General features: G+C 46.8%; 1 protein-coding gene and 1 non-coding gene across 2 annotated transcripts; one reads left to right on the top strand and one right to left on the bottom strand.

Annotated features, from left to right (window-relative positions):
- Positions 1–38,192: 38,192 nt before the first annotated feature.
- trnat-ugu (transfer RNA threonine (anticodon UGU)) lies at positions 38,193–38,265 on the bottom strand. The gene has a single exon. It is a non-coding gene; the product is annotated as a tRNA-Thr (tRNA).
- Positions 38,266–44,592: 6,327 nt separating this feature from the next.
- Positions 44,593–44,874, top strand: smim36 (small integral membrane protein 36). Its single transcript, XM_070858259.1, has one exon. The coding sequence runs from the start codon at positions 44,593–44,595 to the stop codon at positions 44,872–44,874; it is 282 nt and encodes a 93-aa protein (XP_070714360.1).
- Positions 44,875–72,089: the final 27,215 nt, after the last annotated feature.

Here is a 72,089-nt window from a genome sequence, read left to right as displayed (position 1 = left end):
GCCACGTACGGGGCATGCCCTGAGGAATTCAAACCATTTCACAGGCGCAAGGATGAATTCTCGATTCAGGATGATTGCCTACTGTGGGGAAACCCCCCCCGAGTAGTCATGCCCCAGATGGGCAGAGAGATGTTCATCAGAGAACTTCACAATGAGCACCCGGGCATTGTCATGATGAAGGCAATTGCCAGGTCACACATTTGGTGGCCAGCGATAGATGCAGACCTGGAACTTTGTGTTCGCAGGTGCAACACATGTGCTCAGCTGGGCAATGCGCCCAGGGATGCCCCCGTTAGCCCCTGGTCCTGGCCCGCCAAGCCATGGTCATGCATCCATGTGGGCTATGCAGGTCCTTTCATGGGAAAAATGTTTTTGGTTGTAGTAGACGCCTACTCCAAATGGATCGAGTGTGACATTCTCAATTCAAGCACATCCTCTGCAATGTTCGCCACCCATGATCTACCAGACGTCTTGGTCAGCGACAATGGCCCGTGCTTTACAAGCATTGAATTCCAGGACTTCATGGCACGAAATGGTATCAACCATGTCAGAACGGCACCGTTCAAGACGGCCTCAAACGGCCAGGCGGAACGAGCAATGCAGATAATCAAACGTGATGCTCAGAATCCAAGGGGGTTCCCTACAAAGCCGCTTATCACGCCTCCTGTTGGCCAATAGATCCCGACCACACTCGCTCACGGGGGTCCCACCCGCAGAGCTGCTAATGAAAAGGACGCTCAAAACCAGGTTATCCCTTATACACCCCACCATGAAAGAAATTGTTGAGAGCAGGCGCCAATCACAATGTGACTACCATGACGGGAATGCGAGGGCGCGATGTATTGATGTCAATGACCCTGTCTTTGTCCTCAACTATGCTGCGGGGCCTAAATGGCTCGCAGGCACTGTGATTTCCAAAGAGGGGAATAGGATTCTGGTAGTTAAACTTACCAATGGACAAATCTGCTGCAAACACGTGGATCAAACAAAAAGGAGGTTCAGCAAAGCCATAGAAGAAGCGATGTAGAAAGAACACGATGTAGAGTTCACTCCTCCACAGGTGACTGAACACCGGAACCAAGCGGAGGAGAGCCCAGTCACTGTGGGCAGTCCGGACAGGCCTGAGGCACCGCAAACAGCAGACACTCAGGCCGGCACCCAACAACCGGAGCCCCAACTCAGGCGCTCTATAAGGGAACATAAACCACCAGAGAGACTTAACTTGTGATCCCAATAAGACTTTGCGGGGGGGAGGTGATGTCATGCATTCAACTGTCATTGTAACCCATGTCTAAACTGCCCTAAGTTGTACACCGTGAGAACACTGACCACTAGGTGGTGAACTTGTGGGAGACACTCCTAACCTGGACTTTCAGGTATACAAGGGGAAGCTCCACCCACCTTCATCACTTCAGTGCTGGAATAAAGGTTACTGGTCACAGAGTGACCTTCTCTCAAGTATGGGCCTCGTATGCATTTATACTGTATAGTAAGGACATATCATCCATGATCACCTCGAGGACAGGCGGCATCAACAAAGCATGTACCATGATCGTGCAAATTTGTCATGCGATATTGAGGTCAATGACCCTGTATTTTTATTCAACTATGGACATGGTCCCAAATGGCTTGCTGGCACTGTCATAGCCAAAGAAGGGAGTAGGGTGTTTCAGGTCAAACTCGCAAATGGACTAACTTGCAGAAAGCATTTGGACAAAAGCAAACTGCGATTCACAGACTGCCATGAGCAACCCGAAGAGGACACCACCAACTTCGACCCTCCGACACACACACAAGTGGCAACCGACATCACGGTTGACCACGAAGCGGAACTCACCATCCCCAGCAGCCCAGCAAGGCCAGCTGCACAGCAGCCCAGCGAAGAACCAACCAACTCACCTGCACCTGCATTTGTACTGAGACAATCAACTAGGAAGCGAAAGGCCCCAGATCGTCTCACCCTGCAAATAAGTGTACCATTGACTTTGGGAGGAAGTGATGTTATGTCTGAAACCCTATGTAACCAGTATTATACCACCACCAGAGGGCGTACCTGTTGGAGTCCCAAGGGATCCCAACATCCCTTGGGAGCACTGTATATAATCAGGCCTCCCATGCTGTACCGGCACTCTGGAGTTAGAATAAAGGAACTAAGGTCACACTTACTCACGTCTACAGTACTCAGTTACATTACTTTATTATGGACACAACACCAAGGACAGTGGAGAGTAAGCTGTTTGGGAACATCGATTATAGCAGCAGAGGAACAGGATGGTATTGACTGGTAGTTTTGAGTCTGGTAGTTCTTGGGAGAGGATAAGGAGGCACCACCCTGGGAAACAAAGTTAATCAACACGCCATGAGGAACTGTGGCAAAGTTGACACCACACAACAACACATTCCATGAGACTGACAGGTGATGGAAGACGGAAAGGTTGGGGGAACCACTCAGAGCCAGTCTGATAAGGGTCAACGAATCAATGTAACTTCGCTGATAAGCAGTAGGCCAAGCGGTGGTTTTGTAGGAGGGTCACACACCTCAGAAAATGTTTAATTGTCAATGTCGAAACCTCTGTTCTTAGAAGGGTTCATCGGAACTCTTCCTCTGTATGTTTGAATCAAGACTGGTTGAACCGAGGTTTCATCTGAGTGATTCCGTGGTCGCTATACGGGCGGGCGGGTGTCGATTAAGGGTGTATATATTAAGGAGTCCACCTTGAAGAAAAGAAGTCTTCTTTTTACCCCAATAATAGCATAACACACTGTGTGTTACTGGGTATAACACTCCTGTATATATTATATAATAACACACCGTGTGTTACTGGGTATAACACTACTGTATATATTATATAATAACACACTGTGTGTTACTGGGTATAACACTCCTGTATATATTATATAATAACACACTGTGTGTTACTGGGTATAACACTCCTGTATATATTATGCAATAACACACTGCGTGTTACTGGGTATAACACTTCTGTATATATTATACAATAACACACTGTGTGTTACTGGGTATAACACTCCTGTATATATTATATAATAACACACTGTGTGTTACTGGGTATGACACTCCTGTATATATTATATAATAACACACTGTGTGTTACTGGGTATAACACTCCTGTATATATTACATAATAACACACTGTGTGTTACTGGGTATAACACTCCTGTATATTATATAATGACACACTGTGTGTTACTGGGTATAACACTACTGTATATATTATATAATAACACACTGTGTGTTACTGGGTATGACACTCCTGTATATATTATATAATAATACACTGTGTGTTACTGGGTATAACACTCCTGTATATATTATACATTAACACACTGTGTGTTACTGGGTATGACACTCCTGTATATATTATATAATAACACACTGTGTGTTACTGGGTATAACACTCCTGTATATATTATATAATAACACACTGTGTGTGACTGAGTATAACACTCCTGTATGTATTATATAAAAACACACCGTGTGTTACTGGGTATATCACTCCTGTATATATTATATAACACACTGTGTGTTACTGGGTATAACACTCCTGTATATATTATATAATAACACACTGTGTGTTACTGGGTATATCACTCCTGTATATATTATATAATAACACACTGTGTGTTACTGGATATAACACTCTGTATATATTATATAATAACACACCGTGCGTGACTGGGTATAACACTCCTATATATATTATACATTAACACACTGTGTGTTACTGGGTATAACACTCCTGTATATATTATATAATAACACACTGTGTGTTACTGGGTATAACACTCCTGGATATATTATATAATAACACACCGTGCATTACTGGGTATATCGCTCCTGTATATATTATATAATAATACACTGTGTGTTACTGGGTATAACACTCCTGTATCTATTATATAATAACACACTGTGTGTTACTGGGTACAACACTCTGTATATATTATATAATAACACACTGTGTGTTACTGGGTATATCACTCCGTTATATATTATATAATAACACACTGTGTTACTGGGTATATCATTCCGGTATATATTATATAATAACACACCGTGCGTTACTGGGTATAACACTCCTGTATATATTATATAATAACACACTGTGTGTTACTGGGTATAACACTCCTGTATATATTATATAATAACACACTGTGTGTTACTGGGTATAACACTCCTGTATATATTATATAATAACACACTGTGTGTTACTGGGTATAACACTCCTGTATATATTATATAACACACCATATGTTACTGTATCTAACATACATATGTATATTATATAATAACACGCCGTGCATTACTGTATATAACACACCTGTGTATACGATCATACAAATAATGACAGACAGGTAAAGACCATCTAATCCATTGAGCCTGTCCCACACAATTGAGATACCTTGTGTATCACAACATATACACTCCACCCCACCCCTCCCAAACCCATGTGACCTCCTGGGAGAGGCAAAAACACACATAAAAAAACAGGCTATTTGGGAAGAAAAATCTGGGAAATACCTCTCCAGCCCATCTAGGCAATCAAAACTAGGCCAGGAGAGCACTCGGGCCTTGAATTTCCTGCAGTACCAACCTCCTGCAAAAGGTGATATCCGCCGCAGCCAGAAACATAAGAACATAAGAAATAGGAGCAGGAATAGTCCACCTGGCCCCTTGAGCCTGCTCCACCATTTAATAAGATCATGGCTGATCTGATCATGGACTCAGCTCCACTCCCCTGCCCGTTCCCCATTACCTTTTATTTCCTTATCGCTCAAAAATCTGTCTATCTCCGCCTTAAATATATTCAATGACCCAGCTTCCACAGCTCTCTGAGGCAGATAATTCCACAGATTTACAACCCTCTTAGAGAAGAAATTCCTCCTCATCTCAGTTTTAAATGGGCGGCCCCTTATTCTGAGACTATGCCCCCTAGTTTTAGTTTCCTCTATGAGTGTAAATATCCTCTCTGCATCCACTTGTCAAGCCCCCTCATTATCTTATGTTTCGATAAGATCACCTCTCACTCTTCTGAACTCCAATGTGTATAGGCCCAACCTACTCAACCGACCTTCATAAGTCAACCCCCCCATCTCCGGAATCAACCTAGTGAACCTTCTCTGAATAGCCTCCAATCCAAGTATATCCTTCCTTAAATATGGAGACCAAAACTACGCAGTACTCCAGCTGTGGCCTCACCAATACCCTGTATAGTTGTAGCAGGACTTCTCTGCTTTTATACTCTATCCCCCTTGCAATAAAGGCCAACATTCCATTTACCTTCCTAATTACTTGCTGTACCTGCATACTAACTTTTTGTGTTTCATGCACAAGGACCCTCAGGGTCCATCTGCCAAATGTTTGCCCACTCACTTAGCCTGTCTATATCCCTTTGCAGATTTTTTGTGTCCTCCTCACAATTTGCTTTCCCACCCATCTTTGTATCATCAGCAAACTTGGCTCCATTACATTCCGTCCCTTCATCCAAGTCATTAATATAGATTGTAAATAGTTGAGGACCCATCACCGATCCCTGCAGCACCCCACTAGTCACTGTTTGCTAACCGGAAAATGACCCATTTATCCCGACTCTCTGTTTTCTGTTAGTTAGCCAATTCTCTATCCATGCTTATATATCACCCCCAACCCCGTGAACTTTTATCTTGTGCAGTAATCTTTTACGTGGCACCTTATCGAATGCCTTCTGGAAATCCAAATACACCACATCCACTGGTTTCCCCTTATCCACCCTGCTCGTTACATCCTCAAAGAATACCAGCAAATTTGTCAAACATGATTTCCCTTCCATAAAACCATGCTGACTCAGCTTAATTGAATTACGCTTTTCCAAATGTCCCGCTACCGGTTTTTTAATAATGGATTCCAGCATTTTCCCAACGACAGATGTTAGGCTAACTGGTCTATAGTTTCCTGCTTTTTGTCTGCCTCCTTTTTTAAATAGGCGCGTTACATTTGCGGTTTTCATATCTGCTGGGACCACCCAGAGTGCAGGGAATTTTGGTAGATTACAACCAATGCATCCACTATATCTGTAGCCACTTCTTTTAAGACCCTAGGATGTAAGCCATCAGGTCCGGGGACTTGTCCGCCTTTAGTCCCATTATTTTACTGAGTACTGCTTCATTGGTGATAGTGATTATATTAAGTTCCTCCCTCCCTATAGCCCCTTCAATATCCACTATTGAGATGTTTTTAGTGGTCTTCTACCGTGAAGACTGATACAAAATATTTGTTCAACGTCTCTGCCATTTCCCTGTTCTCCATTATTAATTCCCCAGTCTCATACTCTTGGGGACCAACATTTACTTTAGCCACTCTTTTCCTTTTTATGTACCTGTAGAAACTCTTACTATCTGTTTTTATATTTCATGCTAGTTTACTTTCATAATCTATCTTCCTTCTCTTTATCATTTTTTTAGTAGTTCTTTGCTGGCTTTTAAAAGTTTCCCAATCCTCTGGCCTCCCACTAATCTTGGCCACATTGTATGCCCTTGTTTTCAATTTGATACCCTCCCTTATTTCCGTAGTTAGCCACGGATGGTTATCACTTCTCTTACAGTCTTTCCTTCTCATTGGGATATATTTTTGTTGCGAGTTATAAAATATCTCCGTAAATGTGTGCCACTGCTCATCAACTGTCCCATTCTTTAGTTTATTTTCCCAGTCCACTTTAGCCAACTCTGCCTTCATACCTTTGTAGTCTCCTTTATTTACGCTTAGGACACTGATTTGAGAACCAACTTTCTTACCCTCAAACTGAATTTGAAATTCAATCATGTTATGGTCACTCCTAGAGGATTCTTTACTACGAGATCATTTATTATTACACATTACTAGATCTAAGATAGCCTGCTCCCCGGTTGGTTCCGCAATGTACTGTTCAAGGAAACTATTCCGGATACACTCCATGAACTCTTCCTCAAGGTTACCCTGGCCAATTTGCTTTGTCCAATCAACATGAAGGTTAAAATCGCCCATGATTATTGCCATTCCTTTATTACAAGCCACCATTATTTCCTGTATATATTATATAATAACACACCATATGTTACTATATATAATACATCTGTGTATAGTATATAATAACACACCATGTGTTACTGGGTATAATGCTCCTGTATATATTACATAATAACACACCGTGTATTACTGGCTATCATCATCATCATCATAGGCAGTCCCTCGGAATCGAGGAAGACTTGCTTCCACTCCCAAAGTGAGTTCTTTGATGGCTGAACAGTTCGATACGAGAGCCACAGACCCTGTTACAGGTGGGACAGACATTCGTCGAGAGAAGGGGTCGGTGGGCTGGTTTGCTGCACGCTCCTTCCGCTGCCTGCGCTTGACCTCTTCACGCTCTTTGCGTTGAGACTTGAAGAGCTCAACGCCCTCTCGGATGCACTTTCTCCACCTCGGGCAGACTTTGGCCAGGGTCTCCCAGGTGTCGGTGGTGATGTTGCACTTTACCAGCAAGGCTTTGAGGGTGTCCTTATAACGTTTCCACTGTCCTTCTTTGGCTCGTTTACCATGAAGGAGCTCCGCTTAAAGCATTTGCTTAGGGAGTCTCGTATCTGGCATGCGAACTATGTGGCCTGCCCAGCAGTGCTGATCGAGTGTGGTCAGTGCTTCAATACTGGGGATGTTGGCCTGGTCGAGGACACTGATGTTGGTGCGTCTGTCCTCCCAGGGGATTTGCAGGATCTTGCGGAGACATCGTTGGTGATATATCTCCAGCGACTTGAGGTAACTTCTATACATCGTCCATGCCTCTGATCCATACAGGAGGGCAGATATTACTACAGTCCTGTAGACCATGAGCTTGGTGGTAGGTTTAAGGTCCTGGTCTTCAAACACTCTTTTCCTCAGAAGGCCGAAGGTTGCACTGGCGCACTGGAGGCAATGTTGAATCTCTGCATTAATGTCTGCCTTTGTTGATAAGAGGCTCCCGAGATATGGGAAATGGTCCACGTTGTCGAGGGCTGCGCCGTGAATCTTGATGATTGGAGGGCAGTGCTGTGCGGCGGTGACAGGTTAGTGGAGGACCTTTGTCTTACGGATGTTAAGCGTAAGGCCTATGCTTTCATATGCCTCAGTGAATACATTGACTATATCCTGGAGTTCAGCCTCTGAATGTGCACAGACGCAGGCATCGTCCGCATACCGCAGCTCAACGACAGAGGTTGGGGTGATCTTGGACCTGGCCTGGAGGCAGTGTAGGTTAAACAGCTTCCCACTGGTTCTGTAGTTTAGTTCCATTCCAGCGGGGAGCTGGTTGATTGTGATTGTTGATACTGGCTATAACACTCCTGTAAATATGATACAACACACTGTAGCCTAGAAATTTGAACGCACCCAAAAATCGCCAGACTGGTAGCGTGGAATCCAGTGTGCCTGAATGGATAGGTGTGATGCACATGTGATATTGGGCTTCAGATCTCAGTATCATCAAGCCAACGAGCTAGAGGCAGCTAATAGGTGTCCCCAGATAGATTGGGCTGTGCGACTCCAGCAGTGACCCTCAGGTAAATCATTAAAGGTTGAGGTTGCAAAGGGTTGGGCGGTGATCAGCAACGGCCCACGTGGCTTTAATGTGGGATCAGGAGTTCTCCTGCCCCTGTCGGCTCCACATTCAGGTAGGTATATTTTAAACACTTACATTGTTAGTTGTGGCCTGAAGCAGATCCTTTCAGGACCGACTGTTAGGCTGCATGTAGACCAGGGGTTCCTGATTCACTACGAGCCCATTTCGCACTACTGGTGAAGATCAATTTCACCAGAAGATTCTCAAGACAAAGCACATATCTTTGAGGGAGAAAGAGACACAGAGAGCACACAGCAAAATAATGAAGTCACAAATATCAGGTGAGCAGAGGACTCACTGTGAGGAACATGATTTGTCTCCTCATCATCATAGGCAGTCCCTCGGAATCGAGGAAGACTTGCTTCCACTCTAAAAATGAGTTCTTAGGTGACTGAACAGTCCAATATGAGAACCACAGTCCCTGCCACAGGCAGGACAGACAGTGGTTGAGGGAAAGGGTGGGTGGGAGAGGTTTGCCGCACACTCTTTCCACTGCCTGCACTTGGTTTCTGCATGCTCTCGGCGATGAGACTCGAGGTGCTCAGTGCCCTCCCGGATGCACTTCCTTCACTCAGGGCAGTCTTTGGCCAGGGACTCCCAGGTATCAGTGGGGATGTTGCACTTAATCAAGGAGGCTTTGAGGGTGTCCTTGAAACATTTCCTCTGCCCATCTTTGGCTCGTTTGCCGTGAAGGAGTTCCGAGTAGAGCGCTTGCTTTGGGAGTCTCATGTCAGGCATGCGGACAATGTGGCCCGCCCAGCGGAGCTGACCGAGTGTGGTTAGTGCTTCAATGCTGGGGATGTTGACCTAGTCGAGGACGCTGACGTTGGTGCATCTGTCCTCCCAGGGGATTTGCAGGATCTTGCAGAGACATCGTTGGTGGTATTTGTCTACTGGTACACATCCTGTGCGTGCATGTATTTTCTGTCCATGTGCTTCACTTTCTGTTGTCACAATTTGTGGCCATGCTTTTTATGTCAATATTGAGCATCAGAAATGACCGTGCAATCAGTTAGAATGAGAATTCCCCATGTCAGTAGATTGCGGTGATGCTGTAATTGTAGGCTGTAGCTACCAGCAGGTCCAGCGGAGCAAGTCTCTGAAGACTCTTGCAATTCTGTCTCCCCACCATAGGCAATGCCATGGTGCAATTTACTGGCATTAATTAATAACATGCAGTATGTTATTAGGTTTAATGTGTCTATGACCAAGCAATTGATCAACATATAAATCATTGCCATTCAGTTTCATTTATCTTCATGAGGCTGCTGTTTAATAGCTCACCACCAGTGCCACGTGCTAGTCAGAGTAGGAATCGCAGGATAGCGCAGATGAATACATGGCTTGAGCAGTGGTGCAGCAGGGAGGGATTCAAATTCTTGGGGCATTGGAACCGGTTCTGGGGGAGGTGGGACCAGTACAAACCGGACGGTCTGCACCTGGGCAGGTCCGGAACCAATGTCCTAGGGGGAGTGTTTGCTAGTGCTGTTGGGGAGGAGTTAAACTAATATTGCAGGGGGATGGGAACCTATACAGGGAGACCGAGGGAGACAAAAATGAGGCAAAAGCAAAAGACAGAAAGGAGATGAGGAAAAGTGGAGGGCAGAGAAACCCAAGGCAAAGAACAAAAAGGGCCACTGTACAGCAAAATTCTAAAAGGACAAAGGGTGTTAAAAAAGCAAGCCTGAAGGCTTTGTGTCTTAATGCAAGGAGTATCCGCAATAAGGTGGATGAATTAACTGTGCAAATAGATGTTAACAAATATGATGTGATTGGGATTACGGAGACGTGGCTCCAGGATGATCAGGGCTGGGAACTCAACATCCAGGGGTATTCAACATTCAGGAAGGATAGAATAAAAGGAAAAGGAGGTGGGGTAGCATTGCTGGTTAAAGAGGAGATTAATGCAATAGTTAGAAAAGACATTAGCTTGGATGATGTGGAATCTATATGGGTAGAGCTGCAGAACACTAAAGGGCAAAAATCGTTAGTGGGAGTTGTGTACAGACCTCCAAACAGTAGTAGTGATGTTGGGGAGGGCATCAAACAGGAAATTAGGAGTGCATGCAATAAAGGTGCAGCAGTTATAATGGGTGACTTTAATATGCACATAGATTGGGCTAGCCAAACTGGAAGCAATACGGTGGAGGAGGATTTCCTGGAATGCATAAGGGATGGTTTTCTAGACCAATATGTCGAGGAACCAACTAGGGGGGAGGCCATCTTAGACTGGGTGTTGTGTAATGAGAGAGGATTAATTAGCAATCTCGTTGTGCGAGGCCCCTTGGGGAAGAGTGACCATAATATGGTGGAATTCTGCATTAGGATGGAGAATGAAACAGTTAATTCAGAGACCATGGTCCAGAACTTAAAGAAGGGTAACTTTGAAGGTATGAGGCATGAATTGGCTAAGATAGATTGGCGAATGATACTTAAGGGGTTGACTGTGGATGGGCAATGGCAGACATTTAGAGACCGCATGGATGAATTACAACAATTGTACATTCCTGTCTGGCGTAAAAATAAAAAAGGGAAGGTGGCTCAACCGTGGCTATCTAGGGAAATCAGGGATAGTATTAAAGCCAAGGAAATGGCATACAAATTGGCCAGAAATAGCAGCGAACCTGGGGACTGGGAGAAATTTAGAACTCAGCAGAGGAGGACAAAGGGTTTGATTAGGGCAGGGAAAATGGAGTACGAGAAGAAGCTTGCAGGGAACATTAAGGCGGATTGCAAAAGTTTCTATAGGTATGTAAAGAGAAAAAGGTTAGTAAAGACAAACGTAGGTCCCCTGCAGTCAGAATCAGGGGAAGTCATAACGGGGAACAAAGAAATGGCAGACCAATTGAACAAGTACTTTGGTTCAGTATTCACTAAGGAGGACACAAACAACCTTCCGGATATAAAAGTGGTCAGAGGGTCTATTAAGGAGGAGGAACTGAGGGAAATCTTTATTAGTCGGGAAATTGTGTTGGGGAAATTGATGGGATTGAAGGCCGATAAATCCCCAGGGCCTGATGGACTGCATCCCAGAGTACTTAAGGAGGTGGCCTTGGAAATAGCGGATGCATTGACAGTCATTTTCCAACATTCCATTGACTCTGGATCAGTTCCTATCGAGTGGAGGGTAGCCAATGTAACCCCACTTTTTAAAAAAGGAGGGAGAGAGAAAGCAGGGAATTATAGACCGGTCAGCCTGACCTCAGTAGTGGGTAAAATGATGGAATCAATTATTAAGGATGTCATAGCAGCGCATTTGGAAAATGGTGACATGATAGGTCCAAGTCAGCATGGATTTGTGAAAGGGAGATCATGCTTGACAAATCTTCTGGAATTTTTTGAGGATGTTTCCAATAAAGTGGACAAAGGAGTACCAGTTGATGTGGTATATTTGGACTTTCAGAAGGCTTTCGACAAGGTCCCACACAGGAGATTAATGTGCAAAGTTAAAGCACATGGGATTGGGGGTAGTGTGCTGACGTGGATTGAGAACTGGTTGTCAGACAGGAAGCAAAGAGTAGGAGTAAATGGGTACTTTTCGGAATGGCAGGCAGTGACTAGTGGGGTACCGCAGGGTTCTGTGCTGGGGCCCCAGCTGTTTACATTGTACATTAATGATTTAGACGAGGGGATTAAATGTAGTATCTCCAAATTTGCGGATGACACTAAGTTGGGTGGCAGTGTGAGCTGCGAGGAGGATGCTATGAGGCTACAGAGTGACTTGGATAGGTTAGGTGAGTGGGCAAATGCGTGGCAGATGAAGTATAATGTGGATAAATGTGAGGTTATCCATTTTGGTGGTAAAAACAGAGAGACAGACTATTATCTGAATGGTGACAGATTAGGAAAAGGGAAGGTGCAACGAGACCTGGGTGTCATGGTACATCAGTCATTGAAGGTTGGCATGCAGGTACAGCAGGCGGTTAAGAAAGCAAATGGCATGTTGGCCTTCATAGCGAGGGGATTTGAGTACAGGGGCAGGGAGGTGTTGCTACAGTTGTACAGGGCCTTGGTGAGGCCACACCTGGAGTATTGTGTACAGTTTTGGTCTCCTAACTTGAGGAAGGACATACTTGCTATTGAGGGAGTGCAGCGAAGATTCACCAGACTGATTCCCGGGATGGTGGGACTGACCTATCAAGAAAGACTGGATCAACTGGGCTTGTATTCACTGGAGTTCAGAAGAGTGAGAGGGGACCTCATAGAAACGTTTAAAATTCTGACGGGTTTGGACAGGTTGGATGCAGGAAGAATGTTCCCAATGTTGGGGAAGTCCAGAACCAGGGGTCACAGTCTAAGGATAAGGGGTAAGCCATTTAGGACCGAGATAAGGAGAAACTTCTTCACCCAGAGAGTGGTGAACCTGTGGAATTCTCTACCACAGGAAGTAGTTGAGGCCAATTCACTAAATATATTCAAAAGGGAGTTAGATGAAGTCCTTACTACTCGGGGGATCAAGGGGTATGGCGTGAAAGCAGCAAGTGGGTACTGAAGTTTCATGTTCAGCCATGAACTCATTGAATGGCGGTGCAGGCTAGAAGGGCTGAATGGCCTGCTCCTGCACCTATTTTCTATGTTTCTATGTTTCTATGGAACAAATCGAACTTCTCATAACATAGTACTGATGTGTGCTGTTTGAGGAGCTCGGCATTTTCCTGTAAATGTAATGGACTTTCCTTTCTCATGAGAGTAGCTTTAGAAACAAGTATTGTTTTTGATCTAACAAAAGAATTGACTTTGCTAATCTGACCATTTTCCTGTCTCCATACATTGTCTGTGGATCACCAGTTGCAATATCAAGCCAGTTATGTGTCACTGTGCTGTACACTGGAGGGTGAGACGGTGGCAGGGATGGTGGGATTACTACAGCCCTGTAGACCATGAGCTTGGTGATGGATTTGAGGGCCTGATTTTCAAACACTCTTTTCCTCAGAAGCACTGGAGGCAGTGTTGAATCTCGTCGTCAATGTCTGTATTTGTTGATAATAGGCTCCAGAGGTACAGGAAATGGTTCACGTTATCCAGGGCCACGCCGTGGATCTTGATGACTGGGGGGCAGTGCTGTGCGGCGAGAACAGGCTGGTGTACTTCATGTAAAGCGCTGTGAGACATCCGGTGATCATGAAAGGCGCTATATAAATCCAAGTCTTTCTTTTCTTTCACCAAGGTAGCAGGTGTGGCGCTGGGGTCAACCTAAACCTAAAATGTGTATGGGGCGCGGAAAGTTTAGAAGGTTAGAAATAAAGTTGCTGGCCATTGCTCCGCCACTGATATGGCAGCGACTGGCAGTGTGCGCGTGTGTGACGTGTTGAAGGATCCACTCCTTTATCCTAGGGCTTACCCGTCACAGGACGGAAGCTGTGTCCACCCAGTACGTCAGAGAGTTTCAATCTGGCTCTGCATTTCCTGCACTCTCCCATATCCTGCCTTGCATGCAAATCTTTTCCGTGAACTTCCTCCTGGCCCACTGCCCGTTGTATCAACCCTGCAAGGGTCACTTTTGGTGATCAGGCATCTCCTTTTTAGCTACTCCCTCCTGGTTCAGTGGGTAAATGCCCTGCACAGTGAGGTACTGAACCACAGGTCCCAGGTCCAGCACTATCTCAGCTCAGCCTGGATGCCTGTTGGAGCACTGAAAATGGCCTCAGAGCTCAAAGGCCATGGGAGGGGACAAATGAGTCAGGATTTCTGTTCCTGATTCCTGCTCCTAAACGTATGTATGTGAGTGTCAGGCTAGATTCAGAATCAGGCTCAGCTTTGTTGCCCCACAGTCTACTCGCCTACCAGTACTCTGTCTATGCTAACACATAAAGAATAAGCACATGCTGAGATAATAGAAAGCAGGCAGCACCTGTAGTCCAGCAAGGGTCAGTCACTTTAAGCGAGAGGACAGATAATTGAGAGGGAAATATTCTCTTTGTCCAATAGAGGGCACACCCAACTGTGTGTACATGTGCTCAAGGGGCCGTGCTGATAGCAGCAGAGAGTGCCTTTTGCTGCAACAGATTAAAGGTTGTAATTCATTTCCACGTGGCATCAGCCTTTTTTCTCACTGCTATTAAAGTGTAATTTATATCTCTACACCTTTGAGCTGCCAATATCCATGCTGCTAACAGTGTGGGTCATGAGTAAGTGCTCTCTCTCTCTCTTCCAAGATTTGTGACATCTTGCAGAGGACACAAAACTTGGAAGTATAGTGAACAGTGAGTAGGATAGTGATAGATTTCAAGAAGACATAGACAGGCTGGTGGAATGAGCAGACACCTGGCAGATGAAATTTAATGCAGAAAAGTGCGAAGTATACATTTTGGTAGGAAGAACGAGGAGAGGCAATATAAACTAAAGAGTACAATTCTAAAGGGGGTACATGAACAGAGAGACCTCGGGGTATATGTGCACAAATCACTGAAGGTTGAGAAAGCGGTTAAAAAGCATATGGGGATCCTGGGCTTCAAAAATAGAGGCATAGAATACAAAAGCAAGGCAGTTATGATGAACCTTTATAAAACCCTGGTTCCACCTCAACTGGAGTATTGTGACCAATTCTGGGAACACACTTTAGGAAGGATGTGAAGGCCTTAGAGAAGGTGCAGAAAAGATTTACGAGAATGGTTCCAGGGATGAGGGACTTCAGTTACGGGGATTGACTGGAGAAGCTGGGGTTGTTCTCCTTGGAGCAGAGAAGGTTGAGAGGAGATTTGATCGAGGTGTTCAAAATCATAAGGGATCTGGACAGAGTAGATCGAGAGAAACTGTTCCCATTGGCCGAAGGGTCGAGAACCAGAGGACACAGATTTAAGGTGATTGGCAGAAGAACCAAAGGCGACATGAAGAAAAATATTTTTACACAGCGAGTGGTTAGGATCTGGAATGCATGGCCTGAGAGGATGGTGGAGGCAGATTCAATCGTGGCTTTCAAAAGGAAATTGGATAAGGACCTGAAGGAAAAAAAATTGCAGGGCTACGGTGAAAGGGTGGGGGAGTGGGACTAGCTGAGGTGCTCTTGCAGAGAGCCGGCACAGGCTCGATGGGCCGAATGGCCTTCTTCTGTGCTGTTATCATTCTATGATTCCATCTCTCTCTACATTACTGCTACTGAAGGACAAACAGCAAACTCAGCATTAAGCTGTTGCTATGCAATGGCCACTGTTGTTATATGATTCATTTCGCAAGGACCCAGACTGCGAAATAACTAAAAAACACCCGACTCATGTCATCAATATCCTGTGTTATAAAAACAGAAAATGTTGGAAACAGTCAACAGGTCAGGCAGCGTCTGTGGAGCAAGAAACAGAGTTAACGTTTCAGGTCAATGACCTTTCCTCAGAACTGGAAAAGGTTAGCGATGTAACAGGTTTTAAGCAAGTATAGAGACAGTGAAAGGGGGGAGAGGAGGAAAGAACAAAAGGGCAGACCTGTGATCAGGTGGAAAACAGGAGAGATTAAATGGCAAACGGAATGATGGTGCGAGGCGAAAGGGGGTGGTAATGGTACAAGTAAAGAAACAAAAGATGGGTCGAGAAGAGGTGTAAATGGGAATCATCATCATCACAGGCAGTCCCTCGAAATCGAGGAAGACTTGCTTCCACTCTAAAAGTGAGTTCTTAGCTGACCGTACAGTCCAATATGGGAATTACAGTCTCTGTAACAGGTGGGGCAGACAGTGGTTGAAGGAAAGGGTGGGTGGGGAGTCTGGTTTGCCGCACACTCCTTCCGCTGCCTGCGCTTGCTTTCTGCATGCTCTTGGCGACGAGACTCGAGGTGCTCAGCGCCCTCCCCGGATGCTCTTCCTCCACTTTGGGCGGTCTTGGGCCAGGGACAGGGACTCCCAGGTGACGGTGGGGATGTTGCACTTTATCAAGGAGACTTTCAGGGTGTCCTTGTAACATTTCCTCTGCCCACTTGCGGCTCGCTTGCCCCGAGTAGAGCGCTTGCTTAGGGAGTCTCGTGTCGGGCATGCGGGCGTTGTGGACTGCCCAACGGAGCTGGTCGAGTGAGGTCAGTGCTTCGATGCTGGGGATGTTGGCCTGAGCAAGAACACTGACGTTGGTGCGTCTGTCCTTGGTGAAGATGTTGATAATGGCTTAGAGTTCGGCCTCTGAATGTGTGCAGACGCAAACGTCGCCGCGTACTGTAGTTCGATGACAGAGGATGGGACAACCTTGGATCTAGCCTGGAGGCTAGATCAAAGGGAATAGCAGAATTATCAACAGCTGCCATCAAACAAATAAATATGTGGATGGAGAAAGCACAGGAGATACAGCAGCTGGCCGACAGCCATGATGTGCGAGGATTCTTCATCGCAGTCAAGGCCACCTACGGTCCACACAACCAAGGCCCCACCCCACTGCGCTCTGAACGGAGGTGTTCTGCAAAGCAATCTGCATTTGGTCTCCTCAATGTATGGAAGATTTCATAATGAGCGGCAAATACAAAATATTAAATTGAAAGAAGTACAAGTAAATCACTGTTTCATGTGGAAGGAGTGTTTGGGGCTCAGGATGGTGGGAAGGGAGGAGGTAAAAGGGCAGGTTGCCTGCACTTGCAGGGGAAGGTAGCATGGGAAGGTGGCGGGGTGTTGGGGTGTTGTTGAATGCTGAAAGGGGAGGGAAGGAGAAGATGTGTTTGGTGGTTAGATCACGCTGGAGGTAGCAGAAATGGCAGAGAATGATCCGTTGAATGCAGAGGCTGGTGGGGTGGAAGATGAGGACAAGGGGAATGCTATCATGGTTCTGGGAGGGAGAAGAGGTGAGAGCAGAAGTGAGGGAAATGCGACAAACATGGTTGAGGGCCCTGTCAATCGCAATGGAGGGGAATCCTCAGTTCAGGAAAAAGGAAGACATATCAGAAGTACTGGTATGGAAGGTGGCATCGTCAGAACAGAAGGCTGTATTTCGACCGATGTTAATCCAGATCTGTCAAACTGTCATTCAGTAAACCCTCCACACTGCCCTGTTATTGTCTATATCTCTACTGATGTCAATCCAACTCCCTCACACTGTCACTCAGTAACCCCTCTCCCCCAGCACCCTGTGTTACTGACTGTATCTGTACTGATGTTAATCCAGCTCCCTCACACTGTCACTCAGTAACCCCTCTCCCCCAGCACCCTGTGTTACTGACTGTAACTCTACTGATGTTAATCCAGCTCCCTCACACTGTCACTCAGTAACCCCTCTCCCCCAGCACCCTGTGTTACTGACTGTATCTCTACTGATGTTAATCCAGCTCCCTCACACTGTCACTCAGTAACCCCTCTCCCCCAGCACCCTGTGTTACTGACTGTATCTCTACTGATGTTAATCCAGCTCCCTCACACTGTCACTCAGTAACCCCTCTCCCCCAGCACCCTGTGTTACTGACTGTATCTCTACTGATGTTAATCCAGCTCCCTCACACTGTCACTCAGTAACCCCTCTCCCCCAGCACCCTGTGTTACTGACTGTATCTCTACTGATGTTAATCCAGCTCCCTCACACTGTCACTCAGTAACCCCTCTCCCCCAGCACCCTGTGTTACTGACTGTATCTCTACTGAAGTTAATCCAGCTCCCTCACACTGTCACTCAGTAACCCCTCTCCCCCAGCACCCTGTGTTACTGACTATCTCTACTGATGTTAATCCAGCTCCCTCACACTGTCACTCAGTAACCCCTCTCCCCCAGCACCCTGTGTTACTGACTGTATCTCTACTGATGTTAATCCAGCTCCCTCACACTGTCACTCAGTAACCCCTCTCCCCCAGCACCCTGTGTTACTGACTGTATCTCTACTGAAGTTAATCCAGCTCCCTCACACTGTCACTCAGTAACCCCTCTCCCCCAGCGCGCTGTGTTACTGACTGTATCTCTACTGATGTTAATCCAGCTCGCTCACACTGTCACTCAGTGACCCCTCTCCCCCAGCACCCTGTGTTACTGACTGTATCTCTACTGATGTTAATCCAGCTCCCTCACACTGTCACTCAGTAACCCCTCTCCCCCAGCACCCTGTGTAACTGACTGTATCTCTACTGATGTTAATCCAGCTCGCTCACACTATCACTCAGTAACCCCTCTCCCCCAGCATCACCTTCTTCGACCTTACAAAGACCTTTGACACTGTCAACCACGAGGGTCCATGGAATGTCCACCTCCGTTTCGGATGCCCCCAAAGGTTCGTCACCATTCTCCGCCTGCTCCACGACAACATGCAGGCCATGATCCTTACCAATGGATCCATCACAGACCCAATCCATGTTCGGACCGGGGTCAAACAGAGCTGTGTCATCGCCCCAACCCTCTTCTCAATTTTTCTCGCCGCCATGCTTCACCTCACAGTCAACAAGCTCCCCGCTGGAGTGGAACTAAACTACAGAACCAGTGAGAACCTGTTCAACCTGCGCTGTCTCCAGGTCAGGTCCAAGACCACCCCAACCTCTATCGTCGAGCTACAGTACGCAGACGACGCCTGCGTCTGTGCATATACAGAGGCTGAACTCCAGGACAGTCGACCGATTTACTGAGGCGTATGAAAACATTGGCCTTACGCTAAACATCCGTGAGACAAAGGTCTTCCAACAGCCTGTCCTTACCGCACAGCACTGCCCCCAGTCATCAAGATCCATGGCACAGCTCTGGACATCGTGGACCACTTCCCATATCTCGGGAGCCTCCTATCAACTTGGTTTTATACTTTGGTTCTGTCTTCACGAAGGAAGACACAAATAACCTTCCGGAAGTACGAGAGGACCGAGGGTCTAGTGAGAAGGAGGAGCTGAAGGATATCCTTATTAGGCAGGAAATTGTGTTAGGGAAATTGATGGGATCGAAGGCCGATAAATCCCCGGGGCCTGATAGTCTGCATCCTAGAGTACTTAAGGAAGTGGCCCTAGAAATAGTGAATGCATTGGTGATCATTCTCCAACAGTCTATCGACTCGGGATCAGTTCCTATGGCCTGGAGGGTAGTTAATGTAACACCACTTTTTAAAAAGGGAGGGAGAGAGAAAGCGGGTAATTAGCCTGACATCAGTAGTGGGGAAAATGTTGGAATCAATTATTAAGGATGAAATAGCAGCGCATTTGGAAAGCAGTGACAGGATCGATCCAAGTCAGCATGGATTCATGAAGGGAAAATCATGCTTGACAAATCTTCTGGAATTCCCTTCCACAGAGAGTTGTTGATGTCAGTTCATTGGATATATTCAAGAGGGAGTTAGATATGGCACTTACGGCTAAGGGGATCAAGGGGTATGGAGAGAAAGTAGGAAAGGGGTACTGAGGGAATGATCAGCCATGATCTTATTGAATGGTGGTGCAGGCTCGAAGGGCCGAATGGCCTGCTCCTGCACCTATTTTCTTTGTTTCTATGTAACAAGAGCAGGCATCGATGAAGAGATCCAACACCGCCTCCAGTGCGCCAGTGCAGCCTTCGGCCACCTGAGGAAAAGAGTGTTTGAAGGTCAGTCCCTCAAAACTGCCACCAAGCTCATGGTCTACAGGGCTGTAGTAATACCTGCTCTGCTGTATGGCTCAGAGACATGGACCATGTACAGCAGACACCTCAAGTTGCTGGAGAAATATCACCAACGATGTCTCCGCAAGATCCTACAAATCCCCTGGGAGGACAGACGCACCAACATCGGTGTCCTCATCCAGGCTAACATCCCCAGCATCGAAGCACTGACCACACTCGATCAGCACCGCTGGGCAGGCCACATAGTTCGCATGCCAGACATGAGACTCCCAAAGTAAGTGCTCTACTCGGAGGTCCTTCACGGCAAACGAGCAAAGGTGAGCAGCGGAAACGCTACAAGGACACCCTCAAAGCCTCCCTGATAAAGTATGACATCCCCACTGACAGCTGGGAGTCCCTGGCCCAAGACCGCCCTATGTGGAGGAAGTGCATCCGAGAGGGCGCTGAGCACCTCGAGTCTCAACACTGAGAACATGCAGAAATCAAGCGCAGGCAGCGGAAAGAGCATGCGGCAAACCAGTCCCACCCACCTCTTCCCTCAACGACTACCTGTCCCATCTGTGATAGATGTGTGGCTCTTGTATTGGACTGTTCAGCCACCAAAGAACTCACTTCAGGAGTGGAAGCAAGTCTTCCTCGATTCCAAGGGACTGCCTATGATGATGATGATGATGATGATTTCCCCCAGCACCCTGTGTTACTGACTGTATCTCTTATGTTAATCCAGCTCCCTCACACTGTCACTCAGTAACCCCTCTCCCCCAGAGCCCTGTGTTACTGACTGTATCTGTCCTGATGTTAATCCAGCTCCCTCACACTGTCACTCAGTAACCCCTCTCCCCCAGCACCCTGTGTTACAGACTGTATCTGTCCTGATGTTAATCCAGCTCCCTCACACTGTCACTCAGTAACCCCTCTCCCCCAGCACCCTGTGTTACAGACTGTATCTGTACTGATGTTAATCCAGCTCCCTCACACTGTCACTCAGTAACCCCTCTCCCCCAGCACCCTGTGTTACTGACTGTATCTCTACTGATGTTAATCCAGCTCCCTCACACTGTCACTCAGTAACCCCTCTCCCCCAGCACCCTGTGTTACTGACTGTATCTCTACTGATGTTAATCCAGCTCCCTCACACTGTCACTCAGTAACCCCTCTCCCCCAGCACCCTGTGTTACTGACTGTATCTCTACTGAAGTTAATCCAGCTCCCTCACACTGTCACTCAGTAACCCCTCTCCCCCAGCACCCTGTGTTACTGACTATCTCTACTGATGTTAATCCAGCTCCCTCACACTGTCACTCAGTAACCCCTCTCCCCCAGCACCCTGTGTTACTGACTGTATCTCTACTGATGTTAATCCAGCTCCCTCACACTGTCACTCAGTAACCCATCTCCCCCAGAGCCCTGTGTTACTGACTGTATCTCTATTGATGTTAATCCAGCTCCCTCACACTGTCACTCAGTAACCCCTCTCCCCCAGCGCCCAGTGTAACTGATTATATCTCTACTGATGTTAATTCAGCTCCCTCAAACTGTCACTTAGTAACCATAGAAATTTACAGCACGGAAGGAGGCCATTTCGGCCCATCGTGTCTGCGCCGGCCAATAAAGAGCTACCCAGCCTAATCGCACTTTGCAGCTCTTCGTCCATAGCCCTGTAGGTACGGCACTTCAAGTGCACATCCAAGTTCTTTTAAAATGTTGTGAGGGTTTCTGCCTCTACCACCCTTTCAGGCAGTGAGATCGAAACCCTCACCACCCTCTGGGTGAAGAAATTTCACCTCAAATCCTTCTACTTACTACTTTAAATCTATACCACCTGGTTGTTGACCCCTCTGTTAAGGGAAATAGGTCCTTCCTATCCACTCTATCTAGGCCCCTCATAATTTTATACACCTCAATAAGGTCTCCCCTCAGCCTCCTCTGTTCCAAAGAAAACAAACCCAGCCTATCCAATCTTTCCTCATCGCTAAAATTCTCCAGTCCAGGCAACATCCTCGTAAATCTCCTCTGTACCTCTCTCGTGCAATCACATCTTTCCTGGATGTGGTGACCAGAACTGCACGCAGTACTCTAGCTGTGGCCTAACTAGTGCTTTATACAGTTCAAGCATAACCTCCTTGCTCTTCTATTCAATACCTCAGCTAATAAAGGCAAGTATTCCGTATGCCTTCTTAACCACCTTATCTACCTGTCCTGCTACCTTCAGGGATCTGTGGACCTGCACTCCAAGGTCCCTTTGTTACTCTACACTTCTCAGCGTCCTACCATTTAATGTGTATTCCCTTGCCTTGTTAGATCTCCCCAAATGCATTACCTCACACTTCTCCGGGTTGAATTCCATTTGCCACTGTTCTGCCTACCTGACCAGTTCACTGATATCTTCCTGCAGTCGACAGCTTTCTTCTAACCACACAGCCGATTTTGGTATCATCTGCAAACATAGAAACATAGATACATAGAAAATAGGTGCAGGAGTAGGCCATTCGGCCCTTCGAGCCTGCACCGCCATTCAATAAGATCATGGCTGATCATTCCCTCAGACCCCCTTTCCTGCTTTCTCTCCATACCCCTTGATCCCCTTAGCCGTAAGGGCAATATCTAACTCCCTCGTGAACATATCCAATGAACTGACATCAACAACTCTCTGCGGCAGGGAATTCCACAGGTTAACAACTCTCTGAGTGAAGAAGTTTCTCCTCATCTCAGTCCCAAATGGCCTATCCCTTATCCTAAGACTATGTCCACTGGTTCTGGACTTCCCCAACATCGAGAACATTCTTCCCACATCTAACCTGTCCAGTCCCGTCAGAATCTTATACGTTTCCATGAGATACCCTCTCATCCTTCTAAACTCCAGTGAATAAAGGCCCAGTTGATCCAGTCTCTCCTCATATGACAGTCCAGCCATCCCTGGAATCAGTCTGGTGAACCTTCGCTGCACTCCCTCAATAGCAAGAACGTCCTTCCTCAGATTAGGAGACCAAAACTGAACACAATATTCCAGATGAGTCCTCACTAAGGCCCTGCACAACTGCAGTAAGACCTCCCTGCTCCTATACTCAAATCCCTTAGCTATGAAGGCCAACATACCATTTGCCTTCTTCACCGCCTGCTGTACCTGCATGCCAAGCTTAAATGACTGATGAACCATGACACCCAGGTCTCGTTGCACCTCCCCTTTTCCTAATCTGCCGCCATTCAGATAATATTCTGCGTTCGTGTTTTTGCCCCCAAAATGGATAACCTCACATTTATCCACATTATATTGCATCTGCCATGCATTTGCCCACTTACCTAACCTGTCCAAGTCACCCTGCAGCCTCTTAGTGTCCCCCTCACAGCTCACACCGCCACCCAGTTTAGTGTCATCTGCAAACTTGGGAGATATTACACTCAATTCCGTCATCCAAATCGTTAATGTATATTGTAAAGAGCTGGGGTTATAGCACTGAGCCCTGCGGCACTCCACTCGTCACTGCCCGCTATCCTGAAAAGGACCCGTTTATCCCGACTCTCTGCTTCCGATCTGCCAACCAGTTCTCTATCCACGTCAGTACATTACCCCCAATACCATCCGCTTTGATTGTGCACACCAATCTCTTGTGCGGGACTTGCCAAAAGCTTTTTGAAAGTCCAAATACACCACATCTACTGGTTCTCCCTTGTCCGCTCTGCTAGTTACATCCTCAAAAGATTCCAGAAGATTCATCAAGCATGATTTCCCTTTCATAAATCCATGCTGACTTGGACCGATCCTGTCACTGCTTTCCAAATGCGCTGCTATTTCATCCTTAATGATTGATTCCAACATTTTCCCCACTACAGATGTCAGGCTAACCGGTCTATAATTACCCGTTTTCTCTCTCCCTCCTTTTTTAAAAAGTGGTGTTACATTCGCTGCTCTCAAGTCTGTCATGTTTGTAACTACAATGACCCACGCAGGGTCATCACTTCTGGAGTCCTGTAATAAAGAGCTAAGGTCACAGAGTGGTCTTGTCCCTGGAATGTGCCTCGTGTAGTTTCATGCTGTGGAGTAAGGACTTTGCATTGGCGACGAGAAACGGGAATTCACGACCCACGAGAATGGTCACTGGTAACACAGAGGAATGGTACTGTGTTGGGGAAGACTGGGACGATTTTGTTGAGAGGCTTCAGCAAAGCTTCGTTACTAAAGACTGACTAGGGGATGCAGCGGCTGACAAGTGATGGGCTCATCTCATGATCAGCTGCGGGCCAAAGACTTATGCGCTCAAGAAGGACTTACTGGCACCCGAAAAGCCGTAGGACAAAACCTTTGAAGAGCTCAGCAAATTAATCGGGAAGCACCTCAAACCGGCAAGCAGCATACACATGGCTCAACACAGATTCTACACCCACCGACGTCGTGAAGGACAGAGCATACCGGACTTTGTAGCGGACCTCCGGCGTTTGGCCAGCCTCTGTAAGTTCACAGACGCCTGCAGGGGGGAGATGCTAAGGGACTTCTTCATCAAGGGTATCGGTCAGGCGGGAATTTTTCGCAAGTTAATTGAGACCAAGGACTTGACCTTGGAAGCGGCAGCAATGTTAGCTCAAACTTTCATGGCGGGGGAGGAAGAGACAAAAATGATTTACGTGCGCAATTCTGCCTCTAACGCGCCGATGGATCAGGCAGGCAGGCAGGGGCAGTCCAACATTTAGCAGGCAGCAATAGATCCCAGAGCAGGATCTCAACAGAGACAATGGCAGGCTGAACGGACATTCACGCTATCACAATGGACAACGCGGCTCGGGATGGGGCCATTGACACCCACTAAAAGGGTACTTAAGACCAGTCAAAGGGACAGTCAGTGCGGAATTCCTTGCCATAGTCCCTTTTTCCCCAACAATGGAAACTTTAACTCATGCTGGAGATGTGGGGGAAAACACTCAGCCAGATCTTGCAGATTCCAACATTTTGTCTGCATTTAGCTCGAATGTGTAGAAAACCTGCAACCAGACTAATATATGAGACAGATGAACCAGAAGAGGGTTCGGTGAGGCAGGATGACTTTTGGGGCAAATCGATGGATGCCGAGGTTTAGCGGGTCCATGCGGCGAATATTCACAGTTCATACACCAAAATGCCACCAATGATGATGAGGGTTTTGTTGAACGGTATCCCAGTACGCATGGAGCTGGACACTGGGGCCAGCCAGTCACTCATGGGTGTTCAGCAATTCGAGAAGCCAGTAGACCCAAATTAGAACGTATTGAGACGCAATTAAGGACGTACACCAAGGAAATGGGTTAGTGAACCGGTTGCCACTCTGGATTGTCCCGGGCAATGGTCCCGCACTGTTGGGGAGGAGCTGGTTAGCCGAGATGAACTGGAAATGGGAGGTTGTTCACACAATGTCCTCGATGGAGCGAAGTTCGTGCTCACAGTCCTACAACAATTCGAGTCACTATTTCAACCGGGCATCGGGACTTTCAAAGGCACTAAAGTAGTGATACACATCACCCCGGACACCAGGCCAGTGCACCACAAAGCCAGAGCGGTGCCGTGCGTGATGCAGGAAAAAATTGAGAGCGAATTGGACCAGCTGTTGCGAGAGGGCATCATCTCACCTGTTGAATTCAGCGACGGGGCAAGCCCCATCGTTCCCATTCTAAAAGTGGATGGCTCTGTCAGGATCTGTGGCGACTACAAGGCCACCATCAATCGGGTGTCCCTACAAGGCCAATACCCGCTCCCAAGAGCGGAGGACCTCTTCGCCACACTGGCAAGCGGCAAGCTGTTCACCAAGTTGGACCTCACTTCAGCCTATATGACCCAGGAACTGGCCGACGAATCTAAACTACTGACCACCATCACCACGCACAAGGGACTGTTTGCCTATAACAGGTGCCCATTTGGCATTCGATCAGCGGCCACGATTTTTCAACGTAACATGGAATGCCTACTTAAATCCATTCCGGGAACGATCGTATTCCAGGACGACATCCTCACGGGTCGAGATACCGAGGAACATCTCCACGGAGGAGGTGCTACGCCGACTGGACCGGGTAGGCCTGCGACTTAAGAAGTCTAAATGTGTGTTTTTAGCTCCTGAGGTTGAGTTTCTGGGCAGGAAGGTTGCTGCAGATGGGATTCAGTCCACCAGAGGCGATTCGACGAGCACCCAGGCCCTGCAACACATCGGAGTTGCGTTCATTTCTGCGACTGTTGAACTATTTCGGGAACTTTCTGCCGAACTTGAGCACGTTGTTGGAGCCGCTACACGTGCTCCTGCGTAAGGGTTGCGATTGGTTTTTGGGGGCACTGTCAGGAACGGGCTTTTGATCGGGTGCGAAACCTACTTTGTTCAAACAAGTTGTGACCCTGTACGACCCCTGTAAATGTTTAGTTCTGACTTGTGATGCATCGTCCTCTGGGGTTGGGTGCGTGTTGCAGCAGGGTAATGTGGCTTATGCCTCCAGGTCGCTCTCTCAAGCAGAACGAGGATATGGCATGGTTGAGAAGGAAGCGCTTGCATGTGTATGGTGTAAAAAAAATGCATTAGTACCTCTTCGGTAGGAAGTTTGAATTAGAGACAGACCACAAGCCACTCACATCCCTGTTGTCAGACAGCAAGGCTGTCAATGCCAACGCATCAGCTCGCATACACCGGTGGGCCCTCACGCTAGCTGCTTATGACTACTCCATCCGGCACTGGCCCAGCACTGAAAACTGCGCTGATGCACTCAGCAGGCTCCCACTGGCCACCACTGAGGGGGCAGCTGAGCAAAGCGCTGAGATGGTCATGGCTGTCGATGCCTTTGACAGTGCAGGCTCCCCCATCACAGCCCGCCAGATCAAAATCTGGACAGAGATCCCCCGCTATCCTTGATTAAGAAATGTGTCCTGACTGGGGATTGGGCGCCCGCACACGGAGCATGCCCTGAGGATGTCAGACCGTTCCACAGGCGGATGGATGAGTTCTCCAGCCAAGCCGACTGCCTACTATGGGGCAGCGGGTAGTCATGCCCCAGAAGGGCAGGGAGGCATTCATCAGGGAACTCCACAGCGAGCACCCAGGCATTGTGATGATGAAGGCCATTGCCCGATCACACGTTTGGTGGCCTGGAATTGATTCAGACCTGGAACACAGTGTTCGCAGGTACACGACCTGTGCCCAGCTGGGTAATGCCCCCAGGGAGGCCCCGCTCAGCCCGTGGCCCTGGCCCACCAAGCCATGGTCACTCATTCACGTTGACTACGCGGGCCCGTTCATAGAAACATAGAAACAGAGAAAATAGGTGCAGGAGTAGGCCATTCGGCCCTTCTAGACTGCACCGCCATTCAATGAGTTCATGGCTGAACATGCAACTTCAGTACCCCATTCCTGCTTTCTCGCTATACCCCTTGATCCCCCTAGTAGTAAGGACTTCATCTAACTCCTTTTTGAATATATTTAGTGAATTGGCCTCAACAACTTTCTGTGGTAGAGAATTCCACAGGTTCACCACTCTCTGGGTGAAGAAGTTTTTCCTCATCTCGGTCCTAAATGGCATACCCCTTATCCTTAGACTGTGACCCCTGGTTCTGGACTTCCCCAACATTGGGAACATTCTTCCTGCATCTAACCTGTCTAAACCGTCAGAATTTTAAACGTTTCGATGAGGTCCCCTCTCATTCTTCTGAACTCCAGTGAATACAAGCCCAGTTGATCCAGTCTTTCTTGATAGGTCAGTCCCGCCATCCCGGGAATCAGTCTGGTGAACCTTCGCTGCACTCCCTCAATAGCAAGAATGTCCTTCCTCAAGTTCGGAGACCAAAACTGTACACAATACTCCAGGTGTGGCCTCACCAAGGCCCTGTACAACTGTAGTAACACCTCCCTGCCCCTGTACTCAAATCCCCTCACTATGAAGGCCAACATGCCATTTGCTTTCTTAACCACCTGCTGTACCTGCATGCCAACCTTCAATGACTGATGTACCATGACACCCAGGTCTCGTTGCACCTCCCCTTTTCCTAATCTGTCACCATTCAGATAATAGTCTGTCTCTCTGTTTTTACCACCAAAGTGGATAACCTCACATTTATCCACAGTATACTTCATCTGCCATGCATTTGCCCACTCACCAAACCTATCCAAGTCACTCTGCAGCCTCATAGCATCCTTCTCGCAGCTCACTCTGCCACCCAACTTAGTGTCATCCGCAAATTTGGAGATACTACATTTAATCCCCTCGTCTAAATCATTAATGTACAGTGTAAACAGCTGGGGCCCCAGCACAGAACCTTGCGGTACCCCACTAGTCACTGCCTGCCATTCTGAAAAGTACCCATTTACTCCTACTCTTTGCTTCCTGTCTGACAACCAGTTCTCAATCCATGTCAGCACACTACCCCCAATCCCATGTGCTTTAACTTTGCACATTAATCTCTTGTGTGGGACCTTGTCGAAAGCCTTCTGAAAGTCCAAATATACCACATCAACTGGTTCTCCCTTGTCCACTCTACTGGAAACATCCTCAAAAAATTCCAGAAGATTTGTCAAGCATGATTTCCCTTTCACACATCCATGCTGACTTGGACCTATCATGTCACCTCTTTCCAAATGCGCTGCTATGACATCCTTAATAATTGATTCCATCATTTTACCCACTACTGAGGTCAGGCTGACCAGTCTATAATTCCCTGTTTTCTCTCTCCCTCATTTTTTAAAAAGTGGGGTTACATTGGCTACCCTCGATAGGAACTGATCCAGAGTCAATGGAATGTTGGAAAATGACTGTCAATGCATCCGCTATTTCCAAGGCCACCTCCTTAAGTACTCTGGGATGCAGTCCATCAGGCCCTGGGGACTTATCGGCCTTCAATCCCATCAATTTCTCCAACACAATTTCCCGACTAATAAGGATTTCCCTCAGTTCCTCCTCCTTACTAGATCCTCTGACCCCTTTTATATCCGGAAGGTTGTTTGTGTCCTCCTTAGTGAATACCGAACCAAAGTACTTGTTCAATTGGTCTGCCATTTCTTTGTTCCCCGTTATGACTTCCCCTGATTCTGACTGCAGGGGACCTACGTTTGTCTTTACTAACCTTTTTCTCTTTACATATCTATAGAAACCTTTGCAATCCATCTTAATGTTCCCTGCAAGCTTCTTCTCGTACTCCATTTTCCCTGCCCTAATCAAACCCTTTGTCCTCCTCTGCTGAGTTCTAAATTTCTCCCAGTCCCCGGGTTCGCTGCTATTTCTGGCCAATTTGTATGCCACTTCCTTGGCTTTAATACTATCCCTGATTTCCCTTGATAGCCACGGTTGAGCCACCTTCCCTTTTTTATTTTTACGCCAGACAGGAATGTACAATTGTTGTAGTTCATCCATGCGGTCTCTAAATGTCTGCCATTGCCCATCCACAGTCAACCCCTTAAGTATCATTTGCCAATCTATCCTAGCCAATTCACGCCTCATACCTTCAAAGTTACCCTTCTTTAAGTTCTGGACCATGGTCTCTGAATTAACTGTTTCATTCTCCATCCTAATGCAGAATTCCACCATATTATGGTCACTCTTCCCCAAGGGGCCTCGCACAATGAGATTGCTAATGGGGAAGATGTTCCTCATTGTAGTAGATGCGTACTCGAAATGGATCGAGTGCATCATCCTGAATTCATGCACGTTATCCACCACCGTGGAAAGCCTACGTGCGATCTTTGCAACCCATGGCTTGCCGGATATCCTGGTTACTGACAATGGCCCGTGTTTCACGAGCTATGAATTCTGGGAGTTTATGTCGAGCAATGGCATCAACCACGACAGGACTGCGCCGTTCAAGCCGGCCTCCAATGGCCAGGCGGAACGTGCGGTCCAAATCATTAAGCAAGGTATGCTCAGGATTCAAGGACCCTCCCTACAATGCCGCCTATCGCGCCTCCTGCTGGCCTATTGATCCCGCCCGCAGTCGCTCATGGGAGTCCCGCCCACAGAACTACTCATGAAACGGACACTCAAAACTCGGTTGTCCCTCATCCACCCAATCCTGACCGACATAGTTGAAGGCAAGCGCAAGTCACAAAACGAGTACCATGACCATAATTCAAGGGGGGGATGTATGGAAATAAATGATCCTGTATTCGTCCTCAATCACGCCATGGGGCCCAAATGGCTTGAGGGTACTGTAATTGGCAAAGAGGGGAATAGGATCATTGTGGTAAAACTCAACAATGGTCAGACATGCTGTAAGCATCTGGACCAAGTAAAAAAAAAGGTTCAGCATCGACACGGAGGAACCTGAAGAAGACCATGAGATGGCGCTCAGCGAACGTGCAACAAGAGCAATCGGAAGAATGCACAGTCCCTGAGGTCAGACCGGACAGGCCGGAATCACCACAGGTGACAGACACTCACATCAGTGTCCAACAACCAGAGCACCAACTGCGGTGCTCCACGAGGGAGCATGTGCGGGAAGTATATCCGCATCAAGCTCCTGACGGACCGCATTGCGGCACTGGAGCTGCGGGTGGATTCACTCTGGAGCATCCACGATGCTGAGAATGATGTGAATAGCACGTTTAGCGAGTTGGTCTCACCGCAGGTAAAGGGTACACAGCCAGATAGTAAATGGGTGACCAACAGGAAGAGCAGTGCAAGGAAGGTAGTGCAGGGGTCCCCTGCGGTCATCCCCCTGCAAAACAGATACACCGCTTTGGGTACTGTTGATGGGGATGACTCTTCAGGGGGGAGCAGCAGCAGCCAAGTTCATGGCACCGTGGCTGGCTCTGCTGCACAGGAGGACAGGAAAAAGAGTGGGAGAGCAATAGTGATAGGGGATTTGATTGTCAGGGGAATAGATAGGCATTTCTGTGGCCGCAACCGAGACTCCAGGATGGTATGTTGCCTCCCTGGTGCAAGGGTCAAGGATGTCTCGGAGTGGGTGCAGGACATTCTGAAAAGGGAGGGAGAACAGCCAGTTGTCGTGGTGCACATTGGTACCAACCATATAGGTAAAGAAACGGGATGAGGTCCTCCGAGACGAATTTAAGGAGCTAGGAGCTAAATTAAAAAGTCGGACCTCAAAAGTAGTAATCTCAGGATTGCTACCAGTGCCACGTGCTAGTCAGAGTAGGAATCGCAGGATAGCTCAGATGAATACGTGGTTTGAGCAGTGGTGCAGAGGGGAGGGATTCAAATTCCTGGGACATTGGAACCGGTTTTGGGGGAGGTGGGACCAGTACAAACCGGACGGTCTGCACCTGGGCAGGATCGGAACTAATGTCCGACGGGGAGTGTTTGCTTGCGCTGTTTGGGAGGAGTTAAACTAACATGGCAGGGGGATGGGAACCTATGCAGGGAGACAGAGGGGAATAAAATGGAGACAGAAGCAAAAGATAGAAAGGAGAATAGTAAAAGTGGAGGGCAGAGAAACCCAAGGCAAAAAACAAAAAGAGCCACTTTACAGCAGAATTCTAAAGGGTCAAAGTGTGTTAAAAAGACAAGCCTGAAGGCTCTGTCCCTCAATGCTAGGAGTATTCGGAATAAGGTGGACGAATTAACTGCGCAGATAGCAGTTAACGGATACGATGTGATTGGCATCACGGAGACATGGCTCCAGGGTGACCAAGGCTGGGAACTTAACATCCAGGGGTATTCAGCATTTAGGAAGGATAGACAAAAAGGAAAAGGAGGCGGGGTGGCGTTGCTGGTTAAAGAGGAAATTAATGCAATAGTAAGGAAGGACATTAGCCTGGATGATGTGGAATCGATATGGGTGGAGCTACGGAATACCAAAGGGCAGAAAACACTAGTGGGAGTTGTGTACAGGCCACCACAGAGTAGTAGTGAGGTTGGGGACAGCATCAAACAACAAATAAGGGATGTGTGCAATAAAGGTACAGCAGTAATCATGGGTGACTTTAATCTACATATTGATTGGGCTAACCTAACTGGTAGCAATGCGGTGGAGGAGGATTTCCAGGAGTGTATTAGGGATGGATTTCTGGACCAATATGTCGAGGAACCAACCAGAGAGCTGGACATCCTAGACTGGGTGATGTGTTATGAGAAGGGACTAATTCGCAATCTTGTTGTGCGAGGCCCCTTGGGAAAGAGTGACCATAATATGGTAGAATTCTTTATTAAGATGGAGAGTGACAAAATTAATTCAGAAACTAGGGTCCTGAACTTAAGGAAAGGTAACTTTAATGGTATGAGGCGCGAATTGGCTAGATTAGACTGGCAAATGATACTTAAAGGGTTGATGGCGGATAGGCAATGGCAAACCTTTAAAGATCACATGGACGAACTTCAACAATTGTACATCCCTGTCTGGAGTAAAAATAAAACGGGGAAGGTGGCTCAACCGTGGCTAACAAGGGAAATTAAGGATAGTGTTAAATCCAAGGAAGAGGCAGATAAATTGGCCAGAAAAAGTAGCAAACTGGAGGACTGGGAGAAATTTAGAATACAGCAGAGGAGGACAAAGGGTTTAATTAAGAGGGGAAAATAGAGTATGAGAGGAAGCTTGCTGGGAAACATAGAAAATGACTGCAAAAGCTTCTATAGGTATGTGAAGAGAAAAAGATTATTGAAGACCAGCGTTGGTCCCTTGCAGTCGGATTCAGGTGAATTTATAATGGGGAACAAAGAAATGGCAGACCAATTGAACAAGTACTTTGGTTCTGTCTTCACAAAGGAAGACACAAATAACCTTCCCGATGTACTAGAGGTCCGAAGGACGAGTGAGAGGGAGGAACTGAAGGCTATCCTTATTGGGCGGGAAATTGTGTTAGGGAAATTAACGGGGTTGAAGGCCGATAAATCCCCAGGGCCTGATAGTCTACATCCCAGAGTACTTAAGGAAGTGGCCCTAGAAATAGTGAATGCATTGGTGATCATTTTCCAACAGTCTATCGACTCTGGATCATTTCCTATGGACTGGATGGTTGCTAATGTAACACCACTTTTTAAAAAAGGAGGGAGAGAGAAAACGGGTAATTAATTACAGACCTGTTAGCCTGACATCGGTGGTGGGGAAAATGTTAGAATCGATCATTAAGAATGAAATCACAGCGCATTTGAAGAGCAGTGATAGGATTGGTCCAAGTCAGCATGGATTTATGAAAGGGAAATCATGCTTGACAAATCTTCTAGAATTTTTTGAGGTTGTAACTGCTAGAGTGGACAAGGGAGAACCAGTGGATGTGGTGTATTTGGACTTTCAAAAGGCTTTTGACAAGGTCCCACACAAGAGATTGGTGTGCAAAATCAAAGCGCATGGTATTGGGGGTAATGCACTAATGTGGATAGAGAACTGGTTGGCAGACAGGAAGCAGAGAGTCGGGATTAACAGGTCCTTTTCAGAATGGCAGGCAGTGACTAGTGGAGTGCTGCAGGGCTCAGTGTTGGGACCCCAGCTCTTTACAATATATATTAATGATTTAGATGATGGAATTGAGTGTAATATCTCCATGTTTGCAGATGACACTAAACTTAGTGGCGGTGTGATCTGTGAGGAGGACACTAAGAGGCTGCAGGGTGACTTGGACAGGTTAGGCGAGTGGGCAAATACATGGCAGATGCAGTATAATGTGGATAAATGTGAGGTTATCCACTTTGGGGGCAAAAACACGAAGGCAGAATATTATCTGAATGGCAGAAGATTAGGAAAAGGGGAGGTGCAGCGAGACCTGGGTGTCATGGTTCATCAGTCATTGAAAGTTGGCATGCAGGTAGAGCAGGCGGTGAAGAAGGCAAATGGTATGTTGGCCTTCATAGCAAGGGGATTTGAGTATAGGAGCAGGGAAGTCTTGCTGCAGTTGTACAGGGCCTTGGTGAGGCCTCACCTGGAATATTGTGTTCAGTTTTGGTCTCCTAATCTGAGGAAGAACGTTCTGGCTATTGAGGGAGTGCAGCGAAGGTTCACCAGACTGATTCCAGGGATGGCTGGACTGTCATATGAGGAGAGACTGGATCAAATGGGCCTTTATTCACTGGAGTTTAGAAGGATGAGAGGAGATCTCATAGAAACATATAAGATTCTGACTGGACTAGACAGGCTAGATGCGGGAAGAATGTTCCCGATGTTGGGGAAGTCCAGAACCAGGGGACACAGTCTTAGGATAAGGGGCAGGCCATTTAGGACTGAGTTGAGGAGAAACTTCTTCACTCAGAGAGTTGTTAACCTGTGAAATTCCCTGCCACAGAGAGTTGGTGATGCCAGTTAATTGGATATATTCAAGAGGGAGTTAGATATGGCTCTTACAGTTAAGGGGATCAAGGGATATGGAGAGAAAGCAGGAAAGGGGAACTGAAAGAATGATCAGCCATGATCTTATTGAATGGCGGTGCAGGCTCGAAGGACCGAATGGCCTACTCCTGCACCTATTTTCTATGTTTCTATGTTTCTATGTCTGATCGGATTGTCGGGCATGGTGGGTTCATCCTCATGGTTGACAGCGAGGTCGATTGCTGGTTGGGTGTGTGGCTGGATCATAGATGCTAAAGTCTTCTTCAAACTGTTCTTGGTTTTCAGTGAGCCGCAGTTTGGTCTGATCCAAGTGCTTTCTGCACATTTGCCCATTCAACAGTTTAACAACAAACACTCTATTCCCCTCCACTGACTAAAACAGTGCCAGCAATCCATTTGGGACCATGACCGTAATTGAGAACAAATACAGGATCATTAACTTCAATGTCACGCGATACAGCCGCGCGATCGTGGTAAGCGTTATGCCGGTGATGCCGGGTTTCTGCATGATCATTGAGATCCGGGTGGACTAAGGAGAGCCTGGTTTTGAGTGCTCTCTTCATTAACAATTCTGCAGGGGGAACCCCAGTGAGCGAGTGGGGGCGCGTCCGGTAGCTGAGCAGGACCCGAGATAACCGGGTCTGCAAGGAGCCGTCCATTACGCGTTTCAAGCTCTGCTTGATGGTTTGGACTGCCCATTCTGCTTGACCATTGGATGCGAGCTTAAACGGCGCAGACCTGACATGCTTAATGCCATTGCGGGTCATAAACTCGTTGAATTCCGAGCTGGTGAAACACGGTCCATTGTCACTAACAAGGACGTCGGGCAAACCATTGGTGGCAAACATGGCCCAGAGACTTTCAATGGTGGCAGTGGATGTACATGATGACATTATTATACATTCAATCCATTTAGAGTAAGCGTCCACTAGAAACATCTTTCCTAGAAAAGGGCCAGCAAAATCTACGTGGACCCTGGATCATGGTTTGGAGGGCCATGACTACAGGCTCAGTGGGGCCTCCCTGGGTGCGTTGCTCAACTGTGAGAAAGTGTTACATTGGTGTACGCATGACTCCAATTCCGAGTCAATGCCGGGGCACCAAACGTGCGACCTGGCGATAGCCTTCATCATGACTATGCCTGGGTGGGTACTGTGTAGGTGTATAAACGTTTCCCTGGCTTTTTTTGGCAAAACCACGTGATTACCCCATAGGAGACAATCCGATTGGATGGACAATTCATCTTTACGTCGGTGGAACGGCTTAATTTCATCCTGCATTTCCCCGGGAACCGCTGTGGATATCTGAACGGAATATATGGAATTAAGGACAGTAAAGTAAACGGGATATATGAAAATGTATAAGCCATGGAAGAATAGCTGGGAGAATGTCAGATTGCAAATAGTGCAACATCAGCATAGCTAACAGTCTGTCTCAAGGTTTCAAGTCACTAATCCTGTCAATAATATATAATTGTAACATGAAATACATCTGCAGAATTGCAAGGTCTCAGTTAATAGTCACACCATTAGATTGAAACATTTAGAGGCAATACTTGAGCTTTCAAGAAGAACATCTCATATAGATTGACTAATGAGTGGCTGAGTTAGACTGTCAATCCATTTGTATTTTGTTATCTGATTTCAAAACTGTATAACTGTTAACGCTTTACGATGTAATTTTACCTATCCGTAGGGAGTGTGTACGCTCTATCCAGAGATTATATCTTCTGTCTGATAGGTCTTACTGGCCGGTAATAAAGATTGCTTTGTTCAAAGCACAAGAGGTATTCGACTCAGTAATTTTACTGAACCAGATTGAGGTAAAAGAATCCAGGAATTTACATCGCCAACCAGCTCCCATTAAGGATGCAGCTTTTTACTAGTGATAGCACAGGGTCTTGGCTAGTCCAGGTTCTGATCTGGCGAGCCGTGATGGGTGACCCCCTCGGTCTCAAAAGCATCCATTACCAGAAGCAAGTCTGCGGGTTGCGCCATTTCCACCCCGGTGGTGGGCAATGGTAGTCGACTGAGGGCATCAGCACAGTTCTCAGTGCCTGGTCTGTGACGGATTACATAGTCGTACGCAGACAATGTTAGTGCCCATCTTTGGATGCAGGGCGAAGCATTGGTGTTGATGCCTTTGCTTTCTGAGAGCAGTGAAGTAAGTGGTTTGTGATCGGTTTCAAGCTCGAACCGGAGACCAAATAGGTATTGGTGCATTTTCTTAACCCTGTATACACATGCTAACACTTCTTTCTCAACCATACTGCAGGCTCTTTCAGCCTTGGATAAACTTCTGGATGCGTATGCAACCGGTTGCAGTTTGCTTGACACATTTGCTTGCTGTAACATACAACCGACCCTGTACGACGACGCATCACAAGCTAGTACTAAACGTTTACATGGCTCATTCAATACAAGTAACTTGTTAGAGCATAGCAGGTTTCTGGCCTTATTAAAGGCAGTCTCTTGAGATTTACCCCAAACCCAGTCATCACCTTTGCGTAGCATTAAATGCAAGGGTTTCAGCAAAGTGCTTAACCCCGGTAGAAAGTTACCAAAATACTTGAGGAGTCCCAGGAACGAACGCAGCTCCATCACATTCTGTGGTCTGGGTGTATTCTTGATGGCCTCCGTCTTGGAGTCCGTGGGTCTGATGCTGTCTGCCGCAATCTTTCTCCCCAGAAATTCGACCTCTGGCGCCAGGAAAACACACTTGGAGCATTTCAGCCTGAGTCCCATTCTGTCCAGTCGCTTTAGAACCTCTTCCAGGTTGTGCGAGTGTTCGGTGGTGTTGCGATCAGTGATCAAGATGTCATCTTGGAACACCACGGTGCATAGAACCGATTTCAGTAGACTCTCCATGTTCCTCTGGAAGGTGGCCGCAGCCGAGCGAATCACAAAAGGGCATCTGTGGTATATCAACAGTCCTTTGTGCGTGTTGATGCACGTCAATTTCTTTGAAGGTTCAGCCAGTTCCTGTGTCATGTAAGCAGAGTTTAGATCCAGCTTGGTGAACGACTTTCCCCCTGCTAACGTTGCGAATAGGTCCTCCGCTTTAGGTAGTGGGTACTGGTCCTGTAACGAGACGTGGTTGTTCGTTACCTTGTAGTCCCCGCAGATTCTGACCATCGCTCTTTAGCACCGGCACGATTGGACTGGCCCACTCACTGAACTCGACTGGCAATATGATTCCCTCTCATTGAAGTCTGTCCAGCTCGATCTCGACTTTCTCTCACATCATATATGGGACTGCTTGGGCCTTGTGATGAATGGGTCGTGCCCCAGGAACAAGATGGATCTCCACCTTGGCGACTGTGAAGTTGCCAAGTTGCCAATGCCTGGCTCAAATAACGCCGGGAATTTGTTTAGCACTGGGCGCATGAGGCATCATCCACCGAAGACAGTGCTTTGATGTCGTCCCAGTTCCATCGGATCTTTCCGAGCCAGCTTCTGCCGAACAGCATTGGGCCATCGCCTAGTACAGTCCATAGTGGTAAATCACAGAAACATAGAAAATAGGTGCAGGAGTAGGCCATTCGGCCCTTCTAGCCTGCACCGCCATTCAATGAGTTCATGGCTGAACATGCAACTTCAGTACCCCATTCCTGCTTTCTCGCCATACCCCTTGATCCCCCTAGTTGTAAGGACTTCATCTAACTCCTTTTTGAATATATTTAGTGAATTGGCCTCAACAACTTTCAGTGGTAGAGAAAGTGTATGGGGTACACACCTTCACCACCAAAAGCCCAGGTTCACCACTCTCTGGGTGAAGAAGTTTCTCCTCATCTCGGTCCTAAATGGCTTACCCCTAAGAAGGAGGCTGTAGCTCCAGGGTCAGTCTCAGAGCTGTTTAATATTCATAATTAAACCCTTTGTTAATTGATGGTGAGCTAATTTTGAGTAGGCCCCAGTGAGATTTGAACTCATGACTGCTGGTTTACAAGACCAGTGCTCTAACCCTTGAGCTATGGAACCAGGAATCATGCACCATTCCTGTTATGTATGGAGAAAGAGTCAGACTGAACACTGTGAGCTCAAAGTAAAGTATGACCTTAGTCTTTTATTGCAGGTCTCCAGAGTGCCTCTCCAACCTGTGAGGCCTCCTTAAATATCTGTGCTCCCAAGGGATTATGGGATCCCTTGGGACTCCAGGGGATGAGTCCCCTGGTGGCTGTACAGAGTAAATACAAGTTTACATATATAACAATTCCGTCGTACGATACTTTCACTGCCGCACTGCCAATAACATGTATGAGTTCTTTGGTGTAAGTGCGCAGCGTTGTGTGAATCAGGCTCAGTTTTGGCCTCTCTGCCTTGTTGCCCCAGTTTCTCAAAAGCCTTCTGGCTCATGATTGATTGACTCACCCCCGTGTCCAATTCCATGGAGACTGGAATGCCATTAAGTTTAACTTTTAACATTATCAGAGGGCTTTTGGTGGTGAAGGTGTGTACCCCATACACTTCCTCTTCATCCCCCGGTTGAGTAGCCTCTCCTGCTCGTTCAGCGTGATCTGCGCTGGATCGGATGTCCTCTAGTGACTGCCACGTGATGAGTCAGAGGTCATTTGCACATTCGCTGGAAGTGCCCCATTGTTCCACAGCCCTTGCACAACATTGATGGGCTCTATGACTGCCCCCGCAGCGCCAACATGGTGTTAATGGATACGCATTCACACCCCACAGCGGCCTCTGAGTCACCCTAGGCCTGGTCTCTGCGGTCATGTGGGCCCTACCATGTACAGTTCTGCTTGCTGAAGGCATTAGTTTATGCACAGTACTTGCCAGTGAGCTTCGATGCTGTGAAGATATCTGTTTCGTGTTGTCGCTCATGGATATGAAAGCTTGAGCTATCGTGATGGCCTTGCTCAGATCTAGGGATTTGGCAGACAGCAGTTTGTGAAGAATGACCTCGTGGCCAATTCCAAGCACGAAAAAGTCCCACAACATTTCCCCCAAAGATCCTGCAAATTCGTACTGTCCTGCAAGGCGTCTTAGGTCGGCGTCAAAACTCATCCCGTTCTGGCCCTCGGAGCGATGGTGCGTGTAAAAGCGATACCTGGCTATTAAGATGCTCTCCTTTGGTTTGAGGTGTTCCCGAACCAGCGTGCCCAGCTCTGTGTAAGTCTTGTCCGTTGGTTTGACCGGTGCCAGCAGATTTTTGAGGAGGCCATATATCGAAGACATACGGTGAGGAGAATCGCCCTGCGCTTGACCGCCGTCTCAGCCGTGTCCAGCTCATTGGCCACGAAGTACTGGTCGAGACGCTCAACGAAGGCTTCCCTATCATCACCCTCAACAAATCTCTCAAGAATACTAACGGCAGGTGGGGAGTTTGACTGGGGCGGTACACCTGTCACACTGTAACGCAGGTGTCCTAAGACGAGCTCAGGGAGGACAGAAACCTCCCGTGGAGCAAAAGTTTGTGATTTGTAACTCATCGCCAGTTCAAAATAACTCCACAAGACTGTTGTAAGCTCAAACCATTGTGACCTTGGTTTCTTTAATGTAACTCCAGAGTGAGGCAGCAGCATGGTGTATTGCCTTTTATACCTGCTTGCCCCAGGGTGCACTGATGACCCTTAGGTTTCCCCTGGTGGCAAGTCTTCCTCATTGGTGAGGTTAGCATACATAACAGTAACCTCCTCAAAAAATTCAATCAAGTTAGTGAGACATGACCTTCCATTAACAAATCCATGCTGACTGTCCTTGATTAATCCAGGCCTTTCTGAATGAAACCCCTCCCTCAACACCCTGGGTCCAAGTTTCCACATGATTTGTGCCTGATTTTTAGGAGCAACTGGTGGAGAACGGACTATCTTAGAAATCGCAATTCTCCACATTTTTTTTTCTGCAGTTCTAGTCAGATAGAACAGTTCTACTTTGGAACAGAATTTTTTCTTCAAAAGGGGGCGTGTCTGGCCACTGACGCATGATTTGAAAGTTTCCACAGTGAAAACGTACTCCAAACTAACTTAGAATGGAGCAAGTGAAGATTTTTGTAGAACTGAAAAAACCTGTTCTACACATTAAAAAATCAGGCGCAGGTTACAAATTAGGCGTCCAGAACGAGGTGGGGGGGGGAAGGGAAGTCATTAAATTCTATAATAAATCCTTATTTATACTTCTACAAATATTATACAAATAAATCCAACCTGAATAAACATTTATAAGCAAAGAAAAGATTAAATAAACCATCTTCCTACCTGTGTGAAAGTGCTTCAGGCACGGAGAATTCTGCAGTCAGCCTGAGGCGCCCGTTCTTTCCCGCGGAGGGGGAGGGAGGAGGCGCCCGTTCTTCCCGCGGAGGGGGAGGGAGGAGGCGCCTGTTCTTCCCGCGGAGGGGGAGGGAGGAGGCGCCTGTTCTTCCCGCGGAGGGGGAGGGAGGAGGCGCCCGTTCTTTCCCGCGGGGGGGGGGGAGGGGGGAGGAGGCGCCCGTTCTTCCCGCGGGGGGGGGGAGGGGGGAGGAGGCGCCCGTTCTTCCCGCGGGGGGGGGGTAGGAGGCACCCGTTCTTCCCGCGGGGGGGGGGGAGGAGGCGCCCGTTCTTTCCCGCGGGGGGGGGGGAGGGGGGAGGAGGCGCCCGTTCTTCCCGCGGGGGGGGGGAGGGGGGAGGAGGCGCCCGTTCTTCCCGCGGGGGGGGGGTAGGAGGCACCCGTTCTTCCCGCGGGGGGAGGGGAGGAGACAGTGAGAAGGCTGCAAGTGCTGATGGCAATGTGCTTTTATTAAAAAATGTTCAAAAATTAAACAGCTACAAAGAACTACAAAAATGGCCGAATGCCAATGTTTTTTTCATACTGCGCGTGCGCGAACGCTCCAACACGCCGGCAGGAAAAAAAACTATTTAAATAGTACCCGCCCCCTCCCACTTACAAAATCGGCGCGAGTGTCGGCTCCGCCCCCCCCTGGGCGCCGCGCCAAACAGACAAGGAGCTGCAGGGCTCTCCAGAATTTTTTCCGGCGCCATTTTAAGCGCGAAAAACGGGCGCCCAGTTCGGAGGGGCGCCCGTTTTTTATCGTGTGGAAACTTGGGCCCCCTGTCTTACTAACTGTACCTCAATGATGTTAATCCAGCTCCCGCACACTGTCACTCAGTAACCCCTCTCCCCCAGCGCCCTGTGTTACTGACTGTATCTGTACTGATGTTAATCCAGCTCCCTCACACTGTCACTCAGTAACCCCTCTCCCCCAGCACCCTGTGTTACTGACTGTATCTCTACTGATGTTAATCCAGCTCACTCACACTGTCACTTAGTAACCCCTCTCCCCCAGCGCCCTGTGTTACTGACTGTATCTCTACTGATGTTAATGCAGCTCCCTCACAGTCACTCAGTAACCACTCTCCCCCAGAGCCCTGTGTTACTGACTGTATCTCTACTGATGTTAATGCAGCTCCCTCACACTGTCACTCAGTAACCCCTCTCCCCCAGCACCCTGTGTTGCTGACTGTATCTGTACTGATGTTAATCCAGCTCCCTCACACTGTCACTCAGTAACCCCTCTCCCCCAGCGCCCTGTGTTACTGACTATATCTGTACTGATGTTAATCCAGCTCTCTCACACTGTCACTCAGTAACCCCTCTCCCCCAGCACCCTGTGTTACTGACTGTATCTCTACTGATGTTAACCCTGATTCCCTATTGTGCTCATTTGGGTGTAGGCACACTGTTAAGGCAGTTTTCAGGGAACTTAAATTTACATCTAGCATATGCTGTACCTGCCCTGCATCAAGATCCACGTGCAGCCTTGGACAATGTGGACCACTTTCCATACCTCGGGAATCTATTATCAGCAAGGACAGACATCGTCGACGAGGTTCAACACCGCCTGCAGTGCACCAGTGCAGCCTTCGGCCGCCTGAGGAAGAGAGTGTTCGAAGATCAGGCCCTCAAATCTGGCACCAAGCTTTTGGTCTACAGGGCTGTAGTGATACCCGCCCTGCTGTATGGCTCAGAGATGTGGACCATATACAGTAGACACCTCAAATCACTGGCGAAATACCACCAACGATAACTCTGCAAGATCCTGCAAATCTCCTAGGACACACCAATGTCAATGTTCTCGATCAGGCCAACATCACCAGCATCGAAGCACTGACCACACTTGACCAGCTCCATTGGGCGGACCACATTGTTCGCATGCCCGACACAAGATTTCCAAAGCAAGCGCTCTACATGGCAAGCGAGCCCCAGGTGAGCAGAGGAAACATTTCAAGGACACCCTCAAAGCCTCCCTGATTAAATGCAACATCCCCATCGACACCTGGGAGTCCCTGGCCCAAGACTGCCCTAAGTGGAGGAAAAGCATCCGGGAGGGCACTGAGCACCTCGAGTCTCGTCGCCGAGAGCATGCAGAAACCAAGCGCAGGCAGCGGAAGGAGCATGACTCCCCAACCACCCTTTCCTTCAACCACTGTCTGTCCCACCTGCGACAGAGACTGTAATTTCCATATTGGACTGTTCAGTCACCTGAGAACTCACTTTTAGAGTGGAAGCAAGTCTTCCTCGATTCCGAGGGACTGCCTATGATGTGAGTGTTTGATGGGACAGAGCAGAGGGAGCTTTACTCTGTATCTAACCCCGTGCTGTACCTGCCCTGGGAGTGTTTGATGGGACAGTGTAGAGGGAGCTTTACTCTGTATCTAACCCGAGCTATACCTGCCCCAGGAGTGTTTATGGGACAGTGTAGAAGGAGCTTTACTCTGTATCTAACGCCCTGCCCCTGCCCAAGGAGTGTTTGATGGGACAGTGTAGAGGGAGCTTTACTGTGTATCTAACCTCCTGTTCCTGCCCTGAGAGTGTTTGATGGGACAGTGTAGAGGGAGCTTTACTCTGTATCTAATAGTAATCTATATTACTGTTACACAACCAATAATACTATTAAATTACCAGTATTACTGTAAAACAATCATTATGGTTAAGCAACCAGTATTACTATTAACCAACTACATGACAACCAGCATTACTGCATCACTACCAGAAACAATCCTATCTGCTGCATCAAAATGAATAACAAAAAGCAGCAAGCACCCATGGCATTCTAAAATTGAAATAACCTATAAAATGGGGAATAAGAATATATGTCTAGTCCTTACTGGAAATAGAGTGCAGTGAATCTGTGGTCTACAGCAAGAAGCAGAGTGAGCAGAAATGCCACTCCATGAATACTGTTATGTCAGCGGAGTTAAAGCTTTTTATAAAGTAGGAATTGTATTAGCTATTATACTGAATCCATGACTTGCCTGGTTCCTTGTTACTGTAACATGGGAATATCTTGTTACGTGGTCTAGAGCCTTCAATTAATTTCCTGGCTAGTTAACTCCATGGTGTATTTTAGATGTAAAAGAGCTCCTGACATATGCTCTGTCTTAGCGCTCTCCTGATAGACAAACATAGATGGGTTATCCTATGTTTCCAGTGATTGTCGAATAAATTTGGGGACTCTGAATATTTTCTGCTCACCCCTATACCCTCTCTCCACAAGCCTCGCTCAGTGTAGTGGGACAGGATACTCCTGTGAGAGGAGGTATTTCTTTCTAATTATCACAGACTGGTTTGAGAATCTTGTGCCATTTCCCAGCTCTCTTCCCCATGGGAGTCATTAACATGTTGACTGAGTTGGAAAAGTGGAGACATCTGGAGGATAGAATTGATTTACAGGCTTGCCCAGTAAGTAACTGAGCCGTACAGTTCAGTAAGCAGTCAGTGCTCACTACCCAGGCTCACATGAGAATCATGGTAACCAAGGCCCATGGAAAGGACCTGAGCAAGACTATAAATCCCCCTCTACACTGCCTTGCTCCTCCTCTTCCTTCAACGTTTCCTATTGCTCCTTCTCCTTACTCTCCTATCACTCCCACTCCTCATACTGCTCATCAAAACCAAACATTGCCTCAGTAAGCTGCCAGTAACCAAAGATCAGAGAACTTGCGCCTCCCATTTGTTCAGCAGTAATACATCGCCTAAGATACTATCAAACAAATGGCCACAATCTCCTTAATGATGGCTGATGCACTCTCTCTGGATTACACTATGATTATGATTGTTTGAAATCCATCTATCCGATGTTTGCTGACTTTTCAGCCCAAATCAATCAGATTTCTGTTTGCTGATGGTATGCTAGATGGAAGGGATTTAAGTTATTAAACTGAGCAGTTTTAAGCCCTTCTGTTCAAGCGCTGAATCAGAGATTAATGATGTTTTATCACAAAGCCAGCCTACTCTCTTTAGCTTTTGTAAATGCAGCGACTTCTCAGACCCAGTGGTTACCATGTTCTAGCACTGAGCACTGAAACACAGGGGGAATAGATGGAGCTTTACCTGGAGATAGACCCTGTAACTTTGAACCTGATTATACTTGTGGCAAGTTATGTGATTCTGCTCTTAGTTTTCCTTATTTCATGCATTTTGTATGACTGCAGAGGTAAGGACCCCAGTAAGGAGTATGGCCCCGAGATGGACCAACCCATCCAGTCTCCAATCCAGTTAGTCGTGATGCAAAACACAGTGGATGCTCGCTGCAGCGACAACAAACCCACCATCACAGAGCATAAGAAAGAGTTACCAGGGGCCCGAAGCACTTTGGTCTAGAAGAGAGCTGTAGCGAGTCGGAAGTCAGTCGCCACTCTGCATCGCACTTTGATGATGATCAACTTCCATTTTAACATCCCGTGGCTGTCCAGGTGAGTTTGTGATGCAGTCTGAAATTTTGAAAGATAGAAAACTTACATTTATATTGCAACTTTTTGCATCTCAAAGCACTTCTCATAAAGTGAATTACTTTGAAATGCAAATTTGGCAGCAATTTTTGCATTGTAAGAGCTCACAGACAGCAATGAAATGAATGGCTGGTTAATCGTTTTTTGTCGCGTTGACTGAAGGAGGAACATTGGTCGGGAGTACAGGAGAACTCGGGGTTGTCGGGCTGGAGGGGGTTACAGAGATAGGGAGGGGTGTAGGGACAGGAGGAGATTATAGAGATAGGGAGGGTGTAGGATGGGAGGAGGTTACAGAGATAGGGAGGGGTGTCGGGGCTGGAGGAGATTACGGGGATAGGGAGGGGTGTACGGGCTGGAGAAGGTCACAGTGTTAGGAAGGAGTGTAGGGGCTGGAGGAGTTTACAGAGATAGGGAGGGGTGTAGGGTGGGAGGAGGTTACAGAGATAGGGAGGGATGTAGAGTGGGAGGGTGTTACAGAGATAGGGAGGGTGTAGGGGCTTGAGGAGTTTACAGAGATAGGGAGGGGTGTAGGGTGGGAGGGGGTTACAGAGATAGGGAGGGTTGTAGGGGCTGGAGGAGTTTACAGAGATAGGGAGGGTTGTAGGGGCTGGAGGAGGTTACAGATATAGGGAGTGGTGTAGGGACTGGAGGAGGTTACAGAGATAGGGAGGGTTGTAGGGCCTGGAGCAGATTACAGAGATAGGGAGGGGTGTAGGGGCTGGAGCAGGTTACAGAGATAGGGAGGTGTGTAGGGGCTGGAGGAGGTTACAGAGATAGGGAGGGGTGTAGGGTTGGAGGAGGTTACAGAGATAAGGAGGGGTGTAGGGTTGGAGGAGATTACAGAGATAGGGATGGGGTGTAGTGACTGGAGGGGGTTACAGTGATAGGGAGTGATGTCGGGCTGGATGAGGTTACAGAGATAGGGAGGGGTGTAGGGCTGGAGGAGGTTACATCGAAAGGGAGGGGTGTAGGGGCTGGAGGAGGTTACAGAAATAGGGAAGGGTGTAGGGGCTGGAGAATGTCACAGAGATAGGGAGGGGTGTAGGGGCTGGAGGAGGTTACAGAGATAGGGAGGGGTGTAGGGGTTGGAGGGGTTTACAGAGATAGGGAGGGGTGTAGGGGCTGGAGGAGGCTACAGAGATAGGGAGGGTATAGGGGGCTGGAGGAGGTTACAGAGATAGGGAGTGGTGTAGGGACTGGAGGAGGTTACAGAGATAGGGAGGGTTGTAGGGCCTGGAGCAGATTACAGAGATAGGGAGGGGTGTAGGGGCTGGAGCAGGTTACAGAGAAAGGGAGGTGTGTAGGGGCTGGAGGAGGTTACAGAGATAGGGAGGGGTGTAGGGTTGGAGGAGGTTACAGAGATAAGGAGGGGTGTAGGGTTGGAGGAGATTACAGAGATAGGGATGGGGTGTAGTGACTGGAGAGGGTTACAGTGATAGGGAGTGATTTCGGGCTGGATGAGGTTACAGGGATAGGGAGGGGTGTAGGGCTGGAGGAGGTTACATCGAAAGGGAGGGGTGTAGGGGCTGGAGGAGGTTACAGAAATAGGGAAGGGTGTAGGGGCTGGAGAATGTCACAGAGATAGGGAGGGCTGTAGGGGCTGGAGGAGGTTACAGAGATAGGGAGGGGTGTAGGGGCTGGAGTGGGTTACAGAGATAGGGAGGTAACAAGCAATAAAAGGGATTAAAACACAAAGATGAGAATTTAACAGTTGAAGTGTCGCGGGACAGAGTATCTCAGCAATGTTGTGAGTTTTTTTTTATTCATTCAAGGGATGTGAGCATCGCTGGCAAAGCCAGCCTTTATTGCCCATCCCTATTTGCCCTTGAGAAGGTGGTGGTGAGCCGCCTTCTTGAACCGCTTCAATCCTCATGGTGAAGGTGCTCACACAGTGCTATTAAGTAGGGAGTTCCAGGACTTTGATTCAGCGACAATGAAGGAACGACGATATATTTCCAAGTCAGAATGGTGTGTGTCTTGGAGGGATGGGTGAACAGGACTTTACGTGGGATATGATATGGGTAGCAGAGTTTTGGATGAGCTTAAGTTTACAGAGGATTGCGGATGGGATACCAGACGAGGGATCGAGACTTAAGATGACAAAGGTATGGATGAAGGTTTCACCAATAGATGGGCTGAGGTAGGAGCAGAGGCAGGCAATGTTACATAGGTGGAAGGAGGTAGTCATTTTGATGGAGAGTATATGGAGTCTGAAGTTCAGCTCAATGGGTCGCCGAGATTGGAAACATCCTGGTTCAGTCTCAGACAGTGGTCGGGGAAAGGGATGAAGTCAGTAGCAAAGGTTGTAGGGTGAAGAACGATGGTTTCTGTCTGTGTTTAGCTGGAGGAAGTTATGCCTCATTGAGGACTGATAGCACTGTTGTTGTGGAGGGTTGAGAGAGGCAGTGGAGAGGTAAATAAAGCTGGGTGTCATCAGCGTAAATATCAAAGCTGGTCATGGATCTGCCGCTGATGTTACCAAGGGGCAGCATATACATGTGGAAGAGGAGAGAGACAAGGATGGATCCTTTGAAGACTCTGAAGGTGAGTGCAAGGGTAGAAAGAGAAGCCATTGCTAGAGATGCTCTGGTTACAGTTGGATAAGTAAGAATGTAACCAAGTGAGGCCAGTCCCACCGTGCTGTTCAACAGAGGAGAATGGTTAGAGCAAAATCGTTGAGGAGGATGGTTGGAGGAGGATAGTGTGGTCAATTGTGTCAGAAACCACAGAGAATTCAAAGTATGGTGAGGAATAAATCACCACAGTCACAGAGAATACCATTTATGATTTTGGTTCAAGGCACTTTGGTACTGCTCAAGAAGCAGTAACCTTATTATGGGATTCAAACAGCGAGATGCAGGAGAGAGCAGCGCAGATTTGGTAGGCAACAACAAGTTCAAGGACTTTGGAGAGGAAATTGGATTTGCGTTAAGATAGGGTCGAGGGTGTTTTTTTAACATGGGAGAAGACATGATGACAGAAGTTTTGAAAGGGACAGTGCCAGAGAAGGAATCATTTACAATGTCGACTAGCATGGGAGCCAGAAAGGGAAGTAGGGTGTTCAGGAATTTCGTGAGAATTTTCCGCTGTTCCCTCATCAAGTTTTCTCACCTCCTTTCCTGAAGGTGCTGATTGTTTCTGGGTTCATGTATTTTAATGTGCGAGTCTAAACAGTGAGTGAGTGATGGGACTGTTATATATGCAGACTATAGATATACTCTCTGTGTACTCACTGTATAGTTGCATAAGATGGAGGCTTGTTACCTGATGTACTATCAATAAGGTTTACACTGTGTATATACTATGCTGGCACCACTAAAGGGTGCAACTGGTGGAGACCGGTGTTTCCTGCCCCTGTGGCAGAGGCTATCCACCAGAGGGCACTACGGTGGGAGACCTGAGGGTCACCTGTATCGGTGTGCAGGGCCCAGTATAAAAGGCTGCCCACCATGCTTGTACTTCACTCTGGAGTTACAAATAAAGGACCAAGGTCGTTACAGTTTGAGTACAACACATTGCCTCGTGGAGTCATTCATAAGTGCATTACAGACATAACAGGGACAGTGTTGAGGAAGCTTTACTCTGTATCTAACCCCTGTACCTGCCCTGGGAGTGTTTGATGGGACAGTGTTGAGGGAGCTTTACTCTGTATCTAACCCCTGTACCTGCCCTGGGAGTGTTTGATGGGACAATGTAGAGGGAGCTTTACTCTGTATCTAACCCCGTGCTGTACCTGCCCTGGGAGTGTTTGATGGGACAGTGTAGAGGGAGATTTACTCTGTATCTAACCCTTGCTGTACCTGCCCTGGGTGTTTGCTGGGACAGTGTAGAGGGAGCTTTACTCTGTAGCTAAACTGTTCTGTACCTATCCTGGGAGTGTTTGATGGGACATACGAAATAGGAGCAGGAGTAGGCCATTTGGCCCCTCGAGCCTGCTCTGCCATTTAATAAGATCATGGCTAATCTGATCATCGACTCAGCTCCACTTCCCTGTCTGCTCCCCATAACCCTTTATTCCCTTATCGCTCAAAAATTTGTCTATCTCCGCCTTAAATATATTCAACGACCCAGCTCTCTGGGGCAGAGAATTCCACAGATTTACAACCCTCTGAGAGAAGAAATTCCTTCTCATCTGGGTTTTAAATGGGCGGCCCCTTATTCCGAGACTACGTCCTCTAGTTTTAGTTTCCCCTATGAGTGGAAATATCCTCTCTGCATCCACCTTGTCGAGCCCCCTCATTATCTTATATGTTTCAATAAGATCACCTCTCTTTCTTTTGAACTCCAGTGAGTATAGGTCCAACCTACTCAACCTATCTTCATAAGTCAACCCCCTCATCTCCGGAATCAACCTAGTAAACCTTCTCTGAACAGCCTCCAATGCAAGTTTATCCTTCCTTAAATACGGAGACCAAAACTGTATACAGTACTCTCGGTGTGGCCTCACCAATACCCTGTACAGTTGTAGCAGGACTTCTCTGCTTTTATACTCTATCCCCCTTGCAATAAAGGCCAACATTCTGTTTGCCTTCCTGATTACTTGCTGTACCTGCATAATAACTTTTTGTGTTTCATGCACAAGGACCCCCAGGTCCCTCTGTACTGCAGCACTTTGCAATTTTTCTCCATTTAAATTATAATTTGCTCTTCTATTATTGAGAAACATAGAAACATAGAAAATAGGTGCAGGAGTAGGCCATTCGGCCCTTCGAGCCTGCACTGCCATTCAATGAGTTCATGGCTGAACATGCAACTTCAGTATCCCATTCCTGTTTTCTCGCCATACCCCTTAATACCCCTAGTAGTAAGGACTACATCTAACTCCTTTTTGAATATATTTAGTGAATTGACCTCGACAACTTTCTGTGGTAGAGAATTCCACAGGTTCACCACTCTCTGGGTGAAGAAGTTTCTCCTCAACTCGGTCCTAAATGGCTTACCCCTTATCCTTAGACTGTGACCCCTGGTTCTGGACTTTCCCAACATTGGGAACATTCTTCCTGCATCTAACCTGTCTAAACCCATCAAAATTTTAAACGTTTCTATGAGATCCCCTCTCATTCTTCTGAACTCCAGTGAATACAAGCCCAGTTGATCCAGTCTTTCTTGATATGTCAGTCCCGCCATTCCAGGAATCAGTCTGGTGGGCCTTCGCTGCACTCTCTCAATAGCAAGAATGTCCTTCCTCAAGTTAGGAGACCAAAACTGTACACAATACTCCAGGTGTGGCCTCACCAAGGCCCTGTACAACTGTAGTAACACCTCCCTGCCCCTGTACTCAAATCCCCTCGCTATGAAGGCCAACATGCCATTTGCTTTCTTAACCGCCTGCTGTACCTGCATGCCAACCTTCAATGACTGATGTACCATGACACCCAGGTCTCGTTGCACCTCCCCTTTTCCTAATCTGTCACCATTCAGATAATAGTCTGTCTCTCTGTTTTTACCACCAAAGTGGATAATCTCACATTTATCCACATTATACTTCATCTGCCATGCATTTGCCCACTCACCTAACCTATCCAAGTCACTCTGTAGCCTCATAGCATCCTCCTCGCAGCTCACACTGTCACCCAACTTAGTGTCATCCGCAAATTTGGAGATACTACATTTAATTCCCTCGTCTAAATCATAATGTACAATGTAAACAACTGGGGCCCCAGCACAGAACCTTGTGGTAACCCACTAGTCAATGCCTGCCATTCTGAAAAGTACCCATTTACTCCTACTCTTTGCTTCCTGTCTGCCAACCAGGTCTCAATCCACGTCAGCACACTACCCCCAATCCCATGTGCTTTAACTTTGTACATTAATCTCTTGTGTGGGACCTTGTCAAAAGCCTTCTGAAAGTCCAAATATACCACATCAACTGGTTCTCCCTTGTCCACTTTATTGGAAACATCCTCAAAAAATTCCAGAAGATTTGTCAAGCATGATTTCCCTTTCACAAATCCATGCTGACTTGGACCTATCATGTCACCTCTTTCCAAATACGCTGCTATGACATCCTTAATAATTGATTCCATCATTTTACCCACTACCGATGTCAGGCTGACCGGTCTATAATTCCGTTTTCTCTCTCCCTCCTTTTTTAAAAAGTGAAGTTACATTAGCTACCCTCCACTCCATAGGAACTGATCCAGAGTCAATGGAATGTTGGAAAATGACTGTCAATGCATCCACTAGTTGGTTCCTCGACATATTGGTCTAGAAAACCATCCCTTATGCAATCCACTGTATTGCTTCCAGTTTGGCTAGCCCAATTTATATGCATATTAAAGTCACCCATGATAACTGCTGCACCTTTATTGCATGCACCCCTAATTTCCTGTTTGATGCCCTCCCCAACATCACTACTACTGTTTGAAGGTCTGTGCACAACTCCCACTAATGTTTTTTGCCCTTTGGTGTTCTGCAGCTCTACCATATAGATTCCACATCATCCAAGCTAATGTCCTGCCTAACTATTGCATTAATCTCCTCTTTAACCAGCAATGCTATCCCACCTCCTTTTCCTTTTCTTCTATCCTTCCTGAATGTTGAATACCCTTGGATGTTGAGTTCCCAGCCCTGATCATCCTGGAGCCATGTCTCTGTAATCCCAATCACATCATATTTGTTAACATCTATTTGCACAGTTAATTCATCCACCTTATTACGGATACTTATTACGGAAAGTGGATTTCCCGCATTACGCACCAGCTGGTAAATTTTTGCCCACTCACTTAGCCTGTCTATATCCCTTTGCAGATTTTTTGTGTCCTCACAATTTGCTTTCCCACCCATCTTTGTATCATCAGCAAACTTGGCTACATTATACTCGGTCCTTTCATCCAAGTCATTAATGTAGATTGTAAATAGTTGAGGCCCCAGCACCGATCCCTGCGGCACCCCAATAGTTATTGTTTGCCAAATGGAAAATGAACCATTTATCCCGACTCTCTGTTTTCTGTTAGTTAGCCAATCCTCAATCCATGCTAATGTATTATCCCCAACCCCGTGAACATTTATCTTGTGCAGTAACCTTTTACGTGGCACCTTGTCAAATGCCTTCTGGATATCCAAATGCACCACAGCCACTGGTTCCTTCTTATCCACCCTGCTCATTACATCCTCAAAGAACTCCAGTGGGAGCTTTACTCTGTATCTAACCCCGTGCTGTACCTGCCCTGGGAGTGTTTGATGGGACAGTGTAGAGGGACCTTTATTCTGCATCTAACTAGTGGTGTACCTGCCCTGGGAGTGTTTGCGGAGATAATGCAAAGAAAACTTTCCTTTATATATTATCCATGTTGTACCTGACCTAAGGGTGCTATATACTGAGACTTAATGCATGATGTCGAAAAGTGCTCCGTTTCCAGGTCTGAAACGGCATATGTCATCTTAACGAGCACAAAATTCTTGCCAAAAATTCAAAAGTAACAAAGACACATAAATCTGTTAGCATGTTTATGTGTCTCCTGCATGGCTCAGAGACATGGACCATGTACAGTAGACACCTCAAGTCGCTGGAGAAATACCACCAACAATGCCTCCACAAGATCCTACAAATCCCCTGGGAGGACAGACGCACCAACATTAGCGTCCTCGACCAGGCCAACATCCCCAGTATTGAAGCACTGACCACAGCTGATCAGCTCCGCTGGGCAGGCCACATCGTTCGCATGCCAGACACAAGACTTGCAAAGCAAGCACTCTACTCGGAACACCTTCACGGCAAATGAGCCAAAGGTGGGCAGAGGAAACGTTACAGGGACACCCTCAAAGCCTCTCTGAAAAAGTGCAACATCCCCACTGACACCTGGGAGTCCCTGGCCAAAGATTGCCCTAAGTGGAGGAAGTGCATCCGGGAGGGTGCTGAGCACCTCGAGTCTCATCGCCGAGAGCATGCAGAAATCAAATGCAGGCAGCGGAAGGAGCGTGCAGCAAACCTGTCCCACCCACCTTTTTCCTCAATGATCTGTCCCACCTGTGACAGGGACTGTGGCTCTCGTACTGGACTGTTCAGCCAGCTAAGGACTCATTTTAATAGTGGAAGCAAGTCTTCCTCGATTCCGAGGGACTGCCTATGATGATGATGAGCATGACCTGCTCTAGTATAATGTCATAAGGTACTCTTGAATTAAAACAGCAGAATAGCCTGCAGCAAGTACAAATCTTGGACTTCTGAGTGAAGATGATAGAATCTATACAGTCTAAATAAATTAATTCAAACACCTCTGTCCCTCTGAAAAAAATCACTATGTATATGTATAACATTCCTAACAGTGAAAAATATATAATCGAATGTACTCTCGAGAAAAGGATAACTTGCTATATTAAAGGGGCAATGTTGCTGTGCTAAAGGGGTAATGTGCTATACTGAAGGGGCAATAATGCTGTGCTAAAGAAGTGATTTTACAGTATGAAATGGCACTGCACTATATTAGTGGCAATGTTGCTGTGTTAAAGGGGCAGTGACACTTTATTGAAGGAGCAGTGTGTTGCACTAAATGATGGTGCTGTTGTATTAAAGAATGATAGCATTGTATTAAAAGTACAGTGTGCATTAGAACGTCATCAAGGATGTTATGTTTAGAATAACTCCACAAGACTGAGTACTGTGAGTTAAACTGATGTGACCTTAGTCTCTTTAATAAAACTCCAGAGTGCCAAAGCAGCATGGCAGACAACCTTTTATACTCGCTTGCACGAGGTGTGCAGGTGACCCTTGGGTCTCCAACAGGTGCGCCCTCTGGTGGCAAGTCTTACACAGTTATAATGTTTACATATATAACAAAGGAGCCCTGGCAAAACTGAACTAAATGGAGTTCAAGGGGAAACCCATCCGGTGGCTGTATACACACTTGATATACAGGAAGATGGCTGTGATTCTGGGAGACCTATCATAAAAACATAAGAATATAAGAAATAGGAACAGGAGTGGGCAATACGGCCCCTCGAGCCTGCTTCGCCAATCAATAAGATCATGGCTGATCTGATCATGGACTCAGTTCCACTTCCCTGCCCGCTCCCCATAACCCCTTATCGTTTAAGAAACTATCTATTTCTGTCTTAAATTTATTCAATATCCTAACTTCCACAGCTCCCTGAGGCAGCGAATTCCACAGATTTACAACCCTCGGAGAGAAGAAATTTCTCCTCAACTCTGTTTTAAATGGGCGGCCCCTTATTCTAAGATCATGCCCTCTAGTTCTAGTCTCCCCCATCAGTGGAAACATCCTCTCTGCATCCACCTTGTCGAGCCCCCTCATAATCTTAAACGTTTCGATAAGATCACCTCTCATTCTTCTGAATTCCAATGAATAGAGGCCCAACCTACTCAACCTTTCCTCATAAGTCAACCCCCTCATCTCCGGAATCAACTGAGTGAACCTTCTCTAACTGCCTCCAAAGCAAGTATATCCTTTCGTAAATATGGAAACCAAAACTGCACGCAGTATTCCAGGTGTGGCCTCACCAATACCCTGTATAGCTGTAGCAAGACTTCCCTGCTTTTATACTCCATCCCCTTTGCAATAAAGGCCAATATTCCATTGGCCTTCCTGAGCACTTGCTGTACCTGCATACTATCCTTTTGTGTTTCATGCACAAGTACCCCCAGGTCCTGCTGTACTGCAGCACTTTGCAATCTTTCTCTATATAAATAATAACTTGCTCTTTGATTTTTTTTCTGCCAAAGTGCATGACCTCACACTTTCCAAAATTATACTCCATCTGCCAAATTTTTGCCCACTCACTTAGCCTGTCTATGTCCTTTTGCAGATTTTTTGTGTCCTCCTCACACATTGCTTTTCCTCCCATCTTTGTATCGTCAGCAAACTTGGCTACATTACACTCGGTCCCTTCTTCCAAGTCATTAATATAGATTGTAAATAGTTACACCCCTGGAGCCTCATTGCAAGAGATCCTCAGGGCAGCATTTTCAGCCCAACCATCTTTAGCTGCTTCATCAATGACTGTCCCTCCATCATAAGGTCAGCAGTGTAACTATTTATAATCTATATTAATGACTTGGAAGAAGGGACTGAGTGTAACGTAACCAAGTTTGCTGACGATACAAAGATGGGAGGAAAAGCAATGTGTGAGGAGGACACAAAAAATCTGCAAAAAGTCAGCAGTGGGGCTATTCACTGACGATTCTACAGTATTCAGCTCCATTCGTCCATGCCAGTCTACAGCAAGACCTGGATAACATCTGGGCTTGGGCTGGCAAGCGGCAGCTAACAATTGTGCCACATAAGTGCTGGGTAATGACCATCTGCAACAAGGCAAGGCCCAAATGGGGATACAGTCGCAGAGTGGTTATGTTACTGGATTAGTAATCCAGAGGCTTGGACTAATGATCCAGAGACATGAGTTCAAATCCCACCACAGCAACTGAGGAATTTAAATTCAAAATAATTAATTCAATCTGGATTTTTTTTTAAAAGCTAGTAATGGTGACCATGAAACTACCGGATTATCTTAAAACCCCATCTGGTTCACTAATGTCCTTTAGGGAAGGAAATCTGCCGCCCTTACTCAGTCTGGCCTATACGTGACTCCAGACTCACAGCAATGTGGTTGACACATTGCCCTCTGAAATGGCCTAGCGAGCCACTCAGTTGTGTTCAAGGTGGTGGCTCATCACCACCTTCTCGAGAGCAATAAATACTGGCCTTGCTAGTGATGAAAATAAAACCTTCCCCTGACCTTTAACGCAACCCCCATCAATGAGACCTCACATATCAACATTTTGGGGGTTAGCAGTGACCAGAAGTTGAACTGGACAAGTCATATCAACTGTGGCTACAAGAGCAGCGCAAAGGCTGTGTAGCTCACCTCCTGACCCCTGGAAAGCCTTTCCGCTATCTACAAGGCATATGATGGAATACTCGCACATCACCTGAATGGGTGCAATCACAACAGGACTCAAGAAACAATACTCATTCAGGACAGAGCAGTTCACTTGATAGGCATCCCTGGCTCTTAACTCAATATCTGTCCCTTCACTACTCTTGCATTGTGGTTACAGTATGTACTATTTACAGGATGCACTGTAGCAACTCACCAAGCTTACATTGACAACAGCTCCCGTCCCACAACCTCTAGCATTTAGAAGGACAAGAGCAGCTATGTCATGGAAACACCTTCCAAGTCACAAATCACACACATATATCATTGATCCCTCCTCATTGGATCAAGATGCTGAAATTCGCTACCTAATATTATCATATAAGTATCATCACCACAAGGACTGCAATAATTCAAGAAAGCCCACCAACACCTTCTATGGGTAATTAGGAAAGGGCAATAAATGTGGCTTTATTAGCATTGCCCACGTCTCGAGAACAAATACATAAAGAAATTAAAAGGGTAATGCCGCTATATTAAAGGGGTAATGTGTTGCATTAAAGAGGTGGTGTCACTGTTTTAATGGGGCAATGTTAAATGAGTACTGTTATTGTGGTAGAGGTATTTTCACTGTCTTAAGGGGCAGCGTCACTGTATTTCAGGGGCTGATGGTATCATATTGGATTTGGTTCATTTCCTGGGAATTCCATGTTTGGTGCCACAGCAGTTATGTTTATTGCTACGCAGACCTTTTCAAGTTGCACTTTATTCACATCTTTACTTTTATTTCTGTTAATAAAAGTAAAATCAAAAATAATTCTGTAACTATTACACATGAGCAAGACAAACTTTCAGTGCCCTAACACCTTTGGTATCTCTGTCTCTGGCTTGGTCATGGTATGAGGGGAGGAAAGCTGACCCTGTGACTGACATGTCCCTTCATGTTTTGTAGATGCCTCATTGGATGTGTTCAACATTTCTGAGGAAAGAGAAGATAGTGAGACTGAGACGATATCATCCCTGCTTTTTCTCCTGGTTCTCGAAAGCTCTTTGGACATCTCTGATGATGGAAGAGTTCAGCTCCACATCTTCTAAATCTTTCAAAGTGATCTCACTTCTCAACCTCCACTTTGTGAGAATATGAAGCTATGTTTGAGGACATGTGTGAAAATATGGAGATCAGGTTTATGAACTGCTGACTTTGAACTACTCACCATCTGAAGAAAATATCGACTTCACAGATTGCTGCATAAGACAGTGGTTTACATCTTTGGCTTTTGAAACTCTCTGAACTGCAGATAAAATTGGGCAAGATACATTGGCCTTGGATTTCCCAGGGGGTTCTGCCAGACTCCCTCTGTAACTCTGGCAGGAGTCCGGCACTCCCAACTGCAAAGTGGCGGGAACCCAGCTTCATTGAGTTCCTGCCATTTCTGGGATTTTCGGTTGGTGTTGTAAGGGGCTGGTCCTCCGCCCACCTTTTACAAGGCACAGGGGCAGTCCTGGGAACAGAGTCCCTGCTTCTTCAGCTCAGGCAGGAGTGGAGGCTGATATCCCGAGTAAGATGAGGTATACCGGTCTCCAGGTGGTCGAAATAGGACCTCACCTGTGGGGGTAAGGCGGTCCTAGCAAGGGGAGAGGCCTGGAACTCCAAAGATCATGATCATTTTTTATTTTTTAAATATAGATGAGTCCCCTTACACAAGGGGCCAAAGGGAAAATTTTGGAGTCTTAACTGGCGCTCCCCCTTTCCCTGATGGAAGGCAGGCAAGGGGGGGTTCCAGCCCCATGAGGCAGGCTGGTGCTTGAGATGCACCTGTATGATCTGTATGTCTGTCAGCTCTATGCCAACTAAGTGCTCTCCTGCTGGCGTCACAAACTCCGCACGCTCAGCTGGATGGTATTGGTGGGTGCAATCCCACGTAATTCCCGGAATCATGTTGTGCAGGTTTTGGGGGCCATTATATGTATGCCATAATAAGTGTGACAGAAAAATCCACAGCTTGTCAGCTGGAATTACGCAGGATTGATATTTTTCTACAATGAATGATGTCTTATGATATATAATGTTCAAAATATAACTTGGCAGAGGTGGAGGAAAGAAAGAACTTGCATTTACAGCTGCTTCACAGCCAATGAAGTATTATTGCAGTGTAGTCACTGTTGTAATGTAGGAAACGCGGCAGCGAATGTTACACACAGCAAGATTCCACAAACAGTAACGAGATGAATGACCACATAATCTGTTTCTAGTGATGTTGGTTGAGGCATAAATATTGGTCAGGACACCAGAAGGACTCCTCTGCTTTTCTTTCAATAGTGCCATGGGATCTTTTAAATGTCATCTGCTACTTGTCTTTCAGATGCAACGTCAAACTGAGGCTCTGTCTGCCCCGACACTATTCAAAAATTAATAGGGAGCATCTCCCAAGTATTGGCATATTCCTCAACTGACGCCTAAAACAGATAATGTAGTCATTTATTTAATTGCTGTCTGTGGGACCTTACTATGCACAAATCAGCTGCCGCATTTAACAACATGAGAATTAGGAGCAGGAGTCAGCCATTCGGCCCCTCGAAGCTGCTCCACCATTCATAGCTGATCTTCTACCTCAACTCCACTTTCCTGCACTGTCCCCATATCCCTTGATTCCCTTAATATTCAAAAATCTATCTATCTCCATCTTGAGTATACTCAAAGACTGAGTCTCCACAGCCCTCTGGGGCAGAGAATTCCAAAGATTCACCACCCTCTGAGTGAAGAAGTTTCTCCTCATCTCAGTCCTAAATGGTCGAGCCCTGATTCTGAGACTACATTCTAACAGTGACAATGCTTCAAAATGTCCTTCATTGGCTGTAACGTACTCTGCGACATCCTGAGATCGGAACAGGTGCTGTATAAATGCAACTTCTTTCTTTCTCAATAAAAATGTCGGAGCACGTTGTAAATTCACTGGGATGGATGGTAAGAATATGGACTTTGTATCCATGACCTCAGTCTTATAGTGCTGGTGTCTGTGGTTTGTTTGCGTCATTTGTTTAGCTTTGTGGACAAATCCAGGGAGGGCTGAGGTCTGCCATATCAGATAAACACTGAGCTGGCCTGTGTGTGTCATACGACTGATAGGGCTAATGAAAATTTTAGCAAACTTTGTTTAGTCAGTGATAAGCCAAGCAACTGTGTGTTTTAATAATGTGACCCTGACCATAATAAGAATGTTACTGTGCTTTATACAAACTCTCTGCATCACTGTGACAGACTTCAGTCAGGGCTGCTGATTAAGCAGGAGCTCTGCTTCCAAAGCCCCCAATAACTCTGCAGGCATTGTCACCGCCATCCCAAAACTCCACAAGCAGTATGTACTGCTCGGGCCAATGGTGAGCTGCACAAAGAGGGATAGTTTCTTCCATCTGGTGAAACTTCTTCACACTGCCGCCTTTACATAACGATTCGTTTCAGTTCAGTATATCCATCTCCATGGTAAATGGTTGGTAATGTAAGCTCTTCATGCAAAGCTCCCACAATCTCACTGCCTCCCCATTGTTTTTCACCCTTGCCTTCAGACCCCTCCACTTTGGATCCGAGAAAGAAAAATCAGAAAATTTTCTTAATGTGCAGAATCAAACGGATTTGGGTGTCCATGTACAGAATCACTAAAAGCTAGTGCTCAGCCACAAAAGGTAATCTTAAAAAGTTAATGGAATGTTGCCGATTATCTCGGGGGTTGGAATACACATGTGAGGAAGTGCTGCTTCAGTTGTACAGATCCAAGGTCAGATCCATCCGGAGTATTGTATTTCTTTTTGTACACAGTACCTTAGGAAGGTCATATTGGCCTTGGAGGGGTACAGTGTAGTTTCACCAGAATGATACCAGGCCTTAAAGAGTTAAATTATGACAATAGGTTGCATAAACTTGGCTTGTATTCCCTTGCATTTAGAAGGTTGAGATGTGATTTAATCGAGGTGTTTAAAATGACAAAGTAATAAAGATGAAGTAGATACAGAAAAATGATTTCCTCTGGTGGGGTATCCAGAACAAGAAGGCACAATCTTTGAGATAGGACATGTAGGAGTGAAATCAGGAAATGTTTTTCACACAAATGCTGGTGGAAATCTGGAACTCTCCCTCAAAAGGCTGTGGATGCAGGGTTAATTCAAATTTTCAAGCCTGAGATCGCTAGATTTTTGTTGGGTAAGGGTAGCAAAGGATATGGAGAAAAGGCAGGTAAATGGAGTTGAGGTACAGATCAGTCATGAATCTAACTGAATGGCGGAGCAGGCTCGAGGGGATGAATGGCCTATGTCTCACTCCAACTTACTGCAGCAAATTTCTCCAGCTGTATGTCAGGGTATGGTAGCGTAGTGCTTATGTTACTGGACTTGTAATTTAGAGAACATGAGTTCAAATTGCATCAACATAATTTGAGAATTTGAATTCAGTTTTTTTTTAAATCTTGAAATAAAAAGCTATTACCAGTAAAAGTGACCATGAAACTGTTGGATTGTTGTAAAAGCCTATCTGGTTCACTGCTGTCCTTTCGGGAAGAAAATGTGCCGCCCTTACCCGGTCTGGCCTATATGTGACTCCAGTCTCACATCAATGTGGTTGACCCTTAATTGCCCTCTGAAGTGGCCAAGCAGGACACTCAGTTATATCAAACGCCACGACACTGGAACGGTTCAAGAAGGCAGCAACTAGGTATGGGCATTAAATGCCGGGCTTGCCACAGTACCTTAGGAAACATATATTGGCCTAGGAGGGGTACAGTGTAGTTTCACCAGAATGATACCAGGGCTTAAAGAGTGAAATGTCCCAGTATACCCTCCACTCCATCATCAGGGCCTATCGTTCAATCATCAGATGATTCCTCCCCATAGATCTCTCTTAAAACCACTTCCTTTAACAGTCTGCTGAAAACCTATTTCTTTGATTCTGTTTTCCAAGCTCACTCCCTTTATCCATCCAGCTCATGATTGTTGTCCTCCCTCCCTCGTTTAAGGAACTCTGAGTTGTTCTTCTATGAGGAGCACTGTAAAAGGACAATTGTTGTTCTGAACAGCAAATTAAGTAATTAAAAACAAGAGTGATGTTACATGAATTACAGTGTTACCCAGCCACACAGAGTATGGATTGTGTTCTATTTGGGAACCTGGAAATGATTATTACCCTGCATCTCTCTCAGAAATTCCATCTGCTCAGTATCTATGTAGCAGCCTCTGAAGCTTCCAGTTGTTCTGTAAATGACATGGGCCCCGAACTTGATGGGAGCTGAAGCCAGCCTGTTTCTCAGCGGTCCCCGGGTGGAAAGTGAGTTTTTGCCGCCCGCTGCCACTGGGGCCAGTCGGGCAGGAGTTTTAGATAGGTTAAGCGAATGGGCTACGGTTTGGCAGATGTGGAATACAATGTCAGAAAGTGTGAGGTCATCCACCTTGGGAAACAAAAACAGTAAAAGGGAATATTACTTGAATGGGGAGAAATTACAACATGCTGAGGTGCAGAGGGACCTGGGGGTCCTTGTGCATGAATCCCAAAAGGTTAGTTTGCAGGTGCAGCAGGTAATCAGGAAGGCAAATGGAATGTTGGCCTTCATTGCGAGAGGGATGGAGTACAAAAGCAGGGAGGTCCTGCTGCAACTGTATAGGGTATTGGTGAGGCCGCACCTGGAGTACTGCGTGCAGTTTTGGTCACCTTACTTAAGGAAGGATATACTGGCTTTGGAGGGGGTACAGAGACGATTCACTAGGCTGATTCCGGAGATGAGGGGGTTACCTTATGATGATAGATTGAGTAGACTGGGTCTTTACTCATTGGAGTTCAGAAGGATGAGGGGTGATCTTATCGAAATGTTTAAAATAATGAAAGGGACAGACAAGATAGAGGCAGAGAGGTTGTTTCCACTGGTCGGGGAGACTAGAACTAGGGGGCACAGCCTCAAAATACGGGGCAGCCAATTTAAAACCGAGTTGAGAAGGAATTTCTTCTCCCAGAGGGTTGTGAATCTGTGGAATTCTCTGCCCAAGGAAGCAGTTGAGGCTAGCTCATTGAATGTAGTCAAGTCACAGATAGATAGATTTTTAACCAATAAGGGAATTAAGGGTTACAGGGAACGGGCGGATAAGTGGAGCTGAGTCCACGGCCAGATCAGCCATGATCTTATTGAATGGCGGAGCAGGCTCGAGGGGCTAGATGGCCTACTCCTGTTCCTAATTCTTAAGATCTTATGTACCTTTATCTTCTGCAGTAACCTTTTGTGTGGCACCTTATCGAAGGTCTTTTGGAAATCTAAATACACCACATCCATCGGTACACCTCTATCCACCATGCTCGTTATATCCTCAAAGAATTCCAGTAAATTAGTTAAACATGATTTCCCCTTCATGAATCCATGTTGCGTCTGCTTGATTGCACTATTCCTATCTAGATATCCAGCTATTTCTTACTTAATGATAGCTTCAAGCATTTTCCCCACTGCAGATGTTAAATTAACCGGCCTATAGTTACCTGCCTTTTGTCTGCCCCCTTTTTTAAACAGAGGCGTTACATTAGCTGCTTTCCAATCCGCTGGTACCTCCCCAGAGTCCAGAGAATTTTGGTAGATTATAACGAATGCATCTGCTATAACTTCCGCCATCTCTTTTAATACCCTGGGATGCATTTCATCAGGACCAGGGGACTTGTCTACCTTGAGTCCCATTAGCCTGTCCAGCACTACCCCGCTAGTGGTAGTGATTATCTCAAGGTCCTCCCTTCCCACATTCCCGTGACTAGCAATTTTTGGCATGGTTTTTGTGTCTTCCACTGTGAAGACCGAAGCAAAATAATTGTTTAAGGACTCAGTCATTTCCACATTTCCCATTATTAAATCCCCCTTCTCATCTTCTAAGGAACCAACATTTACTTTAGTCACTCTTTTCCATTTTATATATCTGTAAAAGCTTTTACTATCTGTTTTTATGTTTTGCGCAAGTTTACTTTCGTAATCTATCTTTCCTTTCTTATTGCTTTCTTAGTCATTCTTTGCTGTCGTTTAAAATTTTCCCAATTTTCTAGTTTCCCACTAACCTTGGCTACCTTATACGCATTGGTTTTTAATTTGATACTCTCCCTTATTTCCTTGGTTATCCACGGCTGGTTATCCCTTCTCTTACCGCCCTTCTTTTTCTCGTTGCACCTCCCCTTTTCCTAATCTGCCGCCATTCAGATAATATTCTGTCCTTGCGTTTTTGCCCCCAAAGTGGATAATCTCACATTTATCCACATTATACTGCATCTGCCATGCATTTGCCCACTCACCTAACCTGTCCAAGTCACCCTGTATCCTCCTAGTATCCTCCTCACAGCTCACACTGCCACCCAGCTTAGTGTCATCTGCAAACTTGGAGATATTACACTCAATTCCTTCATCCAAATCATTGATGTATATTGTAAAGAGCTGGGGTCCCAGCACTGAGCCCTGCGGCACTCCACTAGTCACTGCCTGCCATTCTGAAAAGGACCCGTTTATCCTGACTCTCTACTTCCTGTCTGCCAACCAGTTCTCTATCCACATCAGTACATTACCCCCAATACCATGTGCTTTGATTTTGCACACCAATCTCTTGTGTGGGATCTTGTCAAAAGCCTTTTGAAAGTCCAAATACACCACATCCACTGGTTCTCCCTTGTCCATTCTACTAGTTACATCCTCAAAAAATTCCAGAAGATTTGCCCTGAAGGAGCTCCGCGTAGAGCACTTGCTTTGGGAGTCTCGTGTCTGGCATGCAAACTATGTGGCCTGCCCAGCGGAGCTGATCGAGTGTGGTCAGTGCTTCAATGCTGGGGATGTTAGCCTGGATGACGATGCTGATTTTGGTGCGCTTGTCCTCCCAGGGGATTTGTAAGATCTTGCGGAGACATCATTGATGATATTTCTCCAGCAACTTGAGGTGTCTACTGTACATGGTCCATGTCTCCGAGCCATACAGGAGGGCAGGTATTACTACAGCCCTGTAGACCATGAGCTTGGCGCCGGTTTTGAGGGCCTGGTCTTCAAACACTCTTTTCCTCATGCGGCCGAAGGCTGCACTGGCACACTGGAGGCGGTGTTGGATCTCGTCGTCGATGCTTGCTCTTGTTGATATGAGGCTCCCGAGATATGGCAAGCCTGCACCACCCCAATATAAACACATTTGGCGGGAGATTGGGGAGGCCATGTCCTCAGTGGGCAACATTGTGCAGGATGGAGACCAGTGCAGGAAACGATGGAACGATATGGTTGCGTCAGCAAGAGTAAGTAAACATGTATTGTTGTACTACTCCAAAAGGTTCTGTGTCCGTTGTGTATGTGTGTGTGTGTGTGCACGTGCGTGTGTGTGAGTCTGTATGTGTGGGTCTGTATGTGTATGTGTGTGTGTGTGTGGGTGTGTGAGTGTGTGTGTGTCTGTGTGTGTGTGTGTGTCTGTCTGTGTGTGTGTCTGTCTGTGTATGTGCGTATGTGTGAATCTGTATGTGTGTGTCTGTATGTGTGTGTCTGTGTGTGTGTCTGTGTGTGTGTGTGTGTGCCTGTGTGAGTGTGTGTCTGTGTGTGAGTGTGTGTGTGTCTGTGTGTGTGCGCCTGTGTGTGTGTGTGTGTGCCTGTGTGTGTGTGTATGTGTGGGTGTGTTGCATGAGCAAAACGGGTGAGGCTGCAACTTTTATTTCTGCAGAAGAAAAGAGCATCCAGTGCATCAAAGCAGAGTGGCACAGGAGGGGGCCCACCAGATGTCATCGAGTTGACCAGCTTAGAATAGCATGCCTTTGTTATGGTGGGTGACCACCCACGTGCCACCATACAGGTTGGTGCAGATCCCATGCTGGAGCATGGTAAGCGTATCCGAATCTCCGGTCTGTGTCACGCTCATGTCATGCAAGGTCATGTAATGTTACGTCAAATGCTTTTTACTGGACTGTGTGTTGCCCATTAATGGTGTGCTCATGTAGCGATGGAAGTCCTTCAAGTAAGAATGAGAAATGTGACGGTATACATGTCAGCATGACCAACCCCAACTGTAAGAATAAAAGTGTTTATTAATGATTAAAATTGATTCTATGTATGTATAAATGTTAAAAGTGTAGATTATATAGAAAGACCTGTTTGTGTTGAAACAAAATGAAAGCCCACAGGGTTGTGGCATGGGTTTTGTGTATTGGAAAGCCATTAAAATAATCAATGGCTGAGCCAGGCCAGACAGCCACATGTGTGAGGAGAGCCAATAAGGAACTGCCCTGGAACCATGGTTCAATCCGGAGGCGTTTTGACTTTGAGAAATATAAAGAACTCAGGCAAAGACATTTCTCTTCCTCTTCTCTCTGCTGGACACACGACATGAGACCTCTCACTGAAGACCAGCTAAAACAGCAAGCCGTGTGTTCAAACCAGCCAGACAAAGGGAAGTAACGTATATCACTCTTTATTATAACCTCATTGTATCTGTTGTAACTAAGGTGGATGTGCATGTATGTGTGTTTTTAAATAAACTGTTCCAATTGTTTAGAAAGAATCGTCTCACTGTCGAACTTAAATGCCAGAGATTTAGAAATCTTACAATTGGTGGAAAATGCTGGCGAGACAACTTTTTGATGATTCTTTTAAACAATTGGAAATTTTGGGAGTTGCGATTCTAAACTGTGTTGCAAAGTATAGCTTGAAACGATTAAACGGGTTGGGAGAAATTGTGTCTTAGGAGCGGTCGTCTCGATAGTTGTAACTGTGTAAGTGGGGTGGGTTGTAACTGTGTAAGTGGGGTGGGTTGTAACTGTGTAAGTGGGGTGGGTTGTAACTGTGTAAGTGGGGTGGGTTGTAACTGTGTAAGTGGGGTGGGTTGTAACTGTTTAAGTGGGGTGGGTTGTAACTGTGTAAGTGGGGTGGGTTGTAACTGTGTAAGTGGGGTGGGTTGTAACTGTGTAAGTGGGGTGGGTTGTAACTGTGTAAGTGGGGTGGGTTGTAACTGTGTAAGTGGGGTGGGTTGTAACTGTGTAAGTGGGGTGGGTTGTAACTGTGTAAGTGGGGTGGGTTGTAACTGTGTAAGTGGGGTGGGTTGTAACTGTTTAAGTGGGGTGGGTTGTAACTGTTTAAATGGGGACCCACCAGTAGTTATATTAAAAAGTCACAGGATGAAGGAATCGGTCATGGACAGAAAGCCAACAATAAAGAGAAATGTTGAGTTAGTTTATCAGGAGAAGTTGCCCAAAAAGTTCCCGATACAAGACATAGAAGAGTTAAAGACACAGGCACAGCACATCCACGAGGGTCAATCTGCATCATTTGGCGAGATAGAAACATAAAAACATTGAAAATAGGTGCAGGAGTAGGCCATTCGGCCCTTTGAGCATGCACCGCCATTCAATAAGATCATGGCTGATCATTCCCTCAGTACCCCTTTCCTGCTTTCCCTCCATACCCCTTGATCCCTTTAGCCATAAGGGCCATATCTAACTCCCTCTTGAATATATCCAATGAACTGGCATCAACAACTCTCTGCGGTAGGGAATTCCACAGGTTAACAACTTCCTGCATCTAACCTGTCCAGTCCCGTCAGAATTTCATATGTTTGTTAGTTGTTAATAGAAGTTAATAGGAGGTGGGCAAATTTCAGGAAGGGTCACCCCGAGTTGGAAGAGACTTAACACGAGTCCTCCTCTTGGCCTGTTCCACTTCCCTAAAAGATAATCTGCCAGAAGTAGTTCTCCAAGCTGCCGCAGCGGCCGATGCAATTATGACCGAGATCCTAAACCATTTAGGGATCCAAAACTTAAACTTAGTGGCTCTGCTTAATCAGACCAAGCAGCGCCCAGAAGAGACCCCTAGAGCCTGTAGGATATCTATCAATGTACGCAGAACCAGGCACCCGCAAATGCTACAGTAGGAAAGAATCAGGAACAATTTAAATCGATGTCCCTGACCCAACTCCACCCTTTAGTTAAAACCACCCTGGGATTAACCATGAGGCCCACCAATCAGTGAACAGATAAAGAGACCAACGCTCAAATAGCCTGGGAGATGGTGAAAGACCAGTTAAAGGGGAAGTCACCACCCACTGCAAATAACCAGTGTCAATGGTGGAGGGATCTCAAAACTACCCCTTTAAGGGACAGTGCTTTAATTGTAAGAAGGTAGGCCTCTTAGCAAAAGACTGCAGCAGATCCAGACCAGCACCAAACCATGATGCAACGCAGAGATACCTCCCGAGTTTCAAATCCAAGCCCTCTGGGACAGATCAACGATTGGATCAATTGATAACCCTCATATAAACCCAAATTGCCACGGGGACGATGCAAAATAATTTACTGGTGCACGCAATCGACAATGCACACTCATTAGCGAGACCCATTCCAGAATCGACCCTATGACGTGATGGTAGCGGGAGACCAGTAGTCCTTTGTTGTCTTAAAAGGGGGCAGACAGCAGATTATGCTTATCGATAACTGGCTCAGCTGTTACCGTCATCCACACCCCATACTCTGAACGCCATGCAGCGGTGGGCAAGGGTTTTATGACCCTTAAAGGGTGTAACGGTGATACAACCACCGGGTATTAAGGGAAGGACACTAAACTTCAGTTCGGAGGCCTCACCTGTAAGGTCCCAGCACCTATGCTGATGACCATCCCCGACGGAAGGGGAATTTTAGGGACTGATGTGTTGGATCAGTATGGCACGGTGATAGATTATAATCAGGACTGTGTTTGGATGGGATTGAGAGATAAGGCAAAAGTGATAGAAATTTCAGATGCTCACTCAGTTTTTGCTATTAAAAAGCCATCTGAGTAAGACGCTCCAGGAAGCGAAAATGAAGCTGTGGCAAAACTAATTCAGAAACACCTAGCGGTGTTTGCCACATGACTGTGGAGAAATGGCAGCCGAGGAATCTATTGAGGGATCCCCTACTCATTCATTAAACAGTACCCCATCCCAAGGGAGAGTTACCCTTACATCCGAGACACCATTAAATCCATAGTCGAGCAGGATGTTCTTAGGACAGGCACTTTCAGGACCAATTCACCCGCATGGTCGATTAAAAAGCCTGACAGCAGCTGGCGACTGACTATTGATTACAGAAAGTTAAATTCTGTAACATCAGCCTGCTCACTGGTAGTAAGAGAATCTCCTACCATATTATCTCAAATTCCTGCTGGTTCCAAGTACTTCTCGACCCTCGACATCGCCGATGGATTCTGGAGTATCCCTGTTAAAGGGGAAGACCAGTACAAAGTTGCATTCACATTTGAGGAACAGAGCTACACCTGGACATGCTTGCCTCAGGGGTTCCACAATGCCCCCACGATATTCCATAAAAGAATGGCTGCAATTTTAAAAGACTTTTCCCACCCTGCCTGCTTGCTGCAGTACGTAGACAACCTACTGCTGGCAACCGACAGCATGGAGGAGCATCTGTCCCTTTTGCACGAACTTTTGACATTGTTGGCTCAGGCGGGACTAAAGGTGAGGCTCAATTAGTAAAAGAACGGGTCACCTTTCTAGGAGTATCCATTACTCCAAAGGGATCATCCCCCGACTCTCACAAGGTGGAGATAATACAGCGACTGCCATTACCCACTTCGAAAACAGCCCTACGATCATTCTTGGGTTTGGTGGGTTGCTGAGTGTGCAAAGTCCCTGTATGATTTAATAAAACTGCAGGGTGATGACATACACCCGGCATGGATTGATGTCCACACCAAGTCTGTGGCTAAATTAAAAGCTGCAGTGATACAGACCGCATGTCTGATCCCTCCTGATCCCACGCAGCCTTTCCATTTGGAGGTCGGGGCCACAGAGCAAAGCCTCACTGCAGTTCTGAGCCAAATGCGAGCTGATCGACGACAATCCATTGCAAATGCATCTTGAATCCTGCAGGGGGCAGAAAAGACGTATACCGCGTGCGAACGCCACCTATTGGCTGTCTTCTGGTCAGTATATCACTTTACTTTCATTATGGGTTACAGGCTACAATCCTGCACACTAGACACACACCTTTGAAACTATTGACGAAACCTGGAGATTCGCTAGTTTCCTCGCAGCGCCTCAGAAAATGGACATTGGAATTTATGGAAAGAGACATTGATACCATTTCCACAGCCACCACATTGCTGCCACAATTTCTGATCTATAAGGGGGACCCGCATGAATCTCCGTTACCTCTGATTAACTTTGAGACCCATCCTGTGCAGAATGAGCCCACACAGGGTGCCCCAGATGTCTACATCGATGTGTCCTCATATCACATTGAAGGATCCCCTCACACCGGATATGCTGTGGTATTGCCAGAAAGAACTATCCAGCGAAGATGCAACAGACAGTCTTCACAATATGCAGAAATTGGCGCACTTCTGACTGCTGTAAAGGAGACCTCAGATAGACCGGTGAATATTTGGTCTGATAGTGCCTATGCTATAAACACCATGCTCTCCCTGCCCCATACCACAAGAATGACTATTGTATAATAGACAGCAAGGCCCTGGTCCATGGGCCTTGGTTACGCCTGCTCTGGTCTTACCTTAAACAGCGATCCCAGCCCTGCTTCATAGGAAAGGTAGCAGCCCATAGAAAAGGGGGTCCACATAGTGAGGGAAATTCCAGAGCAGACAGAGCAGCCAAGGACACTGCGATTAATGGGGAGGTAGAGGATATAGTTGTTGAGCCTGCAATGCTGTTAGCAAGGCCTCCCCAACAGATCACCTAGATTTAAAATCCCTGCAGCAGCAATACTGGTCATATGCTGTTGTAAGCGCCTGGCACGAGGAAGGTAGACCCCTTCCTCAACCAACAGCCTGGGCTCCCAATACCATACTAACCACTGCCCCTGACTCAGATGAGCAGTTGCTGATGTTCAAAAGAAAGCCAAACGCCTGCCCGGTGGTTTGTGTTCCACCAGAGGTGGGTCAGGAACTGCTCTACCTCTTTCACTCCCACCCCATAGCAGGGCATTATTCGGCCCAAGTAACTTTCTACAGGTAGCATCTACAGCTTGGTGGCCTTCCATGAGGGAAACAGTCAACCAATACGTGGCACGATGCCTACCGTGCCTGCAACATAATCCTCCCGCATGTACTAACCGAGCCTAGTTTCAAAGCGCACCCCCATCTCAAGGGCCATGGACTCACCTCCAGATAGACGTCATTGGGCCACTTACACAGGCGCAAGGCAATTTTCAGCATGCTCCAGTGGTGGTGGATCAATTCACTAAATGGATCGAAGCATTTCCCTGCCGCTCCAACACCGCAATCACAGCAGCCAAAACACTATTGAATCATATGTTTTGTAGGTGGGGAGTGTTATATATGTAAACTTGTATTTACTCTGTACAGCCACCAGAGGGCTCATCCCCTGGAGTCCCAAGGGATCCCATCATCCCTTGGGAGCAGAGGTTTTTAAGGAGATTTCACAGGTTGGAGAGGCACTCTGGAGAACTGCAATAAAAGACTAAGGTCACACTTTACTTTGAGCTCACGGTGTTCAGTCTGACTCTTTCTCCATACACAACAACTGGCGACGAGATACAGATAGCGAACCCAAAGATGCAGAGAACAGTGGGCATCCTGGAGAAATTCTCGGAGGGAGATGATTGGGAAACTTTTGTGGAGCGACTCGACCAATACTGCGTGGCCAACGAGCTAGAGGGGGAAGAGAGCGCTGCCAAACGAAGGGCATCCTCCTCACCGTCTGTGGGGCACCAACGTATGGCCTCATGAAGAATCTGCTCACTCAAGCGAAATCCATGGAGAAATTGTACGACGATTTGTGTACACTAGTCCATGAGCATTTGAACCCGAAGGAAAATGTTCTGATGGCGAGGTACTGATTCTACACCTACAAAAGGTCTGAAGGCCAGGAAGTGGCGAGTTATGTCGCCGAGCTAAGACACCTTGCAGGACATTGCGAATCTGAAGGACATTTGGAGCACATGCTCAGACGTTTTCGTACTTGGCTTTGGCCACGAAACCATACTTCGCAAACTTTTGACTGTAGAGACCCCAACCTTGAGTAAGGCCATAGCAACAGCCCAGACGTTCATTGCCACCAGTGACAATACGAAGCAAATCTCTCAGCACACAAGTGCTGCTACAAGTACAGTGAACAAAATGATTTTGAATCGTAACGTACAGGGCAGGTCACACATACCTGCAGCTACACGTCCACAGATGTCTCAGAGTCCACCATCAAGGGTGATGAATGCAAGGCCATTAACACCTTGTTGGCGCTGCGGGGGTGATCATCGTTTCCATTCATGCCGAGTCAAAGAGTACGTTTGCAAGTGCTGTGGAACAATGGGACACCTCCAACGAGTGTGCAGGCGAGCTGCAAAGCCTGTTAAACCTGCAAACCTGCAGAGGAGGACCGATTCACGGAGGATCACGACGAATCAGAGCCTCAGATAGAGGAGGCAGAGGTACATAGGGTGCACATATTCACAACGAATTGTCTCCCGATAATGCTGAATGTTGAACTAAATGGACTCCCGATGTCAATGGAACTGGACACGGGCGCGAGCCAGTCCAGCATGGGCAAAAAGACTTTCGAAAGGTTGTGGTGCAACAAGGCCTCAAGGCCAGTCTTAACTCCAGTTCGCACAAAACTTACACGAAAGAACTGATTCCTGCAATCGGCAGTGCCACCTGAAAGGTCTCCTACGATGGAGCGGTGCACAAGCTACCACTCTGGGTGGTACTGGGCGATAGTCCCATGCTGCTTGGCAGGAGCTGGCTGGGAAAGATACGCTGGAACTGGGAGGATGTCCGAGCGCTATCGCCCGCTGACGACACTTCATGTGCCCCGATCTTAAACAAATTTCCTTCGTTGTTCGAACCAGGCATCGGGAAATTCCAAGGAGCAAAAATGCAGATCCACCTAATTCCGGGGGCGCGACCCATCCATCACAAGGCGAGAGCAGTACGATGAGAGAAAGGGTAGAGATCGAGCTAGACCGGCTGCAAAGAGAGGGCATCATTTCACCGATCGAGTTCAACGAGTGGGCCAGTCCTATCGTCCCAGTCCTCAAGGAAGATGGCACTGTCAGAATCTGTGGTGATTACAATGTAACTATCAATTGTTTCCCTCTGCAGGACCAATACCCACTACCAAAGGCCGATGGTCTCTCTGCAACGCTGGCAGGAGTTCACGAAGCTGGATCTGACTTCAGCCTACAGGACGCAGGAACTGGAGGAATTATCGAAGGCCCTCACCTGCATCAACACGCACAAAGGTCTTTTTGTTTATAACAAATGCCCATTT

Source organism: Pristiophorus japonicus, chromosome 16, assembly GCF_044704955.1.
Source record: "Pristiophorus japonicus isolate sPriJap1 chromosome 16, sPriJap1.hap1, whole genome shotgun sequence".
NCBI lineage: Eukaryota > Metazoa > Chordata > Chondrichthyes > Pristiophoridae > Pristiophorus > Pristiophorus japonicus.
Note: the sequence above shows the minus strand (reverse complement) of the source record. Positions and strands in the feature narration are given on the sequence as shown.

Coding starts and splice junctions, on each gene's coding strand:
- smim36 (XM_070858259.1), top strand. CDS start 44,593: ATGGAGCTTTACCTGGAGATAGACCCTGTAACTTTGAACCTGATTATA.